General features: G+C 41.3%; 6 protein-coding genes across 9 annotated transcripts; 5 read left to right on the plus strand and 1 right to left on the minus strand.

Annotated features, from left to right (window-relative positions):
* The first annotated feature begins 2,470 nt into the window (after positions 1-2,470).
* On the plus strand, positions 2,471-8,455 carry LOC137028255 (SLAM family member 5-like). Its single transcript, XM_067397023.1, has 5 exons — positions 2,471-2,567; positions 7,319-7,615; positions 7,854-8,150; positions 8,221-8,358; positions 8,445-8,455. The coding sequence occupies exons 1-5, from the start codon at positions 2,471-2,473 to the stop codon at positions 8,453-8,455; spliced, it is 840 nt and encodes a 279-aa protein (XP_067253124.1).
* A 23,963-nt stretch (positions 8,456-32,418) lies between these two features.
* Positions 32,419-36,098, plus strand: LOC137028257 (contactin-4-like). The gene is made up of 4 exons (XM_067397024.1): positions 32,419-32,569; positions 34,730-35,053; positions 35,253-35,540; positions 35,713-36,098. The coding sequence occupies exons 1-4, from the start codon at positions 32,419-32,421 to the stop codon at positions 36,048-36,050; spliced, it is 1,101 nt and encodes a 366-aa protein (XP_067253125.1). The 3' UTR covers positions 36,051-36,098.
* Positions 36,099-36,234: 136 nt separating this feature from the next.
* On the plus strand, positions 36,235-36,948 carry LOC137028428 (natural killer cell receptor 2B4-like). The gene is made up of 3 exons (XM_067397199.1): positions 36,235-36,532; positions 36,603-36,740; positions 36,827-36,948. The coding sequence occupies exons 1-3, from the start codon at positions 36,235-36,237 to the stop codon at positions 36,835-36,837; spliced, it is 447 nt and encodes a 148-aa protein (XP_067253300.1). The 3' UTR covers positions 36,838-36,948.
* A 1,174-nt stretch (positions 36,949-38,122) lies between these two features.
* Positions 38,123-41,197, minus strand: sdhb (succinate dehydrogenase complex, subunit B, iron sulfur (Ip)). Of its 3 annotated transcripts, none has more exons than XM_067397193.1 (8): positions 41,043-41,197; positions 39,487-39,620; positions 39,328-39,413; positions 39,114-39,250; positions 38,924-39,040; positions 38,734-38,835; positions 38,489-38,611; positions 38,123-38,415 (listed from the first exon to the last, which is right to left on the minus strand). In XM_067397193.1, the coding sequence occupies exons 1-8, from the start codon at positions 41,103-41,105 to the stop codon at positions 38,335-38,337; spliced, it is 843 nt and encodes a 280-aa protein (XP_067253294.1). In that variant the 5' UTR covers positions 41,106-41,197; the 3' UTR covers positions 38,123-38,334. The 3 variants fall into 3 exon arrangements, with proteins under 3 accessions (XP_067253294.1, XP_067253295.1, XP_067253296.1); XM_067397194.1 differs by lacking the exon at positions 41,043-41,197 and adding an exon at positions 40,899-40,934; XM_067397195.1 differs by lacking the exon at positions 41,043-41,197 and adding an exon at positions 40,298-40,317.
* A 288-nt stretch (positions 41,198-41,485) lies between these two features.
* Positions 41,486-43,474, plus strand: mrpl20 (mitochondrial ribosomal protein L20). 2 transcript variants are annotated; one of them, XM_067397196.1, is made up of 4 exons: positions 41,486-41,698; positions 42,866-42,976; positions 43,053-43,130; positions 43,214-43,474. In XM_067397196.1, exons 1-4 carry the CDS (start codon positions 41,612-41,614, stop codon positions 43,409-43,411), a joined length of 474 nt encoding a protein of 157 aa, XP_067253297.1. In that variant the 5' UTR covers positions 41,486-41,611; the 3' UTR covers positions 43,412-43,474. The 2 variants fall into 2 exon arrangements, with proteins under 2 accessions (XP_067253297.1, XP_067253298.1); XM_067397197.1 differs by having other exon boundaries at positions 43,209-43,467.
* A 764-nt stretch (positions 43,475-44,238) lies between these two features.
* On the plus strand, positions 44,239-60,310 carry atad3 (ATPase family AAA domain containing 3). Its single transcript, XM_067397200.1, has 16 exons — positions 44,239-44,528; positions 44,697-44,773; positions 52,322-52,423; positions 52,510-52,569; positions 52,648-52,717; positions 52,800-52,965; positions 53,112-53,181; positions 53,256-53,411; positions 53,498-53,554; positions 53,637-53,762; positions 53,844-53,968; positions 54,149-54,200; positions 54,283-54,353; positions 54,453-54,620; positions 59,381-59,489; positions 59,678-60,310. The coding sequence occupies exons 1-16, from the start codon at positions 44,255-44,257 to the stop codon at positions 59,954-59,956; spliced, it is 1,962 nt and encodes a 653-aa protein (XP_067253301.1). The 5' UTR covers positions 44,239-44,254; the 3' UTR covers positions 59,957-60,310.
* Positions 60,311-60,948: the final 638 nt, after the last annotated feature.

The raw sequence follows: 60,948 nt of genomic DNA on the forward strand, positions 1-60,948 counted from the left end.
ACCAACCTAAATATGTACTCACACTAGACACGGTTGGCACGCTATGGAGAGATCACACTCGTCCAATTTAGTTTTTTTCAATTGCTAACAAGCGTTTAGCAATACTTAAAGTACTTTTTCTAAACTCTTAACGCAGCAACACACCTACATCACACAATTAGCCAAATAGTTAATTTTCTGCCCAAAACCATATTTTGTTAAAAAAACACAAACTCTACATTTCAAAATGCTAAAAACCTTTTTCAGCACATACTAACTCTATCAAAACACAGCAAACCTGATTCAAAATCGAGTCGTTCTGTCAAAACATAATCATTGCGATTTGATTGACTATATGTTCATTGTTATATGTTCAAAACTGCATTAATTGTCATGTTTCAGTTCTACCTGCAGAAAATATGAAACCCATAGTTTTTAAAATTCAGTTTCCTTTTACTGCAGTAAAAGTATAATGCATGAAAGCCATTCTACATGTTTGGTTGAGTGTTGAATGTGTGCATTCTTGGCAGCAGAAGTGAGTCATTATTTTATTGAACGTACAGTAGAAAAAGAGAAGAAAGTAACAGAATTGCTCAGGGCAGACACTGGTCAGATGAGTCCCCTATGCAGGACTTCAGTGTCCCCCTTGGTTGAAATCTCATTCTGGGGGTGGGTGTGTGGTGTTGATGTTGCCCATAGAGGTTGGGATGGTGTCCCCTTGATAGCTAGTGCCCTACACAGACCACATATTCTGCATAATGGAATCGTTGTAGTAAAATTGTTGTAGTATGTAGCTTTTTCTGAAATGAAAACATGAAATTGCTGCCATTGATCAACAACAAATCCAACATACATGGTCTTTGGTTATTATGGAAGCTTTTTTTCCTCCACAGAATAAAAAAGCATAAAAGGTTATTGTGACTTTTATCAAAAATATTTTTTATTTTGCAATTGTGAGTTTTCATCTCACAGTTCTGACTTTTTTTCTCCGAATTGTGAGATATAAACTAGGAATTGAGAGGAAAAAAGTCAGAATTGTAGTGAGATAAAAAGTCACAATTTTTTTTTTTTTTCATTTTCTATGCATGGCAGAAATAAGCTTCTACATGTGTAAGGGGGAAAACCATAGAGAAAACCATTTTTTACCCCAGTACTGCTGTTGTTGCAAAAGTATAGGTTTTATCTTATATTTAAAGATTGGAACATTAGGTCTTCATATCTAACTTGCTGTGTTTAAGCATTTGCAAATAAGATGAGAAAGATCCATGATTTGGTATGGGGTAAGCTTATATGAAAAGAAAATGTAAGCATTTTAGAAAAGTGTTAATTGACTGCATTTTGTGTGAAAACGACATGAATTGTGTTAATAGTATGGTCACAACAGACGGATGTTCTGCTAAATGTGTTTAGAGTTTTGAAAATGTGACTACAGATTGGACAAAAGTATGTTAGACATTGAAAAAAATTGTAAACAGACTTTGGAGATCAAACATGCTCAGATACGGTTCAGATAACCTAGTGTGAGTACACCCGTAGAAACAATGAACAACTCAGGACATCAGTGGTTTTCCATATCAACAGAAAAATATCCTGGGATAACCTTCACTCCAGTTCAAGAGAGAATATATTGTTGTGACTTATGAATTTGCACATGATTTGTCTTAAAGCATATTAAAAACATCACATATACATATAAACAACATAAAAAAAACTTGATTTTCACCACAGGGGGACTTTAAGAGTGAAATCAGGGATGTTGCTCCATGTCTATATCCTGATCAGCTAGCTTTTGCAGTGCTGTGCTAACTCAGAGGCTTGAGGAGGGATGTAAACATTCACCAGCTACGGGTGGACCTGAGCCCAATCAGTCAGTTGTCTCACAAGGTAGCCTAATGAGTGAAGTCTGTGGCAATCATCAAGAAAAGTCAGTTTTGTAAATCTTAGTGCTGTAATGCATTTAGCAGTCAGACTGCAAACAGCCCTGTGCCTCCCCTCCCGCACACACGCATTACACAGAGGGGCACAGAAGTTTAGCTAGGTGTGTTAAACTAAAATGAAACAGCAATTTACTAAAATTTGTGTCAAAAAGACATTGTTGGACTATAACTAAATAATTGCAGTGTTCAACTCTAAGCCCCGTCGTCTCCTGTTATAATCATTGAAAGTAAACCAAACTAGATTTTGTTTATTTCATATGGTTTCATGTAGTAACTGAGCCATACTATGACCAACCATTGATTTTACATACTGTCCACTAATGTACTCTCACTAGTGATTTCAACAACATGCTAATGCTGTTCTTATTATTGTGTTCTTAATGCTGTTTATGATGACATACATGCTTATGTTCTGCTTAAACAGTGCTGTATTCAAGCAAGTGTAGTTGTGTTGGCCTATTTCATAACAGATGCATTTTAGGCTAGGCCTACTTGATTATCTTTATGTCCACCTACATTGTGATTCCTAGCTATGCTAGTGGACCAGCAAGATCATGGAGAACTCTAGCAGTGAATACAAAGGCTTGCAGTTAATGAAGACGGCTTCAGCAGGAGGGTGGAAAAGCCTGTTTGAGTGTGTGAGGGTGCTCAGTAAATTTTCTTAATTAAATGTAGGGTTGCCAACCGTTCCGTACAATACGGAATCGTCCCGTATTTAAGAGTTCAAAGCAGCATTATTAACGCAGTTTGTCCTGTATCAAGCTACATGGCAATTAGAGAGTCGATTATACATTTACAGTTTATAATGTGCGGCTAGGGCGTGTACTGTAACTAAATCATAGACAGAGTTTGTGTACGTGTGTGGGGCTGGTTTGTGAACCACTGGTTTAGCGAAGTCCGCTCACGTGACAGTGACGGATCTTTCCCACTGGTTGTTGCTACGTTACCTGGATGACCTGAAACATCCAGGCGGGATGCTAGATGACAGCGGCGGGAGGTTTATCTTGCAGTGAGTAACGTTATTATTATGAATCATGATGGCAAATTGTCCACATTGTAGAAGAAAAAAAACGTTAACAAAAACATAAAACAGAATGGGAGACGGAGAACCCATTGCTTGGTGAAGTCAGGGGAAATATGCATATGGAAAATTGCAAGTTATGTCGGAGAGATTTCTTTGTAAGCCATGGTGTAGTTTGTGACGTTAACACGACAGAACGACCAACAGCAAAAGACCGACTTTCAAAATAAAAATACCATTTTCTTAAATGTACATAATCTATTTCTCATAATTTTTGCCTTCACAATTATGTGGTAAAATTTGTGCAGACAGGGGTTTGTGTGTAATGTAATTTGTGTGACATTTTAAAATTACATTAGAATTTGTTTTAGAATTATTCATAAATAGATCAAGTAAAATCAATATGCTAATATCTAATATTAACATTTAACATTTATTAAAGGAAAAAAGTTATTTTGTCAAATACTACAGTATATTTTGAGTGTCCCTGTCATGTTCCCTGTATATCCTCTGTTTGTGCACCTCATGTTTCTCTGCTGCTCCCCTTGTTTGTTGCCATGGACACTCATTGGACCACTCCCCCTTGTTAACTCCTCATCTTGTTTGTGCCTGTGTGTAAATAGTCCCTGTGTTTCACTTATGTGCTGCTGAGTATTGTTTAGCCATTGTTTATCGTAGTCTTCGTGTTCTTTGCTCCTTGCCTGTGTTTTGACCCTGGACTTGTTTCTTTGTTTTATGATCATTTGCTGCCCATCCTGACCCTTGCCTGTGTTTTTGGATTACCCTTTGCTTTGCCTTCTTGTACCTGTTTGCCGGTGTTCGACCTTCCTGCCTGTTTGACTACGCTCTTCTGTGAATAAAGCTCGCATTTGGATCTTATACTTATACTGTCCCTTATACTGTCCCTTATTTTTACTTAAAAGTACCAAGATTGTCCCGTATTGTTCTTTGCTGCAGTTGGCAACCCTAATTAAATGGCAAAAGGCAGATGGGCATGCATAGCCTAATGTCCAGCAGTTTTACCCTATTAAAAGTTACTGGACAAAAGTTATTAAAGATAGGACCAACAAACAATAAAAGCAGAAAAACTGGGGAGCTCCAAGCCAAGGTACCCATCAATAACATGTTTGTCAAATTAGCTAGTTATAGAGCTTGTTTAAATAAGGAGCAGATGAGGCAATGGAAAAGCATATGGAATTATTTACAAACACACATATACATATATATATATATATATATATATATATATATATATATATATGGAATAATATACAATATGGAATTATATACAAACCTTAATGTGAAATGTATTATAATAATCTTGTTTGACAAATTAGTCTGTTTAAATTCTGAGTTGTTAAAAATCTGTAATCCTTGTTAATAAATGATACCTTTATAAAAAAAAAGTACTATGGATTTACTGTCATAATATTGTAATTACCATGATTTTCCATCAGTAATATCCATGGTAACTTGGTTTTAAAAGTAGTAACCATAAAATATGATCTAAATAATATATATGGTTAACTTTTGTAGTTAATATGTTGTTTATATTTAATACATTTTAAAGAACATTCAAAGTAAAATTAGTAAAAAATTAAAATTAGTAAATATTTTTTGCAGAATATTACAATATCACAGTGAAGTTGACCTTTGACCCTTTGACAGCACCTAATAACTGTACTCTATTAAATTCTACTCAGTTTATCTTTGCATCTATGTGAACATTTGTGTCCAGTGTGCAGATATTCCTAAGCCGTTTCTGAGATATGGCGCTCACAAGTTTTAATTATAGCCAAGGTCAAGTTTTGTGAAGTAACAATGACCTTGACCTTTGATCTCCAAATTCTGTTAAGTTCATTCTTGATCCAAATTGAACATTTGTGACAAATTTGAAGAAATTCCCTACAGGCGTTCCTGAGATATTGCATCGTCTATATATGGGCGCAGTGAATGTGAAAAAACGATAGGGGGCGATAGAGAGCAAAACGTGTGTGCATGCAGGGGTCACACACACACATTTTTTCTCAGTTTACCATCAATCTGAGGACATCTCTGAAACATTGAGAGAAGCCTTTATAACACCAATGGAGGCCATTACAGTGAAAAAAAAGTGAGGACCGGCCTAAATGTCCTCACTTTGCAAAAAGGTCCTCACTCCAAAGGTTAAAAACCCACACTGGTCCTCACAAAGATAGCCATGCAAACACACACACACACACACACACACTCACACACACACTCACACACACACACACACACACACTCACACACACACTCACACACACACTCACACACACACTCACACACACACACACACACACACTCACACACACACTCACACACACACACACACACTCACACACACACTCACACACACACTCACACACACACACACACACACACTCACACACACACTCACACACACACTCACACACACACTCACACACACACACACACACACACTCACACACACACTCACACACACACACACACACACACACACACTCACACACACACTCACACACACACACACACACACACTCACACACACACTCACACACACACTCACACACACACACACACACACACTCACACACACACTCACACACACACTCACACACACACTCACACACACACACACACACACACTCACACACACACACACACACACACACACACTCACACACACACTCACACACACACACACACACACTCGCTCACACACACACACACTCACACACACACACTCACACACACACTCACACACACACACACACCCACACACACACACACACACACTCACACACACACACACACTCACACACACACTCACACACACACACTCACACTCACACACACACACACACACACACACACACTCACACACACACACACACACTCACACACACACACACACACACTCACACACACACACACACACACACACACACACACACACACACTCACACACTCACACACACACACACACACTCACACTCACACACACACACACACTCACACACACACTCACACACACACACACACACACACTCACACACACACACACACACTCACACACACACACACACACACACTCACACTCACACACACACACACACACACACACACTCACACACACACACACACACTCACACACACACTCACACACACACTCACATGCAGTCTCTCAATCACACACACACACACACACACACACACACACTCACACACACACACACACACACACACACACTCACACACTCACACACACACACACACTCACACACACACACACACAGACACAGACACACACACACACACAGACACAGACACAGACACAGACACACACACACACACACACACTCACACACACACACAGACACACACACACACACACACACACACACACACACAGACACACACACACACACACACACACACACACACACACACAGACACAGACACACACACACACACAGACACAGACACAGACACAGACACACACACACACACTCACACACACACACACACACACACACACACACACACACACACACACACATGTTTGTTTTTGTGAATTGTGGGGACTTTCCATAGACTTCAATGCATTTTACACTGAACAAACTGTACATTCTATCCCCCTACCCTGCCCCTACCCCTAAACCTAACCCTCACAGGAAACTGTGCAAACTTTTACTTTTTCACAAAAACTCATTCTATATGATTTATAAACCCATTTACATTGTGGGGACCGCTGGCTGGTGTTGATTGAGCGTAAGTGAGTACACCCCTTTGAAAAGTAACATCTCAATGAACACAAAAACAATTTCCAAAATGTTTAATATAACATCTGTTTAACTTAAAACATGAAAGTAAGGTTATTAAAATAACTTAGATTACACATTTTTCAGTTTTACTCAAATTAGGGTGATGCAAAAATGATTACACCCCACAAGAAAAACTACTACATCTAGTACTTTGAATGGCCTCCATGATTTTTTAATAAATAATTAGACTCACCTTGTTAAATTAGACATTTGAAGACTAAGATTTAGCTTTGCTCCAGAGACTTTCAGTGGGGTGTACTCATTTTTGCTTCACCCTAATTTGAGTAGAACTGAAAATTTTGTTCTTTAAGTTATATTATTAACATTACTTTCATGTTTTAAGTTAAACAGATGTTATATTAAACATTTTGGAAATTGTTTTTGTGTTCATTGAGATGTTACTTTTCAAAGGGGGTGTACTCACTTACGCTGAGCACTATACAGCATTTAGTTTCTTTTTGCTGTTTTATGATATTGTTTATTTCAAATTTTAAACTATTGAATTTACAAAACGATTATAATCAGTTTATCTGTGACAAACCCTGTTTCAGTGTCAGTGACGGAGGGAGATTCAGTCACTCTCGAATCTGGTCTTACTGAAATGAAGGATGATGGTGTGATTCAGTGGAGGTTTGGAGACACTTTAATAGCAGAAATCAATAAACAGAACGACAGATTCACTGTATATGATGATGATCTTGATGGGAGATTCAGAGACAGACTGAAGCTGGACAATCAAACTGGATCTCTGATCATCACAAACATCACAATGAAACATGCTGGAGATTATGAACTATGGACCAACACTTTCATCAGGACTACTTCTTATATTCATCTCATTGTCTACGGTGAGTTAAATATCAGTTTCACGTGTTTTATTTATTACAGCTAGATCTAAAGAAGTATCTTATCATGACTAATGAGTTCAAATGACTAATTCTCTCACTTTCACATGAACAGCAGGTTTATATTGAACTTTCTATTCAATAGTTTTAAATGCTCTACTTTTGATCATCTTGGTTCCTCTGGATGTTTCTTGAATCTCTTCATTCATCCTCATTTCTCTTTATTCTCTCATGTTTTCAGCTCGTCTGCCTGTTCCTGTCATCAGCAGTAACTCTTCTCAATGTTCTTCATCATCATCATCATCATCATCATGTTCATTGGTGTGTTCAGTGGTGAATGTGGGTCATGTGACTCTCTCCTGGTACAAAGGAAGCAGTTCATTGTCCAGCATCAGTGTGTCTGATCTCAGCATCAGTCTCTCTCTACCTCTGGAGGTGGAATATCAGGATAAAAACACCTACAGCTGTGTGCTGAACAATCCCATCAGCCACCAGACTCAACATCTGAACATCACTCAACTCTGTCACACATGTTCAGGTACGGCAGCGCTGATGATATTAGCGTTTATTGACTGAGCTGATCTCACTTTGATGTTTTTATTCCTCAGTCCACTGTTGTGGTCCTACTGAAGCTGTGATCCGATTGGTCCTCTCTGCTCTGGTGGGCGTGGCTACTGTCATTCTTGTGGTTTATCACATCAGATCCAGAAGAGCTGAAGGAGATCAAGCACATATTCACACATCAGGTACATGATTGATGATGACTGATTCAGCATATATTAATATTGGTGAGATTGATTCATTTATGGCTTTACATGTTCATCTTTTTCAGGAAGTGCTTAAATCTGAAGCAGAACGCTGAACTTTAAAGATTCTTCAAGTGTGTTTTTGTCATAATAAATACTGATGATTATTTGAGCTTCTCTTTCAGTGTCAGATTTGTAAAACTTATTTGTAAGGCTTTATTGTTCATATTTCTCTCAGAGACACACAGATCTCACTTTACTACTACTGCTGTATATTTGTCATGTGTATTTACACTGTTGTTGAGGATCAAATTAAAATAGCATCTTTTTAATGTGTCTGACGGAGTTGACACAAATTCAGTTCTGAAGTGAATAAATGTACATTTTTAGAAGAAAACATTTGCAGAAAAACCTGTTCCCTTACATGTTCATTAGCTGAGACCTTTGTCTACAAATATATCAGTTTATAATAATGTGTTATTCAATAATAAAAACTAACATCTCAAACATGTTTGGTCTCTTCTCTCAAGAATCAGTGAGATATCTATATCTATATCTATACGTCATAAGACTGTGCCGCTCCTGCCTCTGTTGTGATTTGACTGAACAAAAGTTTGTAATTTTAGGTATTTTAAAGTATTTAAAGCGCACATATTATGCAAAATCCACTTATACAAGGTGTTTGGACATAATGTGTGTGAACACAATCACCCTACAATGATAAAAATCCACCCGTTCCTTTTTTTAATCCCCATTAAACCAAAGCAGTGTCATTAGACAAGCCGTTTTAATCCTCTGATCAATGTGACGTCACTTTAACCACAGGCCCCGCCCATGGCCCCTGATTGACAGACCTGTGTTACCATAGTTTCCACCCTCAGCGAGCTGTCCGCCATTTTCTCCGCGCTCCAGCAGCTGTAGACAACAATGTCTGGTGAGAAACTGAGATGTTTTGTTGTGGGATGTAAGAGTGAACATAACAGTCTTCATTTACTGACATCTTTATTTTTGAAGGGAATGCGCCACAGATCTACATACACATACGATTTCTGTAAGGTTGTGTGTGTGTGTGTGTGTGTGAATATTTCAGATAAGTGCACTCAGAAAACGATCCATTAGAAGTTTAAACTGATATAGCTTTAAAACGCGTGGAAATAATAAACTTTAATGATGAAAGAAGAACTATGCTATCCATGAGAGTGTGCGCGATATAGATGATAATCAAAACCAAGCTGATGTCTTGTTAGTATTTGGCAGAGAATCCGATTGAACTGTGATCGTAGAGAGGGGGCGGGGCACAGCAGCTCATTTGCATTTAAAGGCACATGTGTGAGTGTGTGTGTGTTGGGTGGAATAATTCACTGAGAGCAGGTGGATGGTCACTCAGAGTTACTTTACTGGGCCTGGGACAAGACAAAACTGGGAAAAACAGCACCAAAAGGCTGATCAGCATACAGTGCATCGATGTCGCATGAAAAGTCAGCAGGACGAGATATGCGGCTCTCCCGATTTCTACAAAGTGATCGTGAACATATAGTGGACAAAATTCTAAATAAAACATGCATTAAAGAAAATAAAATACAAAACACTGATACAGATAATTCACATTAATACAGTGAAAATATACACTCAAGTAACCTTCATTTTACATATTTTGTATAAATGAAATGAGGAGAGAAGAACGCAGCTCTAAAATGGCACAGTTACAAAGGAGAGCACGTGCGAATAGCTAACACTCAGCTGGGGCTAATATTTTAACACAGAACATGACAAAAACTGAATAAAACACATACCTGGGACAAACAGCACCAAAAGGCTGATCAGAATGCAGTGCATTGACATTGCATGAAAAGTCTTAAAGGGTTAGTTCACCCAAAAATGAAATTTCTGTCATTAATTACTCTCCCTCATGTCGTTCCACACCCGTAAGACCTTCGTTCATCTTCAGAACTCAAATTAAGATATTTTTGATGAAATCCGATGGCTCAGTGAGGCCTGCATAGCCAGCAATGACATTTCCTCTCTCAAGATCCATTAATGTACTAAACACATATTTAAATCAGTTCATGTGAGTACAGTGGTTCAATATTATTATATATATATTTTTTACTTATTTATTATTAAACAACTTTTCGCAAAACATGTACAAAGTGCAAAGGTACATAGTTATAATTATACATAAACATTTGTAATGTTACTGCATTTTTAATGCATGACAGAAAGAATAAAAGAGTATTAAAAAACAAATATTAATATATATATATTTTTTTAAATTCCAGTACACCACTAAAACATCTAAAACAATAAAACAACAACAACAAAGAAAAAAAAACAAACACAGAAACCACAACCTTGGATGGGATCAAAATATTCAAAAATGACAAAAAGTTAACCAGACAAAAAGGAATTAAAAAAAAAAAAAAAGTGTGCTCAAAAACTTTCTCCCCATGTCTCACTCAGCTCTTTTATTAAGGGTTTCCACTGTTCAACAAACAGACTCATTTTAAGTCGTAAGCTGTATGTTATTTTTTCCATTCCGTAGATTTCTCTCACGGTCCGTAAGCATTCCTCAAGTGTTGGTGGAACTTTCTGGAGCCATTTAATTGTAATGTTCTTTTTTGCGGCCACTAGGATTATTCGTAGGAAGTACCTTTTCTTCTCGCTTTTTATTTCATTTGGTTTAACTCCCAAAATAGCTATTAAGGGGTCTCTGGGCAAATTAACCTGAAAAATGTTATTAATGAAACACAATACATTTGTCCAGTAAGGAGCTATAATAGGACAGTCCCAAAAGATATGTGTATGCGTAGCTACTTGTTCTCCACATTCCCTCCAACAGTTGGGTCCTTCTTAACTCCAACGGCATTTCTCCCATTTCCACTTGTATAGCTGGAACCGATGATGTTTTAAAAGCTCCGCAACAGACTCGTAGTGCTTGAATCTGAATCACCTCCAGTCTCTTTATCAGAGATTTGGCTGCTGATCCAACCACTATACTGCCATAATCCAGCACCGATCTTATTAATGCCACATATATACTTTTAAGAGGTGCACGACTAGCTCCCCAATCTCTGCCTGCTAAACATCTCATCACATTTATTACCTTCTTACACTTTCCCTCCACTTTCTTAATATGCTCTGCAAATGTCAACCTAGCATCAAATGTCACTCCCAAACATCTGAATGCGCCTACCCTCTCTAGCTCTTTCCCATACATCCTTAACCTCTTATCCTCACGAATCCTTTTCCTGGTAAAAAAGACAGACTTTGTCTTTTCTACGGAAAACCTAAATCCCCGTTCAAATCCCCAATCTACCACCTTATCCATTTCCTCCTGTACCTTCCTAATAACATATTCCACATTCCTTCCTCTTTTCCACACCTTCCCATCGTCTGCAAACAAAGACCTTGTCAGTAAACCTCTTTTTTCAAGTTCATATAACAATCTATCTGTTATCATTTTTTCCATTCTTCTTCTTCCATGCCCGGGACCCGTAACACTTACACAAGTTGGACGTAAGAGCTATTGGCCTATAACTCATGGGATTAGTTGGATCCTTGACAAGTTTCCTGACTGGAATCACTACTGCTTCTTTCCATTCTCTTGGTAATTTTCCCTCCTTCGAAAATTGATGCGACTTACCAGGAGGACGAGAAATGAGGCTCTGCTGATGACATAGCTCCGCCCCGCAATATCATGTGCACAAACGCGAGCAACACAACAGCCAATGGAGACAGAGCGACACGCATCATAATCTGAAAACCACGCCCACCAGGGGGGGAAACGATCCAAACATTGACTTTATATAGCGTGAGGCTGCCTCCTTGTCATTTCTGGCTAATAACAAAAAATTGAACAATGTCTGCTATGTGACAAGATGTACAGCAAACAAGCTAAAAACCCAGAACTAAGTTTTTATAAGCTGTCGACCCCAAAAAACGAATGTTTAAGGACACAAAAGTGGATACAGGCAGTGAGACAGATCGCAACGGGTCACATTACTGCAAGAAATACACTGGAGGGGAACGTATTCGGCGATAGGTGAAATAATTCTTTGACATGGTTAAAAATAATGAATGGTTTGTTTTTGTTTGTTTGTTTAGCAAATGTTGTCACCGATTACGTTCCCCTCCAGTGTAGTTCTTATAATAATATGTCCCATTGCGATCAGTTTACTGTAAAAACGATTTCGGTCACTGGCAAGTATTGACTACAGAAACTGAGCTTTTGATACCCGAGTCAACTGAATCAAATGTTTAGTGAAATGAATCAGTGATTTGAATCGCCACACGCTGAGGGGACCTGCTGGGGTGCTTCTCAATTCTTATTTATGCATCCTCGTTTCCTTTCCTCGCATCTTAGCTCCACCCCTTCAGGAGGCAAGGGAAGGACGCAAGGGAAAGATGCGAGGACGGAGGAATTGAATCAAGTGAAATGATGTCCTCGCTCCCTTTAGCGTCACTTCAAAGCGTCATCAGCTGCACTCGAGGGATCTGCCCATATGTTGTTAAAAGTTTGATTATTTAAAAAATATATAATAATTATTAATAAAGCAAGATGTCCCATTGAAATATATGAGATATAAAGTTTATTTAAACTGTAAAAGTAAAGCATACATTTAAATTATTGTGACAGATATGAAGGGGGAGGAGAATTTCTTAACGAGACAATCGAGGAGGAGTAGATCGTGCAAGCCGCGCCCTTTGTTCAACGTTAGTTTATTTATTTATTTATATTAGGTTTATCGCATGTAGGCTATATTGTGTCTATGTATTTGAAACATTTGAATGGACTGATGAAGGGAGCTGTAAAGTATATTTGTTGAAGTACAATGCCGTTTTGACCATAATAATGTACCAAATCTAACTAGTATAAATATTACAGTAGTATAGAAAAATATTATACATACATTTATAGTTAAAATCGAACTCCTGACCTCCTGTACCCGTTCTGTGACGTCAAACAACTTCCCTGTGCAAAGGATCATGGGGGCCTGAAGTGTCCATCAGTTGTACCCTTCGAAATCCTTCATTCTGAAGGGCCCTTTGAAGTGGCCAGTTTTGAGCACTTTGGAATGACCCTTCAATATGGCGGCCATGATTGTTTTCACTCCGAAGTGCCCTTCGAGGAGCTGTGTCCCAAATCAGGGGCCGCGCACTTCGAAGTGCATGAAAGGGGTGGGGTTTTGGAGTGGAGGGTTGCCAGGCCTGCGCAACAAAACCACCCCAACAGTAGCGTAATCACAGCACAAGTGTAAAAGTACAATGAGCCGAGCGTGGTTACATGGCTAGCTGTGTGACAAGTTTTAGGACTTTATTGGGTTTTGACATGCTTCACTGCCGGCGACGACGGGACACTGGACCCAAATATGTATGGTTAAACTATGTAATGTTAGTTTTATATCGTTAGCAAGTTAACCTTGTTTGCTTTTAATGTTAAATGAAACGTTAACTGTGAAAATATATACATTCATATTTATACATTTACTCTGTTGGTGGATTCAAAATGGTCAATATTCATATTCATGCATTTCATTCATATTTATGTTCATCATTTATGGCTTATGATTTATCAATTTTACTCTTGATTTCAATTTTATATATTTACACCTTCATACCTTAATTCTCATCATATTTTCAAGTATTGACACTTTATTGTACCCTTATGGTTATTCTTATTTCATCTTTAAGAGTATGTATGCTTGTTGTATTGAACTGTTCTTCAAGTGTTCCAGTGTGACAGGTCACGTCGACACGTTTGTGGTTAGATATTGGACGTCTGCCAAGTACTGCAGAAGTGATGTTTTTCAGAATTAGTTGCTCATTTGAACTTAATATATATCTGTTATTATTTCTGCTGACATGTAATAATGTAAGATTTGCAAAATTCCCTGTATCTATTTTTGACATCTGACCAGTCTATGACATAATGGGTAAATCCATTCGATCTTTTCTGATTAGAACAAAACATGAGTTTGAGTGGGATGTAAATTTCCCAATGGTTATGGTATAAAATGGACTGAGCAGGGGCGGATCTACCGGGGTGGCAACTGCCACCCTAAGAAAATTATCAGAGAATAAAATAGAAATGTTTGCAGTGTTCCAAGCACTACTGTTTTTCAGCAGCGGCGCTTCAATGTGATGACATAAAAAGACAAAATAATGGCAAGAAAACACGTCTTTCACATACCCGAACATAGCCAAGTTCACTTATGAATTGTTTTTTCATTTGTTCGTGAATCGGAAAATTACTGCTCCTCGGCTAACTCAGAAGTCCTCGAATTTTCGTAATTTTTTGCGAGCTGATTCACCGACCGCGCGCTCCACTTTCATCATAAAGGTCTTTTTGCCATCCGACGAAACGATAACATGAAATCAATAAGAAGATCCCGATCACAGAAGTAGTTAGGTAAGAATCTAAATGTATTTTAGCTTTTCTCGATTGCTAACACATTATAAGTGATTCAGTTGGCCCAGTTTCCCAAACCATTCGCTCAGTTCTCAAAACAAAGACACATTTCTCAAAACGTTTAACAATAACTACATTAGGCAGCAAAACTGATGACACACCAGAGAGCTGAATGAAATATTTACAGGGGTTTTAAACTTACACAGTACCAGTACTGTAGATGAGGGAAATTTCACTATGTACAGTAAACTGGAGCACGCTGGACACCCTCAAACTTGTGATTGTCAACTTTTGTTATACTGTATTTTGCAGAACTGAGAAATGACTGTCTTGTGTCAGAAGACCAATACACTGCTATAGTACCTTATATACTGTAATGAAATTTGGCCAAATGTGCAGAGGATGCTGAATTTAATTTTACTGTAATTGACAATATACTGTATTGTGGTGCATACTACTGCAATCTACTGCAAGATCAATTTACAATAGTCAAATAAACTGCTGTATTTTACTGTATCTGTAAATTTATTTTTGTATAGTGTGTAGTAGACAGTGAGCTGCAAAATAATTCCTGAATCCCAGTAAGCGGTGTTTTTGTTACAGCGTTATATGAATTGATCTCACTAGTGTGTATTTGTTAAGTTTTGTGTGTCATCTGAGGCCAAAGTTTGATTTTGTCAGACAAGAATACGTTTTTGACTAAAACATTTTATTTTGACCTGGAAGTCTGAGGTTTGTACAAGTTGGTGCATAGTTTTGAGATTGTGTTTATAGTTGTGAGAAAATGTTGAATTGTTTCATGAATTTAGCATTAACAATAACGAAAAACAATAACTGGACTGAAATTTTTGAAAGACAAATTTATGCTGGCTTGTCATAAAGCCAACTTAAAGTCTTGTTTAAAAAAAATAAATAGTTTAATAGTTTTAGTTTAGTTCTAGGTGATTGCTAAAGTGTTGCTAGGTGGTTGCTAGGGGATTCTGGGTGGTTGCTAGGCTCTTGCTGCAGTTGCTGGGGTGTTGCTAGAGTATGTGGTTGATAGGCTGTTCTGAGTGAACACACACCGACATTCCCACCTCTGTTAATAACAGAAACTCAGTTGTTTGCAAAAAACTAGTTTTTGTTCTTTAACTTGCACTAAAACATGTGTTCCCTTTCAAGGGAACTCGCGCTGCATATTCGCTATGGGAACGTCTCTGCGTGATGTCGTCATGAAGCATGTATGAAATCTGTCCAATCAGGAGACAGTACGTCATAGGCGGGTGACGTCACTGACCAGGAACCATAAAGCCGGCCCTCACATTCAGCTTCTGTGTCTTCAGCAAGCGCTACGTGTAATCTTGTCTGTCTTATTTATTGTTGTCTGTCTATCATATATCGTTGATATTATGGCGAGCGAACAGCAGCAGTTTAGGAAGTGTGTTCACCCCTGCCGTCGTTTCATTACGGGCAGGGATACTCACGACCTTCGTGTTGTCTGTTTGGGAGCGCAGCATGCCCAGGCAGCTCTCGAGGGGGCTGTGTGCACTGTGAGCCGTTTCCACTGAGGACGCTGCGCTCCCGCCGAGCTCTCCCGCAAAGCAAAGCTTATGGAGGTGCTTACTGGCGCTGTCGCCAGGCTTAACGTTGACTGGCCAGTTGAGAAGCAAGAGCAGAAGTCAAAAAGTAAGCTCGATGAGCGCTTCCTGCCCTCAAACCTCCACCTACAGTAACGTGGTTGGTATGAGAAAACACGGGTATGGAGCGATTCCACGAGCCCCGACGTTGCCCACTAAGCCACTGAAAACCACCTCAGCGCTAGTGGGCAAAGCATACTCGGCAGCAGGTCAGGCGGCGGCATGCTTGCACACTATGGCAATCATCCAAGCATACCAAGCCGACCTGCTGAAGGACTTGGGTGATAGTGACGAAATGGGGGCAGAGTAGAGACTCGAAAGGAGGCGCGGTAGAAGGTTTCCTGCGTGTTACTGTCTTCCTTTTTGCGCAACAATACAAGATTAAATTAAATACATTTTCTCACCAGAATTATCTCTTTTCTATTATCTGACTCCAAAGATAAAAGGTTTTACTGATTACTCATGAGTTGTATAAATGTTTGATTATTCTCTTTAACTCTTTACTTTATATTTTACTCGTTCATCAGGAATTTATGTCGCATTGAGTGTCTCGTATCGGCCGAAATACGGACCTCACTGTCACAAACTGGTCAGTTTTGGTTATTAGACAGAGGTAACTGACTATACTAGTAGAGTGCCGCTTTCATGCTTGCTTTCTCTAAAAGTATTTGTTTAGTCCCCAAAGACTTGTATACACTTGAATTAAAGCAATATTAATTCTAGTCAGAGGTCATGACCACTACTACAGATATAAGCCGACCAATATTACTTTCTCTGATAGTAGTTTTGGTGTAGCCGTGCCATGGTTTCCCACGTACACTTAGCTAGAATAACATTACAATAAACAGAGGTAAGGCCCACCCTATTGAGGTTGGTCGTTCAACTTATTGTTGTCCTAAACGGAAATCCCCTTTTGGCCTTTTCAGTCTTAGTACACTTGAACTAATACCAAATGTTAGTCAGAGCTCTAAAATCTCAGTTGGTGTGCCCTATGCTCCACTCAACTGGACTCTAGTCCGTTACTAACCTGACCCAGATTTGCGGTAACATAACCTTCACTTAATCTACTAGAGAAAATAATTTCAGAGTAAGGCAGAATAAATCAATCATAACAATTTATTATCCAAGAAATTGGGATAATACAAATTCAAATCCAACTCAAATAGTAATAAGCAAACATTCAATAATACCAATGAAGACCTTAAAAGGATTTACCCTGCAATGAGAACAACACACAGCGAATGTGAGGGAGATCTGTTTACAGATTCCCAGAACCTTTTGACACCATCCTTTAAATATCCAGATATCTTATGAATTTACCAAATGGTGTTTTTATTATTATAATTATTTGGGGACTTCTCTTTGAGGGATGTAGGGTAGTGGTGAGAATTCTTCTTTGATTTCTGTGGGAAGATGCAATTAATTTACATACAGGAGGTATTTGTGTGTGAGGGACCTGGGGGGAGTTTGATCACATTAGCATACAGTGTTTACTCCAGATTCTAGATCTTAAAAGGGATTTTAAGATATTTTAAGTGATTTTATCTTAAAAGTGATACCAAACCTGAATTATTACACTTTTGTACATCTTGATTTAGATAGTGGTGTTCAGGTGAGTTTTGGAGTGTCCTGAGGTTAGGAAGAGAGGAGGGGGAAAGAGAGGGGAAGAGTGAGCAAGGAAACAGATTTTTACAGTCAATAGTGACTCTTCTGTCTTCACTCAGTGGGGTGTGTTGTCTCGGACGTGGAGGTGAAAGTGTTCAAATGTTAATTCTCGTGAGGAACCTTTGTTCCCTCAGAAAATGGCGCTCTCCAGGTTCAGCCATCTTTGTACCAGCCTTACACAGTCAAACACATTGTGTCACAAATCAGATCCGAGGACTGGTTTGTCACGATAGATCTAAAGGACGCATACTTTAATGTATCACTCATTCCGCAACACAGGAAGTTCCTAAGGTTTGCTTTCGGGGGCGAAGCATACCAATACAGGGTTCTTCCCTTCGGCCTAGCACTGTCACCTTGAACATTCACCAAATGTGTAGATGCGGCTCTTGCGCCTTTGCATATGCAGGGCATCCGCATACTCAACTACATAGACGATTGGTTGATTCTGGCTCAGTCAGAGCAGATGGCGGTTCAACATCGAGAAAAGTGTACTATCTCCAGCTCAGAGGACCACTTATCTAGGCGTGGTGTGGGATTCAATGATTATGCGGGCCTGTCTATCTCCGGTACGCATAACATCAATTCTATCGACTGTCTCAGACATAAAGCTAGTCCAGTCACTCACTGTCAAACAGTTTCAGAGACTGTTAGGTCTTATGGCAGCAGTGTCCAACATGATACCTTTTGGCCTGCTGAACATGAGACCACTACAGTGGTCGCTCAAAACCAAAGGGTTCTCACTGAGGGGGAATTTATTTCGTATGATCAGAGTCACGCGGCAATGCTTATGTGCTCTAAACATATGGAAGCAACCTTGGTTTCTGTCCCAGGGACCTGTGCTGGAAGCTCTCAGTCATTGCATCACACTAACGTGGTGATCATGAGTGGTCGCTTGACTCGGGGTCTGTGGCAGGACCATCATCTCTCGTGGCACATAAATTGCCTGGAGATGATGGCGGTATTTCTAGCTCTGAAATACTTCCTTCCAGACCTCAGGGATCAGCATTTGTTAGTTTGATCAGACAACACAGCGGTGATCTCTTATATAAATCACCAGGGGGGTCTGAGATCACGCCCAGTTTACAAGCTGGCGAATCAGATCCTCCTGTGGTCCCAAGGGAAACTACTCTCCCTCAGAGCTGTTTACATCCAAGGGTACCTAATTGTGGGAGCAGACATCCTGTAGAGGCAGGGGCCGAGGCCCGGGGAACGGAAACTTCACCCTGAGGTGGTGAAGTTATTATGGGAGAACCACGGCGAAGCCCAAGTGGATCTGCTTGCGTCTCAAGAGATGACTCACTGTCCACTGTGTTTCTCGATGTCAAGCCCAGCACCTCTTGGGCTGGATGCTATGGTACAGCCGAGGCTACCGCTGTACGCATTTCCCCCGATTGCGCTGCTCCCGGGAGTTCTGGAGAGAGTACGACGGGACGGGGCCCATCTGCTATTAATAGCCCCGTTCTGGCCGGCCCGAGTATGGTTCTCGAACCTGATATACCTTCTCGACGGGTCTCCCATGGAGATTCCGATCAGGAGGGACCTTCTCTCTCAGGCGGGCGGTCTGATATTACACCCCCACCCGGATTCATGGATGCTGTGGGCGTGGCCTCTGAGGGGGCACAGCTCATAGATTCAGGTCTCTCAACTGAGGTTTTTGAGACCGTACTCCAGTCCAGAGCTCCCTCCATGAGGAAACTGTATGCCTTGAAGTGGAAATTATTCACTTCTTAGTGTGAAAATCACCGGTGGGATCCTGTTAACTGCCCAGTCAGCGCAGTTCTGGATTTCCTTCAGGGTTATCCCCCTCCACCCCCCTCCACACTAAAGGTGTACGTGGCGGCCTTAGCTGCTTACCACACTCCTTTCAGCCGAGTATCTCTGGGGAGACACCCACATATATCTCGTTTCCTTCGTGGCACTTTGAGGCTCAGACCTGCAGTACGCACGAGAGTACCGGCTTGGGATTTGGCCATTGTGTTACAGGGCCTGTCTATGAGAAGTTTACACTGATTCATCTGTGCTCCGAAGCTTCCTGAAGCAGTGTTTTGAAATCGGCCATCACTAAATAAGTTGTTATTTTGTTTTTTTGGCGCACCAAAAATATTCTCGTGGCTTTATGATATGAATATTGAACCACTGAACTGATTTAAATATGTTTTTAGTACCTTTATGGATTTTGAGAGAGGAAGTGTCCATTGCTCCCTATGGAGGCCTCACTGAGACATCGGATTTCAACTAAAATATCTTAATTTGTGTTCTGAAGATTAACAAAGGTCTTAACAGGTGTGGAACAACATGAGGGTAAGTAATAAATGACAGAATTTTCATTTTTGGGTGAACAAACCCTTTGGCTGCCCTTGTGTAATGCCTTGAACATGGGCTGGCATATGCAAATATTGGGGTCGTACATATTAATGATCCCGACTGTTACGTAACAGTCGGTGTTATGTTGAGATTCGCCTGTTCTTCAGAGGTCTTTTAAACAAATGAGATTTATATAAGAAGGAGGAAACAATGGAGTTTGAGACTCACTGTATGTCATTTCCATGTACTGAACTCTTGTTATTCAACTATGCCGAGATAAATTAAATTTCTGAATCTAGGGCACCTTTAATTCTCATTATATTTTCAAGTATTGACACTTTATTGTACCCTTATGGTTATTCTTATTTCATCTTTAAGAGTATGTATGCTTGTTGTATTGAACTGTTCTTCAAGTGTTCCAGTGTGACAGGTCACGGCGACACGTTTGTGGTTAGATATTGGACGTCTGCCAAGTACTGCAGAAGTGATGTTTTTCAGAATTAGTTGCTCATTTGAACTTAATATATATCTGTTATTATTTCTGCTGACATGTAATAATGTAAGATTTGCAAAATTCCCTGTATCTATTTTTGACATCTGACCAGTCTATGACATAATGGGTAAATCCATTCGATCTTTTCTGATTAGAACAAAACATGAGTTTGAGTGGGATGTAAATTTCCCAATGGTTATGGTATAAAGTCGTTGATAGAGGGGCTTTTTCTCCTTTTATTAAATATTTTCATATCGATTAAAGTTTGCGTGTGAGGCTAAATTTAATTGCAGTGAATAATTTTTCTTCAACGTCATCAACAGCCTGGATCTCATTTTCTCAAGTTTTTGCATCATCTGTATTTAAGTCTAAATTTAAAGTACAGTACTTTAGGAGTTTATTTAACTGCACTCCATATCAGAGACAAATATTGTATTTATGAAAAACTGACGTTTTGGTCTTTGGACATCATGGATATGTGAAAATACACTATAACACTTTATGAAAGAAACATTAATGTTTAGTCCCAGACTAAAATTCATGTTTCAGTTGTTTTAACTAAAATAAACTTGCACTGACATATCTTAAAATTTACCTGCTGAGCATGACAAGAATTTTAAGACAAAATCTGAATGGACCATAGATCTGTTTTGTTTTTTTCAAATATTATGGTTTGATTTGAGTATGTGAGTTAATTTATTTTATTCTTATATTACATGGCAGCCGTCGATTGAATCAGCCCTGCAAGTCTCTGAAGCCCATCCAGGTCCAGCAGCTCCACCAGCATCTCCTGCTCAGCCGAATGAAAGTGTACACAAATATACTTTGTTCTGATTTATGTGCTGTTAAATGAAAGTTTTTTCCTGATGTTAAACCTTAGTTCTGTTGTAAATAGTTGTAAAAGGTACTTTAAGTAGCTATAGAATGATGTATTTTAATGTAAAAACATTTAATTTACATTATGAAAAAAATTATTGTATGTTATATGTATAATGTTTCATGTAAAATTATAAGTTACATAAAAGAAATAAACAATCAACAGAACAATTCTCTTATATTTACACATGTAAACATACATAAAACATGAACAGAAATGACTCCGGCTCATTTACAAATAAATTACATTACAAATATAATGTACAACTTCATTTTTAACTTGCATCACAAAAATAAGCTGTACAGAAATTAGGCTGTTTCATTGACAAAGTGACATTTAAATAATATTTATATCGACACATTTTAATATACCAATTTTATGCACTGTATTCTGTTCTTGAGAAAAGGGGAGGGAAGCGGCCTTTGAAGTGCGATTCACTGCGGCGCGAGGAGGGCTGACGTAATTCGAGACTTCAAGTGCACCTCTCTGTTTCCCGCAGAATAAAGCGCCCATAGACATATAATAACTATATATTATATAATGTTTAATATAATGTTTATTAAATGTCTATGGAAGCGTCCATCTCAAGACACTTTGCGGTCTACACTATCCCACAATTCATTGTGCGCCGGTGACGACAGCAGTTCAGGTGTGAATTCACATAAATGTAAGCAATGCCCCGTGTTCACCAATATCTAAATCAAACTGTAATGTCCATGATGTCCAAAACGTCAGTAAATTTAAAGTATTTACATTTTTAACTTAAATAAAGTTTAAATACAGAGTAAATGTATAAATATTAATGTATTCACAGTTAACGTTTCATTTAACATAAAAAGCAAACAAGGTTAACTAGTTGCTAACGATATAAAACTAACATTACATAGTTTAACCATACATATTTTGGTCCAGTGTCCCATCGTGAAGCATGTCAAAACCCAATAAAGTCATAAAACTTTAAAATGCACACACAACCGTCAACTGTCCTGCCATTTCTTTCGAAGGTTTTGGAGAAAGTAGCTGCCAGGCACCTTCAAGACCACCTCAAATACAACAACATTTTTGAAAAGTTTCAGTCTGGCTTTCGTTCCGCCCACAGCACGGAAACAGCCTTAGTGAGAGTGACAAATGACCTGCTAATGACAGCTGATGCAGGTTCACCATCACTCCTTGTCCTTTTGGACCTTTCTGCAGCTTTCGACACCGTTGACCACGGCTGCACCACTCTGTTGGTCTCAATAACACCGTCTTGCACTGGTTTGAGTCATACCTCACAGATAGATCTGAATTTGTGGCCATGGGAAGCTCTAGGTCCCGTTTACATGCTGTTGGTTGCGGGGTTCCACTAGGCTCAGTTCTTGGACCTATTTTGTTCATTCTCTAGATGCTCCTCCTCAGCAAAGTCATCAGTCGTTTGGGGATTTCTTTCCATTGTTATGCTGATTATACACAATTATACATCAAAACTGACACTCATTCATCATCCTCATCTTCATCAACAATTCTATCCACAGTCACTGTCTGTTTGGAGGAAATAAGGGCATGGATGACTCATAACTTTCTCCTGCTGAATAGTTCAAAGACAGAAGCTATCCTCATTGGTTCCCCTCATCAGATCAGATCATCTTCCATAACCTGTATTACATTCTCTGGCCAGGACATTCCCCTATCAACATTAGTCACCAATCTTGGTGTCAAGTTTGATCCTCATTTAACCTTTGAGGCCCACATTAAACATTTCCGTAAAACATTTTTTCTCCACCTCAGGAATATATCCAGACTCCGTCCCACACTGACCCTACGTGATGCTGAGAAACTCGTTCACGCCTTTGTCTCCTCAAGACTGGACTATTGTAACTCTCTTCTCATCGGGATCCCTAGCAAGAGCATCCAGAAACTCCAGAACTTCTGTAAGAACTTCAGTGCCGCTAGGATCCTGATGAGAGTGCGTAAATATGAACACAACACACCAATTCTTCAATCTTTACATAGGCTTCCCATTTCTGCCCAGATTGAATATAAGGTATCCCTTCTGACACATCAGTGCATCCATGGTAATGCCCCCAGTTACCTACAAGAACTCCTTACTCCACAGATTTCAGCACGTTCTCTCCGCTCCACAAACACGCACCGGCTCCGTCCCCCTAAGACCCGCACTGTTGGGGACAGAGCCTTCTGTGCCGCGGCCCCTCGGCTCTGGAATGCCCTCCCTGAACACTTGAGGGCTCCACAAACGACTAATGGTTTTAAAAAGGACTTAAAAATGTTTAGAACTTTCTTAGTGTTTAAATTTTGTGTGTTACTTTTAGTTGGCAGTTGATTTTTTTAACTTAATTCCTAGATTGTTTTCATTGTTTTTTGGGTAACACTTTACTTGAAGGGGTGTGCATAAGACTGACATGACACGTGTCATGAATATGAAGGAGGTTTTATGCATGTTTATGACAACTGTTGCAACCCGAGTCAGCAGCCATGAAAACATACATTGAGGATGAACTGGCCAAAGGATTTATTCGGCCTTCTACATCGCCAGCAGTATCAGGTTTCTTTTTTGTTAAAAAGAAAGACGGCAGTCTACGGCCTTGTATCGATTACCGTGGATTGAACGACATCACTGTTAAATTCTGGTATCCTTTGCCATTGGTACCTGCAGCCCTTGAGCAGTTAAGACACTCTCACTGATCACAAAAACTTGGAATATCTACGATCCGCTAAACGCCTGAATCCTCGACAATCCAGATGGGCCATGTTCTTCATTCGCTTCCAGTTCACAGGAACTTACAGACCTGGGTCAAAGAACACCAAGGCGGATGTGCTGTCATGGCAGACAGAGGAAGTGGGACAGGCGGAAAACGAGGAGAACATAATTCCCGACACATTACTGCTCACCCCGGTTCAATGGGATGTCATGACCGAAATCACGCAGTCGAACGAACAAACAGCACCTCCGCCAGCATGCCCACCAGCTCGCACATTCATTCCAGCACATCTCCGGGACAAGTTACTACACTTTCCTAGTTCAGGCCATCCGGGTATCACAGCCACAATACATCTCCTGTAAAACCGATTCTGGTGGGAGTCCATGCTGGTAGATACCACACTATTTATTAACAATTGCTCAGCCTGTCAAACCTCCAAAACACCACATTAACAGACCCGCCGGGGCTTACAGCCTCTACCCATTCCCCAACGTCCCTGGTCTCATATCGCCATTGACTTTGTCACCGATCTCCCCGAATCCCAAGGCCATACCACCATACTTACAGTCACCGATCGCTTCTCGAAAGCATGCCAACTCATACCACTTCCCAAACTAACCACAGCGTTTGAAACAGTGGAACTGCTGTGTAACTACGTGTTTTGCTTGTATGGCCTGCTGGAGGACATCGTGTCGGACAGAGGTCCACAGTTCACCTCTCAGGTTTGGGCAGCCTTCTTTAAACACCTAAACATCAACATCAGTCTCACCTCATGGTACCACCCCGAATCCAACGGGCAAACCGAGCGCATGAACCAGGAACTCACCAGATTCTTACGCACATACTGTCAACAGAACCAATTGGACTGGAGCCGCTATCTGCTGTGGACTGAATATGCTCAAAACTCTCTGCAAAAACCTGCCACTGGTGTCATGTCTTGGGTATTCAACCTTCACTTTTTCCCTGGTCCGGGAACCATCCAACTTGCCATCTGTAATCGAATGGATGCAACGAAGCGAGGAGACCTGGGATCTGGCTCACCATCACCTGCAATGCGCTGTGAGAAGGCAGGAAATGCAGGCCGACCGGCATCGTCACCCCAATCCTCAATACACCGTGGGACAATGGGTCTGGCTGTCCACCAGGGACTTACATCTAAGACTTCCGTGCAGAAAACTCCCAGGTTTGTAGGGCCTTTTCAAATTATCAGACAAATTACACCTGTATCATTTCGTTTAGACTTACCTGCTAATTACCGTGTTTCTCTCACTTTCCATGTATCGCTGCTAAAACCCTCCGGGGGTCCGAGAGGAGAGTCTGAGGGAGCCGAGGCCCGCAACCCCCCACCCTTGATGATCGAAGGCGAGGAAGCCTTTCAGGTGCGAGAGCTGCTGGATTCCAGGCGCCGGGGTAGGAGACTACAGTATCTAATCGACTGGGAGGGGTATGGCCCGGAGGAGCGATCCTGGCTCAATGCGGATGATATCCTGGACCCATCACTCATAGAAGAGTTTCATCGGACGCACCCGGAGAGACCGGCCCCTCAACCACGTGGTAGACCCCAACGTCCACTTCCTCACGTCTGGAGCCACTCGCAGGTGGGGGGGCTCTGTCACGAATATGGCTCCCGCGGCTCTTCCTCCGGGCCGCCAGAGGGAACCATCACCCGAATATTGATCATCTCCCATTCGGACTACATTTCCCATAGGCCCCCATTCCTGGGCGTGATTGCGCACACACCTGCACCACATCACACTCACACTATTTAAGACACACACACACACACTTCGTGAAGTCTCGATTTGCCTTGGTGATCATTTCTGAGCGTTTTCTTGTGGACTGTTTATCTGTTGCTGTTTGGATTGTTTATTCCCTGTGAACGTCTGCTGCCTGTCCTGATCCTTGCCTATTTACTGGACTTTGTTTGCCTTTAAGATTTACTTTAAAATGTAAAATGCTTTATAAATAAAAATGTATTATTATTATTATTATTATGTTATGAACATACGGAGCCCCGCACATGACATGAAAGAAAAAAATCTAATTGTGCGCACAATTTACTATTTAGTTCACTTGATTTATAAATCATGCGCATAATCAACACTGAGGTACATAAGCTCAGGTAAATAAGGCCTACGATCGATCTGTTCCAAAAATAAATATAACGTCACGCTTCCTGGATCTAGTAAGAACTCAAAACAGGCAAACGTTATACATGTGAATTACTGGCTTTTGCGTCAAATGAACCCTGTGATGTTTTTCTCTTTTATTTTATCTGTTCAAGCATCAGTGTGTCTGGTTTGATCTGTCGGTGGATAAACAGCTTCTGCTGGATGTTTGTCATCTCTGTGTGTGTCAGCAGTTTGAGGCTGAAGCGTTTCTTCATTTTCTCTCCTGCTAATAAGAAGATCACAATCTTCCACTCCACACTAAACATCTTTACACTGAAATAAAGTGAATCCATCAACAGTCAAATAACAGTCACAGGTCAGAGGTCAAATATGATTGACAGCTCACAGCACTAAATAACAGACCAGTAGATTCAGATATCTAGTCCAATATTTCACTCTTCTGCTGTTAGTTTTCATTCAGGCCCAGAATTCATTTGAAAATGTAAGATCAGCAAAAACTTGTTGATTTTCGTGACGGTAAAGCAGACGGATGTGTGAGCGGAAACTAACTGAGGATGGGAGGATTCACACACAACCAGATAAATATCACAGTTCAGTGTGTTTCAGGTCAATCTGAGGGTTTTCAGACATTTTAAGAGTCACTATCGTGGGCTTTTCAGCGAAGCGATGAAGAAAATGTTCCTCAAGTTAGTTTTGCTCTGTTTGTGGCGTCTGGATGGTGAGTTTGAAATGTGTTTTTATGGCTTCAGTTGTGTCTGTTCTGGTACCATGTGATAAATTACTGGTTAAATTAGTTAGAGAAGATTAACATTCACTGTTAGTGTCAGCGACGGTGGCTGTAGTGAAGCGCACGACTCAGGGAATAACTCAAAGAACAGTCTTCAATCTAATAATCCTCACAATACACAGGAGAATCATGAGGAGAAACACAACCACGTAACGTAGACGATACCGGACGATGAACTGAACACAACTCAGGCTTTAAATAACAGGGACTGTTAAAGATTTGGTATGAAGAAAGTATTAAGTGCCTTCAGGGTTGTTTTGAATGTACTTTGTGGGACCAACAAAAATTTATAAAAGAATCAAAGAAATTTAAACAACTATTAATTAAGATGAAAAAAGCTTTCAAAGAGAAATCAAAAGACAAACTAAAGTAGATAAGGCCTTAATCAAAAAATTGAGGCTAAAATGTCACAAGGAAATTCTAAACAGGTCTGGGAGGGAATCAGGACGATGATTGATATCCCACATAAGATATAGAGAGGAAAATTCGTTCGGACCGCTCTGTCACTGAATCATCTGAGGAGGTTTCTCGCTCAGTAAAACAAACAGACCGTATATCAAGAGAACAAATCGCGCTGTTGTTGAGTTGATTCACTAGTTTGATCTACGCTGCACAGCCAAGTGTCAATCATTTGACAGTGGTAGAGAGTAGCCAGTACGGATTTACCTGTGCTTACCAAGAATATCTTCATTTAAGCCTATAATAATGTGATAATAATAAATAAAACAATTGTTACCAATAACTTTGAGCTTGTATAATTAATATTTTTTTTAGAATTCAATAGTTGTACAAATCTGTAAATTATTAAGTTTTTACTTATGGTCTTATATCTGTATACTGTTGGGTTTCACGTTTCTAAGTAAATACAATACTTTTAAGGTATATTTTAGCTCATTTATTGAAAGTGTTATGCGTCACCACAACCCTCAACTTTTCGGTTTGATGATCCAGCCCTCAAATTAAGCTAATTGAATAGTCCTGCAGTAAACTAATAATGAGCAATGGGTTCTGGGAAATTCTTCTGGGATTAACAGTCTACAGAGACAATAATGGACGAGGCTGCCATCTGCTGGTACATAATGGCAGGTAAAACATAGCCCTTCCTCAAGGGATAGCTTCTAGATGCTCCGACACAGAAGAACCGGTGGGAAACAGAGCAGAGGTGGAGCCGGCAACATGAAGGTGGGCCAGGACCATGGAGCAGAAACAGATGCATGAGGAGAAGCAGGACCAAGAGCCAGAGACCAGCAAGCCAGATTTGAGGAGATCATAGACTAGAACAGTTTCAGACTTAGGCTCAGGATCAGACTCAGGATCAGATCTGCAAACTAGGTCTGGGTCAGGAACAGACTTAGAAACAGGAAAATGCTCTGAATTGTGTTCAGCAGTCTTATTCAAAGCCATTTTGACAAATGTTCACCAAACATACCATAGCGCCCCTGCCATCATTGAAAGCACCAAGGAAGGCCAGATGAATTCGGGAACCAGAAATACATCAGCAGAAATACTAGATGATAGCGGCTTAGGAAATCCGGCTTCTCTGACCATTCTCAGCAGGGCTTGACATTTACCCCCCGCCAACCTGCTAAATGTGGGTGGATTTCAGCTGTGGCGGATAAGACAGACAGGCACGTGCACACATAGACATAAAAGGGGGCTTGAGTTGCAACTTCTTCATCCGGTGCTTCTCCATCCAGATCAGATTCTGAGTCAAACTGAAACGCTTGAAGGACTGCATGTCTACGAGCCATCACGATACATCCACTGCAAACATTAGCACTTGGTACCGTGGCCGCAAGCTGGTTAAGGCCACACCCACCCTCCACCTTGCCCCGCCTCTCTCCTCCTCATTAGCATTTAAAGCTACAGACCCAGAAACGGCACGTCCTGAGGAAAGCTCATTGTGGGACTGGCTCACCGTGGCTGAAATTCTGTACCAAGGCTGAATTTCGGGAAAGAGACTTCAGTTACAGTACTTAGGCCTATATAAAAACATCCAAAAAGTAGCATGTCATGGGACCTTTAAAGGAATCAGACAAACAGATTTAGAGAATCTGTCAACAATCACCAGAATACAGGTACAGTTATTGGAAGCAGGGAGGTCGGTGATGAAGTCTACTCCTAGGTGTGACCAGGGTATGTTGGGAACGGGCAGAGGATGGAGTTTATAGGAGGGAAGATGACGAGGGCTCTTTGAGATGGTGCATTCCTTACATCCCTGCACGTACCTTCTGACGTCAGCTGCCATGTTTGGCCACCAGAAGCACTCTTTCAGCAGCAAGAGAGTTTCATTGACCCCAGGGTGGCCAGTGCCCAGTGACGTGTGGGATGAGTGGAGTGCGCCGTGTCCCGGTGATGTATTGCAAACCTGGCGGGCAACCCGGCGGAGTGTTGGTGGAAGCATTGGAGGAGGGTATGGTTTCTTCGGACCAGGTGATGGGACTTACAATGAGTTTTTCAGGTAGGATGGGCTCATGTTCTTTGGTGTTTTCTTCAGGACTGTAGAGACGAGATAAGGCGTCCGCTTTGACATTCTTTGGACCAGGACGATAGGAGATGTTGAAAATGAAATGAGGAACAGTGCCCAATGCGCCTGTCGTGGGTTAAGTCTCTTTGCGTCTCTGAGATACTCCAGATTCTTGTGGTCAGTTAACACCAGGAATGGGTGTTGTGCACCCTCCAACCAATGCCTCCACTCTTCCAGGGCCAACTTGATGGCGAGAAGTTCCCTGTTGCCGATGTCATAATTGCGGGAGAAGAAGGCATATGGATGGAGTCTACTTGGATTCCCCTGCTGCTGAGATAATACCGCTCCCACTCCAGTGGTTGAGGTGTCGACCTCCAAGACGAAAGGTTTTTCTGGGTCAGGGTGAACAAGGATGGGAGCGGTAATGAAGGCTTCTTTCAGGGTTATGAAAGCGTGGGTGGCAGCTGGTGTCCAGGACAGAGACTTGGGCCTGTTGCATAGTAGGATGGTTAATGGACTGGAGATGATGCTGTAGTCTTGTATGAACTAGCGGTAGAAATTGGCAAATCCTAGGAAACGTTGGAGTTCTTTGATGGTAGAAGGTGTTGGCCAGTTCCTGATGGCATCCACTTTCACCTCGTCCATCCGGATGCCACTGCTGTCGATGTTATATCCAAGGAACTGCACTGAGGGTTGGTGAAAGGAACATTTCTCTGCTTTGAGGAACAGGTGGAACTCTCTCAGGCGTTGCAGGATCTCCACAACGTGGTGGCAATGTTCGGCCATGCTTCGGGAGTAAATCAGGATGTCATCGATATATACCAGCATGAACTTGTGAAGGAACTCCTGGAAGCAGATCGATGGCACAGTCCCATGGCCAGTGTGGAGGCAGCTTGGAGGCTCTCTTCAGGCAGAAGACGTCACTGAAGGGGGCATAACAATGAGGGATGTCAACAGAACGTTTCTCCACAGGACTTTCAATGGAGGTGGCACAGACAGACAGATGTTCAGAACATGGAGATGATGGTAGTAGTACTGCAGAGAAACAGTTAGGAAAGCAGTTATCCCCATTTCAGGACCTCGCCGGTTCTCCAGGAAATGACAGGGTTGTGCTGCTCCAACCATGGGCGCCCTAATATCACGTCAGCGGTGGATTCCTCCAGAACCAGCACATGTAGATGTTCACTGTGTAATACTCCAACTTGAATCTGTATTGGTCCAACACTGTGATGTACCCGTGTTTGGCTGAGAGACTTTCCTGTTATTGAGTGGATCTGGTAGGTGGAAGGCGTTGCTGTAGTCTTAAGCTTGAGTTGGCAGCAGAGGGCACCAGAGATGAAATTGCCTGCTGACCCAGAGTTGAGGAGTGCATTGACTGCAATGGAAACATCAGCAGCAGTAAGGTTTAAGATAGTGGTGAGTGGCTTCATTTTATTTATAGGAGGAAGAATGGCACTCACCATGGGACAAGGAGGACGAATGGGGCCTGCGGGGATAACATGCCCAGGAGATCGCAATATAAGCACAACTTTAGGGTCAGCCGCCTCTGCTGCTCTGTAAGCGTCAGCCGAGTGTTGTCCAGTTGCATGGGTACATGAGCTGGTTCTGGAGGGCTGACAGATTCTGGTCGGCGGAGGGATGTCGTAAACTGTAGCTGGCCCTGGTGTTCTTTGAGACACGACTGCATACGAGTGGCGAAGCGTATGGAGAGTTGAATGAAGCATTCGAGCCCGATGGAATATGCAGCGAGATGCAACCGCATGCGTGGATCCAGACCCTGACGATAGGTGGTTAGTAATGACTGTTCATTCCACCCACTGGCAGCTGCAGGAGTCCTGAACTGAAGAGCATATTCATTCACAGTCATAGAACCTTGTTTTAAATGATACAGTTGCTCACCAATTGACCCTTCGCCGGGAGTTTGATTGGCAAGCGATCTAACCAATCAGAACACCGAATCCGCCATTTTGTCCGACAAAGCAGCCAGGAGTTAACCTCGGTGGAGTTAAACTTGAAAAATTGTGTATATTGACATCTTTCCGCGTTTGAAACAACATTGATTCTGATGTTCATTCATGTTTATTTGATGCTATAAACGAACTAGTAGGAAGAGATGATCGGTTCACGAGCCGCTTGAGCTGAGGCGCTACAGCGATCTGTCACGACACATTAAAGAGCCACAAAATGTTTTTTATTGTTTGAATTTCTTAAAAAACTACACAGTTTGAAAGCTGGGACTTTGTTTAATATCATAGGTAACCTGATTTGTCTTGTCTGTCGATGTGTTGTCCGTGTCTTCTTTGCTCCGCGATGTATTTTTCACTGTGTGTGGCATGACAGCGCCATGACTTGTCGGACAAAGCAACAGTAACTAAGGGGGGCGGGTCTTTGCGAAGGGTCAATTGAAGAATCCCATGCAGGTTTTATGAAAACCTCCTTGAAATGGGCGATGAAACTGGTGAGTGACTGGGTGATAGCATTCTTTTGTGACCAAAGAGTTTCAGCCCATTGAAGCGCCTTGCTGTTTAACTGTGATATGATGAACGCTACCTATAAACGGTCATCAGGGTACAGGTGCGGTTGCATCTCCAGGACCAGCGAACATTGCAGAATGAATCCGTTGCAATCCTCCGTCGAACCAGAGAAGGGCGCCGGTTTAGCCATGGGACTGGCGTATGCAGGTGGTGAAGGAGTAACGGTGGTGTTTGCTGAGGTGATCACTGGTGGACTGGAGGTGAATGTTCGGCGCAGAGCGTCTCAAAGTGCTACAATAGATGGAAAAAAAATTAGTTAAAGCAATTTAGGAATTAAGTTAAAAATCAACTGCCAACTAAAACTAACACACAAAATTTAAACACTAAAAGAGTTTTAAACATTGAATTTTTTTTAAAAGATAAGTTTTTAGGCCCTTTTTAAAACCATTAGTCGTTTGTGGAGCCCTCAAGTGTTCAGGGAGGGCATTCCAGAGCCGAGGGGCCGCGGCACAGAAGGCTCTGTCCCCAACTGTGCGGGACTTAGTCTTAGGGGGATGGAGCCGGTGCTTTACTCTCCTCCATGTCATCCAAGATGTACATGTCTTTATTTCTTCAGTCAAAAAGAAATGAAGGTTTTTGATGAAAACATTCCAGGATTTTTCTCCATATAGTGGACTTCAATGGCCTCCAGACGGTTGAAGGTCCAAATGTCAGTTTCAGTGCAGCTTCAAAGAGCTCTACATGATACCAGACGAGGAATAAGAGTCTTATCTAGAGAAACCATTGGACATTTTTGAAAAAAAATGTAAATGTATTTGCTTTATATAAACAAATGATCGCCTTCCAAGTGCTTCCGCTTTCCGTATTCTTCAAAAAGCTTACGCTGCATATCCTGCGCCTTCCTTATTCTGCTTACGGAACGATTGCAGTGCAAGTAGAATAAAAACATTCATTTCTTTTCGACTGAAGAAAGAAAGACATGAACATCTTGGATGACATGGAGGTGAGTAAATTATCAGGACAATTTTATTTGAAAGTGAACTAATCCTTTAAAGGCATAGACTCTATTTTAACTCGAAATACTGAAAAAAAAAATAGTGAAAAAATACTGGATTTTTTAAAAATTATTTTCAATGGGAGAAATTGATCATAATTATTGCATAAATATTAATTAGTATCATGCAGTTCTCTCAAAATACAAAATAAAAAAGTAAAAAGATTATTGAACAAAAATATATTACATTGGTTTTTCTGAGGGAGAAAAAAATTAATTTTGGGTTTCGGTCACTTTTGACTGCGAACAACACAAGTGTGACTCGCAAATGAGGAGCACCCGAGGGTTAAACCGGAGAGCATGAGACGACTGAAGGAGAGGAGGAGGGTGCGTGTCAACTCGTTGTCGGAGAGGAGAGCAATGTCTGGTGTGTCGATACTGCAGAAAGGAGGATTGGTATCCTTTCAGATATTTCAGTATCGGTCGAAATATCAATATTTTGACAGCACTAGGCTGTGTACACGGCATCAGCAGCAGACAGGAGTAACATCAGCGAGTGTGAACACTATTAAAGGGGAGCAGATTCAGTGTTGAGGAGTATAAACACCTCAGAGTTGTTTTAGATCACACATTGAGTTTGGACTAATGAATGGACTGACACTGTGAACAGAAAGGGTCAGCAAAGATTATTCTTCCTGAGGAAGATGGTGTCATTTAATGTAAGCCTTCCATTGTTGAAAGTGTTTATAATTCTTGTATTGAAAGTGTTTTGAGCTTTTGCTGGTTTGGAAATGTTACGGTGGAACAAAAGAGTTCGCTCAGGAGAGTCTTAAGCACTGCGAGTAAATTACTTGTTATCACTATGATAGACTCAGAACACATTTATCAGAGATGATGTAGTAAAGCTATGAAATGATATCTGATTATAGGCATCCACTGTATGATGAGTTTGAGCTTTTGCCTTCAGGTCCAAGATTGAGGATGCCAGAGTTTCTCAAAATCAGGGGGAAAATCCTTTATTCCACAGGCTGTGAAGTGTTTAAATGAAAGATAGTGAAAGAGTTTTCAGAGAGAAAACTAAACCTAAACAGAACAAACACGTTACAGTTCGTCTCATCTAGAAATAACTGAACTGTGATTTTACTGTCAGATCAAGTCTGAATTCAGCTCTAAACTCAGTTATTATGGATTGATTCAATAAAATAATATAAATATGAAGCTCAGATACTCAACAGCATTAGTTTTAGTGTGACATTAAACATTAAAGTGTCTTTTTTAGTTATTGATCCATATATAAATCTATTTCTCTTTTCATTCATCATCTTTTGTCTTTGTGCTGCTGCAGAATATTATTCACGTCACATTTACATGATTCAAAGTATTTCAGTGAAGCTTCATCAAACCAACATCAAGTGATTTTAAAGCTTTAATCTGTGAAAAACTCTGTTCTTCAGGAGGGTTTGGTGATGATGTAATATATTATGTACGGAGGAGAGTGTTTGAGGGAGATTCAGTCACTCTTGACTCTACTCTTACTGAAATGAAGGATAATGATGTGATTCGATGGAGGTTTGGAGACACTTTAATAGCTGAAAAAAATAAACGGGTCGACAGATTCACTGTAAATGATGATGTTCTTGGTGGGAGATTCAGAGACAGACTGAAGCTGGACAATCAAACTGGATCTCTGACCATCACAAACACCACAATGAAACATGCTGGAGATTATGACTTACAGCTCAACAATAAGAGAGCTCATATCTTTCTCGTTGTCACTGGTAAGTTAAATATCAGTTTCACATGTTTTATATTTTGATCATCACAAAGATTCAATTATTAATCCAAACTCAATTTTGCTTCTTTTGTTTAATGATGATATTCATTTCATAAATTTCAAACTATTTACTGTCATGAATGAGTGTCTTAATCTGTGTTGAACCTGTTTCTGTTTGTTCTCCATGTGTGTGTTTGATTCAGTGTCAGTGACGGAGGGAGATTCAGTCACTATAAACTCTCGTCTTACTGAAATAAAGGATGTTGTTCTGATTCGGTGGAGGTTTGGAAATGCTTTAATAGCTGAAATCGATAAACGGGTCGACAGATTCACTGTAAATAATCATGTTCTTGGTGGGAGATTCAGAGACAGACTGAAGCTGGACAAACAAACTGAATCTCTGACCATCACAAACATCACAATGAAACATGCTGGAGAATATCAATTAGAGATCAACTATAAGACTGTTGCTTTCTATCTCGCTGTCATTGGTGAGTTCAAAAATGTTTTCACCTGTTTTTAATGACAAAATTGAAATTAATTCATACGTCATTTTATTTCTTTTTGCTCATTTATGATATTGTTTATTTAAAATTTTAATTTTAAACTATTTAATTTAATAAACCATTATAATCTGTTTATCTGTGACAAACCCTGTTTCAGTGTCAGTGACGGAGGGAGATTCAGTCACTCTCGACTCTGGTCTTACTGGAATAAAGGATGATTATCCGATTCATTGGAAGTTTAAAAACACTTTCTTAGCTGAAATCAATAAACGGGTCGACAGAATCGCTGTATATGATGATGTTCTTGATGGGAGATTCAGAGACAGACTGAAGCTGGACAATCAAACTGGATCTCTGACCATCACAAACATTACAATGAAACATGCTGGAGAATATGTACTAGATACCCACACTTTCAATTGGCCTTCTTATATTCATCTCATTGTCTACGGTGAGTTAAATATCAGTTTCACGTGTTTTATTTATTACAGCTAGATCTAAAGAAGTATCTTATCATGACTAATGAGTTCAAATGACTAATTCTCTCACTTTCACATGAACAGCAGGTTTATATTTAACTTTCTATTCAATAGTTTTAAATGCTCTACTTTTGATCATCTTGGTTCTTCTGGATGTTTCTTGAATCTCTTCATTCATCCTCATTTCTCTTTATTCTCTCATGTTTTCAGCTCGTCTGCCTGTTCCTGTCATCAGCAGAGACTGTTCTTCATCATCATCATCATCATCATCATGTTCATTGGAGTGTTCAGTGGTGAATGTGAGTCATGTGACTCTCTCCTGGTACAAAGGAAGCAGTTCATTGTCCAGCATCAGTGTGTCTGATCTCAGCATCAGTCTCTCTCTACCTCTGGAGGTGGAATATCAGGATAAAAACACCTACAGCTGTGTGCTGAACAATCCCATCAGCCACCAGACTCAACATCTGAACATCACTCAACTCTGTCACACATGTTCAGGTACGGCAGCGCTGATGATATTAGCGTTTATTGACTGAGCTGATCTCACTTTGATGTTTTTATTCCTCAGTCCACTGTTGTGGTCCTACTGAAGCTGTGATTCGATTGGTCCTCTCTGCTCTGGTGGGCGTGGCTACTGTCATTCTTGTGCTTTATCACATCAGATCCAGAAGAGCTGAAGGAGATCAAGCACATATTCACACATCAGGTACATGATTGATGATGACTGATTCAGCATATATTAATATTGGTGAGATTGATTCATTTATGGCTTTACATGTTCATCTTTTTCAGGAAGTGCTTAAATCTGAAGCAGAACGCTGAACTTTAAAGATTCTTCAAGTGTGTTTTTGTCATAATAAATACTGATGATTATTTGAGCTTCTCTTTCAGTGTCAGATTTGTAAAACTCTTATTTGTAAGGCTTTATTGTTCATATTTCTCTCAGAGACACACAGATCTCACTTTACTACTACTGCTGTATATTTGTCATGTGTATTTTACACTGTTGTTGAGGATCAAATTAAAATAGCTTCTTTTTAATGTGTCTGACGGAGTTGACACAAATTCAGTTCTGAAGTGAATAAATGTACATTTTTAGAAGAAAACATTTTCAGAAAAACCTGTTCCCTTACATGTTCATTAGCTGAGACCTTTGTCTGCAAATATATCAGTTTATAATAATGTGTTATTCAATAATAAAAACTAACATCTCAAACATGTTTGGTCTCTTCTCTCAAGAATCAGTGAGATTAAGTTCAGATTCTTGTCATAACTCTGATATCATTTCATGATCACTACATTCCAATTCTAAGATACATTTATTGATATTATTAAATGTTATTAAATTATAAAGGAACTCCAGGTGAAATTCACTCTCAGCATTATTGTATAGACATTTATTAATGCCAAATGTTTTTTGAAATAAAAAGCCTGTTGAATTGCACTAGCTAACTGAAAAAATGTTCATCTGAAATTCAACATGGTCGTATATATAAGCTGGGAATATTTCAATTCAAAACATCAACACACACATTTTCATTATTAAAAAATTCAAAGATTCATATTCACCTTTGAGATTTCACTGCCAAAATATTCATTCTGTTTAAAAATACAACCAAACATTTTCAGTCCATTTTATTTCACTTTATAAATTCACTTCCACAAATTCAGTGGTTCAAATTCGACAGAAAATGACATTTATTTTCGCTGTATGTACCGTTGGCTCGTCACGTGACCCTCATCGCCCTCATGCACCGAACAACAGCAGTCGTCTAAACCCGCTTTATTTTAGCTGGAACAGCTAGAAGACAAATACAAATTGTGGCTGTATTTTTACTTTAATTTTTGTTGATGTATGAGTTGTACTGTACAGTAAAAGACGTGAATCTTTCACTTTTAATCATTTTAAAAGCTGGAAATTAGACTAAGATGAAGCTCAAATATACGCGTTTACTCCATACTTCCTCTTGTGTTGAGTTGATCTTCACTTTATTTATGATTCGATCATTAGAATAAGCGTCCGAACGAGGAGACGTTTCAGTGTTTGATAGATGTGTTTTCAGATCAAGTCAGTAAAAACACAGAACATTGTGAACTATAAGCATGTATTTATTTAATATACAGCGAGATCTCCAGATAAAATGAGTCTCAAGCGTCTCTGAAACGACATACACACGTGTCTGTTTATGGAGTGATGAACAGATCAGTTCGGTGGGTCTGATCACATGATCTTCGTCCTGTCGAGAGTGTCTAGGTGTGCGAGAGCTGGTCTGTACATCTTCGGTTTGAGCGCGAGACGTTTACGCCGATGCCGCTTTCTTCTCCTTGTACGTGGCCATCATCTTCTTGATCTCAGCGATGGCTTTGCCTGGATTCAAACCCTGCGGGACGAGAAACTCTGATCAGAAACAAACCTCCGCCGGTCAGACGTCTCCTGAGGTCAGTGCGGTTTACCTTCGGGCAGGTTCTGGTGCAGTTCATGATGGTGTGACAGCGGTACAGAGAGAACGGGTCCTGGAGCTTGGAGAGCCTCTCCTCGGTGAAGTCATCGCGCGAGTCGATCATCCAGCGGTACGCCTGCGACACAAACACAAAACCACACGGAAAGGTCATGACAAACCGAGCCGACGGCACTAGTGTTTTTGAGCTGTTCAGCGAACCAGTGCACGAGAAGAACAGCGGAAGTGAGGATCTCTCACCTGCATGAGGACGGCCGGGCCCAGATACTTGTCTCCGTTCCACCAGTAGCTGGGACAGCTGGTGCTGCAGCAGGCGCACAGGATGCACTCGTACAGGCCGTCCTGACAGAGACGGACACGTGAGAACACGGACACTCCTGCACACGCGTGTGTGTGTGTGTGTGTGTGTGTGTGGATGCGTTCACCCTACCAGCTTCTCCCGGTCCTCCACGCTCTGCAGGTACTGCTCCTGCCCCTGTTTGGACTCGTCCTTCTTCTTCAGGTACGGCTCGATGGATTTATACTGAGCGTAGAAGTTGCTCATGTCCTGCAGGACACACACAGCGTCTCACACACACGGACACACGGACAGAAACACACGGAGCGGTTCGGATACTCACGGGCACCAGGTCTTTCACCACATACATGTGCGGCAGCGGGTAGATCTTCGTCACTTTGCTGGTGTTGCTGTCGATTTTGTTCAGACACGCCAGCGTGTTTCCACCGTTGATGTTCATGGCGCACGACCCACAGATTCCTGCAGACCAGATCAGAACCGGATCAGAACCGAAACACACCAGAACGAGTTCATACGCGGCCGGGTTATCTCCTCACCCTCTCTGCAGGAGCGTCTGAAGGTCAGCGTGCCGTCCATCTCGTTCTTGATCTTGATGAGAGCGTCCAGAACCATCGGCCCGCAGCTGAGGGACACAACACAAGCTCAGTCGACAGACACACGGACTCTGGAGCTGACGCACGGACGGCTCGACTTACGTGTTCAGGTCCACCTCGTAGGTCTGCATGCGAGGTTTGTCTCCGGCGGTGTCTGGATCCCAGCGGTAGATCTGGAACTTCTTGATTCTGGGCTGAGCCGCCGGCGCCGCCGCTGTCTGTGCGAACCGCACCGCCTGGAGAACAGGAAACACTTTAGAGGATTATTTCACTTTCAAATGAAAGTTTCCTGATAATTTACTCTCCTCCATGTCATCCAAGATGTTCATGTCTTTCTTTCTTCAGTGGAAAAGAAATGAAGGAAATCATTCCAGGATTTTTCTCCATATAGTGGACTTCACTGGGGTTCAACGGGTTGAAGGTCCAAATGTCAGTTTCAGTGCAGCTTCAAAGAGCCCATGTCCGATGGTTTCTCTAGATGAGACTCTTATTCCTCGTCTGGGATCATGTAGAGCTCTTTGAAGCTGCACTGAAACTGACATTTGGACCTTCAACCTGAAAGGCATGAACATCTTGGATGAGTAAATTATCAGGAACATTTATTTAAAAGTGAACTAATCCTTTAAGTTGATGCTGGTCTGACCTCTAGCGTCCACAGACGAAATTACACTCTGATTACATCACTGACACTGTTACCAAACACAGTAAACATGAAACACTCTTAATTAAGACTCAAAACATCGATCAATAATGAACTGAATGAGTTTTATTTAACTAAACGCCTGAGAGAGCTTTAGTCAGTAACTGTGAGGAAGCATTAATTAATAAATAAGCATTATTAACATCGACAGCACTCATATACAAAAGCATACATGGATAAATATGAAATATGTAACATCATAAGTGCTCTCACCTTGCCATTTCACAATCGCGTAACACAACATTAATCACAATAAAGTTTCCCTCATTTTTGTGACACAATAAATCAATAGTAATCTCTTCAAGACTCCCGTGTTTGACTTGGGTAAAGCTGGTTTTATATTCGCACATTCGGACATCGGTATTCAATAGCTTGTTAATCACACTACATTGGAGATTCAGTGGACATTCACAAGTAAATATGCCATTAAATACTTGCGTATTTTGATCGACTGTGAAAAATGTTGTAAGTTGACAATCGTTGGTTGTCAATATCATGTCGCTGCTTAAAATTCGCAAACATTAATTTAATGCACATTTATTGGAAAGTCTGAATTTATCAGAAGTCCGAATGTGCGAATATAAAACCAACTTTACCGAAGTCCGTGTTTGTAACTCTACAGACTCTATCGAGTTTTATTCAACTAAACGCCTGAGAGTTTAATCAGTAACTGTGAGGAAGCGTTAATTAATAAATTAAGCGTTATTAACATCGACAGCACTCATACACAGTAGCATATATGGATAAAATATGAAATATGTAACATCATAAGTCACACCTTATCATTTCATATTCACACGACAACAATAATCACCATTAATAAAGGTTCCCTCATCTTTATAACACCTTAAATCGATATTAATCTCTTCAAGTCTCCCATGTTTGTAACTCTACAGTCTCTGATCTGAGCTCGAACTCTACTGATCATCAGATGATCGATCAGATCAGTGTGGCTCACCGTGATCGCGGGTCGGTGAACGGCAGCGCAGCAGCGGCTCAAGGAGAAACACACAGCAGCCATGATCGCGACAATCTGACCCTGAGCTTCTCCAGCAGCCCACAATGCACCGGGGCCGCGCCTCAATAAGCGCGCGCAGCTGCCTATCGAGACAGCACTGCGTGTGTCACGAGCGCACGTGACGTGTACTATGCAGGCAGGATCAGTAGGTTTTGACACACAGCCCGTGAGTGATATAACGATGATCGCTTTATATGAAGTCTGTTTTACTCAGTGTAAATGTACAAATTATTAACCGCACATTAAGTACATAAATAACTAGCGAAAAACACGGTGTTGTCTCATTCATAAATCTTAATTATCGTATATTTTAATTCATAGCCAGCATATTTTACAATAAACTTTGAGCTTTTATAAGACTTTTATTTTCGCACTCTGACGAGGCCCCGGATATGACGTCGCGTCACCGGTGCAGGCAAACAGCGCACGAGAGACTGAGGTCACACATGTAAAATCAGTTGGCATTCATCTCCAGTCAGTTATCAGATCGATCTGTCTGATTGGTCATCATGGTGTTCCTCACGCTGTCCTGCTGGATCCGGAACCGCGGACCGGACCGGTACTGGAAAGTCCAGGAGCTCCTGAAGAACGCGCGGGTGAGATCATGAGGAATATCTGTCCATCTTTATTATAGTTGCTCAGATCATAACTGTGAGAGTTACTTCATTTCCCAGCTAACAGTACTGTACTTTTGCTAAGTTATGAAAACGTTTTCTGAATGTTCAGTTTATTAAATGTTATAAAAACATTTCTTTTTGGTTATGTGGAGGTTAAGGAATCTTTACATTGTAAATATTTACACAAATGTAAAGGTCATTTCACACCAAAAGTGAAATGAATATAAGCCTGAAGTAATGCGTTACTTTACTAGTTACTTGAAAAAGTAATCCAATTAACTTGCATTACTTGTAATGCGTTTCACTGTTCAGAAACGTTCCATGAACGATGTATAATGTTATTGTGCTAACGTTTTGAGAACATTATTAAAGAACAGATAACTATGATTGAGCGTTCTATTAATGTTACTTGAACGTTTGATCGTAACTTTGAGAGAACCTTGAAAGAACGTTCCCGGTCAGCTCAGATTCTTCTGCATTTTCTGTGTTCAAGGATTAGTTCACTTTCAAATTAAATTTTCCTAATAATTTACTCTCCTCCATGTCATCCAAGATGTTCATGTCTTTCTTTCTTCAGTGGAAAATAAATGAAGGTTTTTGAGGAAATAATTCCAGTGCAGCTTCAAAGAGCTTTAAACGATACCAGACGAGGAATAAGAGTCTTATCCATCGCTTATTATCGAGAAAAAAAAAAAATATATATATATATAAGTTTTAACAATAAATGCTCATCTTGAACTAGCTCTCTTCTTCTCTATCTGAATTAGACACTGTTAAGTGTATTACTGCCCTCCACAGGTCAAAGTTTGAACTAAATGTTACTTGCACTAGCATATTGTATATGACAATTTAGTTTGGTTTCTCTAGATAAGTCTCTTATTCCTCGTCTGGTATCGTTTAAAGCTCTTTGAAGCCGCACTGAAACTGTCATTTTGACCTTCAACCATTTGGAGTCCAGTGAAGTCCACTATATGGAGAATAATCCTGGAATGTTTTCCTTCATTTCTTTTCAACTGAAGAAAGAAAGACATGAATAATTTGGATGACATGAGGGTGAGTAAATTATCAGGAAAATTTTATTTGAAAGTGAACTAATCCTTTCAGTGAAATAAAGTGAACATTAATCTGATTTGTGTGTAATTTCAGCATTTCCGCGGCAGGAAGAACCGCTGCTACAGTCTGGCGGTGCGCGCGGTCCGCAGAGCGTTCATTTACGCCAGCAAAGCGCGAAAAGCCAAACGACGCAATATGCGACAGGTAGAAAACACACACCTTTCTTTCAGACGCATGCGCATCGCACCTGTCAATCACTCATGACCTGTCTGTGCCGCAGCTGTGGATCTCGCGCATCGCCGCGGCCTCCAGAGAGCACCACATGAAGTACCCCGCGCTCGTTCACAACCTGCTGAAGGTCAGTGCGCATGCGTGCTTCTGATTCATCACTGTCCGCGCGCGACATCGGCTAAACACGTGTGTTTGTCCCTCACAGAGCAGCGTCCAGCTGAACAGGCGTGTGCTGTGCGACCTGTCAATCACAGAGCCGCGCTCTTTCCTCGCGCTGGCCAAACTCGCGCGCGCGCGCCAGCAGGAGGGGTTCAGAGCCGCGCTGGGCGACGGGAACGAGCCGCCGGGGGTTTTCTCCCGCATCACACAGCTGTCCTGACCGACGAATCCTTGTGTTCCTGTAAATAAGTGTTGTTTGTGTTTGTGTGTTTATGAATACCAATAAAACATTTTCCTATATAATGGCTGCTGTGTTGTGTTTATAATGAAACTCCACCTATATTAGAATCATACAGAACACTTTCAATCTTCTCAGATCCTTCATAACATAAACATTTCATCTTTGGGAAAATCAGTTTGCATGAGAAATTATGAAATGTCTCCATATAAGCCTTGTTATATATCATAATGTGGTTTGACTCGTTAAGTGTGTGTGTTGATTACTAAACTTTTATTACATTTAAAATCAGTACAAAAAGGCAATTATCTGAAGATATGAATGATGACAAGAACAAAATATATGGTTATAAAGACAGGTTTCTTCTTCATTCTAAGGCGTTTACACACATTAATACTTTACACATCACTTATAACTGGAATTATTTCTTATTATTCTTATTGCGTATTGTTTCTTATTATTCATACTCTATCATGTAACACTGCAGTGTTGTTGTTATTGTTTATTCTTATTGCCCTTATTATGTATTCGCTTATAGTTATTGTTTACCCCGTCTTTCTTGAGAGGAACACTAAACAACAAATCACGTGTCTGATGTATTGTTATAAAATAAATCTGTATTTATGATTATTATACGTCATCACTTGCATAATTCATGGCAAACGTTTTATTATTTCTCTCTATTATTGAACGCATGTGACGATGAAAACTGACGCAAGACTCGCGCAGATGCTTTCAGGCATCTTTCGGCCGCCGTACGCAGTGAGGGAGGCGTGGCTTCCTCTCTGACCTTCTGGAAGGACGCACGCATTGGCCAATCAGCGCAGAGCGGCTGCGCGTGAGGAGCAGGGCGCATGCGCAGAACGCGGCGTGACACTCGTGTGGAGTGGAAGTCTGTCTGTACCCGGTGGTTCTGTGTCTGTCAGCGGATCATGTCGTGGCTGTTCGGGCTCAATAAAGGTCAGAGTGGCGCTCCGCCAGAGGGCCCGGTTCCGCCCGCTCCTCCTCCTCCTCCGCCCGGCGGCTCCGGTTCTGGTTCTGGTGATAAACCCAAGGACAAATGGAGCAACTTCGACCCGACGGGACTGGAGCGCGCGGCGCAGGCGGCCAAAGATCTGGACCGATCCCGTGAGTACCAGAACCGAGCCGCGTTTCTGACGCGACGCGCGCCGCTTCATTCATTATAATGGAAGAGTTGAGATGTCACAAGCATATGAAGGGTATTAGGTCAAAGGTCACGCAGTGTGACTGTACTACAGTGATGCTGTTAATGAGGTTTGACCCCTGTGACCACAGGTCATGCCAAAGAGGCGCTGGATCTCGCGCGCATGCAGGAGCAGACCGTCCAGATGGAGCATCAGAGCAAAATGAAGGTATTTTAACACTCACTCACAGCGATAAAGATTAATAATATATTCTAATTCAAAGGGTACATTCACACCACAGAGGAAAAGTCTTTCACATACTGATGACAACATTGCCAAAACAATCCACAAGAAGCGACATCCAACTCCGCCCACATCCAGGTGTGATGTCAGAAGCCACACCCATGCCATCCTGCAGCCGATTCTTAAGATTTTATTGGTCATGTCAATCATAGCACTGATTGCATACACCAATGAGATGCATCAGCGCTGCACAGACCGCTCCGCGTATGACGTCAAAGTACCGCGAGAGCGATTCAGATCCGTAAGGAGTCGTCTGCTCTCCAAACGCACTCGCGGAACTTTAATATGTTCAATTATACCATATCAATTTCACGTTATTGTAGTTTACACGGAGACGATAACGGTATCGTTTTCATAAACTTGCACTTTGAAAACTGTTTTTAAAAGTTAACATTTTCAGTCCCCCAAAGTGCCGTGATAACTATCGTTACAGTTATCGTCCACTGGTGTAGATGCTAATATAGTTATCGTCATTGGTGTGGACGTTAATATAGTTATCGTTATAGTAGGGCTGGGCAATAAAACGATAACGATATGTATCGCGATAGACACGTGATCGATATCAATAAAAAAAATGTGTTCGATAAAACGTTCAATATTTATCAATAAGAAAACAGAGGTTGCGAAGCAAGTTTGATTGCACTAACAAAAGCACTCGCTCTCTGGTAACCTAGCAACGTAGGGAGTGACACGCTAACAGCCAGTCATGTAACACATTCCGACTTCCCTCAGCGCCAGGCGCAAGTCAAACGAGTGCGGAAAAGGTGCAGGTGACGACGAGGGAGCTGCCTCAAAACTGTGCATGCATGTATTTGTTGACATGGATTTAAAGCTATTGTTATCCAGTTTGTTGGCCTTAAAACATCTTAAAAATGCACATATGTACACCAGGGAAATCTAAATTTTCTCGGTCGAGCATGCCCCCGTACCCCCTACCAAACAACATTTTCTGATTTCAGTAATTTTGAAACCCTGCGTACGGCCCATCTTATACTCTATCTAATGAAATCTGAGGTAAACGTGTATTTCTACAAATGTGTGCACTTTTGGACTTAAAGTTTGCATGTAGTATGCACTGTGATCAAAAATAAATGGGAGCAAACGCGACTGAATGTAAAGGTTTGTGTCTATTAATAATTATCGATTGATTTTGCATTTCTATCAGAAATTATGAATTATTAGTGTCATTATAGTGGTGCAAATATCTAAGCTATCTAATACTTCAAATCTCAAGGTTAAATCAGAAGATTTTTTTGTAAAAATGTTTCTGTAACAGCTGCCAAAAATAGTATAGCTCCACTGTGGTTTTTAACAAATTAAAAAAAAAAAAAACTTTTCAAAACACTCCCCTCTGGTTTTTTTCACAAATCGCACCCTGTTTATATTTAACACTTTGCACTATTTTATTACACTTTAAGCATTTCTTACGTATTCTTTAATTTTGCACCTTAATGTTAAGAGATAATTGTTAAGTGTTCATTGTGATTTTAGACTTATGTTTACATTTTAATTATTTGAGTTTACCATGGTTGTTGACATTTCTGTCTTAATAGCTGAGGGGATTATGATCAGATGAAGGTTAAGTTTAAAATAAAAATGTTTAAATGTAATATATTTTTCTCCTGATCCTTATTTTAAATGAGTATTAACAAATATCAATAATTATCGATATCGACCGATATGAAACACTGATATCGTGATACAGTTTTCAGCCATATCACCCAGCCCTACGTTATAGTTATCATCCGTTGGTGTGGACACTAATATAGCTATCGTTCGCTGGAATGGATGCTAATATAGTTATTGTTACAGTTATCGTCCACTGGTGTAGATGCTAATATAGCTATCATTATAGTTATCATCCGTTGGTGTGGATGCTAATATAGCTATCGTTACAGTTATCGTCATTGGTGTGGATGTTAATATAGTTATCGTTATAGTTATTGTCATTGGTGCAGACGCTAATATAGTTATCGTTATAGTTATCGTCATTGGTGCGGATGCAAATATAGTTATCGTTATAGTTATGGTCATCGGTGTGGACGCCAATAAAGCTATCATTACAGTTATCGTCGTTGGTGTGGACACTAATATAGTTATCGTTATAGTTATCGTCATTGGTGTGGACTCTAATATAGCTATCGTTAGTTATCGTCGTTGGTGTGGACGCTAATATAGTTATCGTTATAGTAGGGCTGGGCAATAAAACGATAACGATATGTATCGCGATAGACACGTGATCGATATCAATAAAAAAAATGTGTTCGATAAAACGTTCAATATTTATCAATAAGAAAACAGAGGTTGCGAAGCAAGTTTGATTGCACTAACAAAAGCACTCGCTCTCTGGTAACCTAGCAACGTAGGGAGTGACACGCTAACAGCCAGTCATGTAACACATTCCGACTTCCCTCAGCGCCAGGCGCAAGTCAAACGAGTGCGGAAAAGGTGCAGGTGACGACGAGGGAGCTGCCTCAAAACTGTGCATGCATGTATTTGTTGACATGGATTTAAAGCTATTGTTATCCAGTTTGTTGGCCTTAAAACATCTTAAAAATGCACATATGTACACCAGGGAAATCTAAATTTTCTCGGTCGAGCATGCCCCCGTACCCCCTACCAAACAACATTTTCTGATTTCAGTAATTTTGAAACCCTGCGTACGGCCCATCTTATACTCTATCTAATGAAATCTGAGGTAAACGTGTATTTCTACAAATGTGTGCACTTTTGGACTTAAAGTTTGCATGTAGTATGCACTGTGATCAAAAATAAATGGGAGCAAACGCGACTGAATGTAAAGGTTTGTGTCTATTAATAATTATCGATTGATTTTGCATTTCTATCAGAAATTATGAATTATTAGTGTCATTATAGTGGTGCAAATATCTAAGCTATCTAATACTTCAAATCTCAAGGTTAAATCAGAAGATTTTTTTTGTAAAAATGTTTCTGTAACAGCTGCCAAAAATAGTATAGCTCCACTGTGGTTTTTAACAAATTAAAAAAAAAAAAAAAAACTTTTCAAAACACTCCCCCCTCTGGTTTTTTTCACAAATCGCACCCTGTTTATATTTAACACTTTGCACTATTTTATTACACTTTATTAAGCATTTCTTACATTTTCTTTCATTTTGCACCTTAAATGTTAAGAGATAATTGTTAAGTGTTCATTGTGACTTTAGACTTATGTTTACATTTTAATTATTTGAGTTTACCATGGTTGTTGACATTTCTGTCTTAATAGCTGAGGGGATTATGATCAGATGAAGGTTAAGTTTAAAATAAAAATGTTTAAATGTAATATATTTTTCTCCTGATCCTTATTTTAAATGAGTATTAACAAATATCAATAATTATCGATATCGACCGATATGAAACACTGATATCGTGATACAGTTTTCAGCCATATCACCCAGCCCTACGTTATAGTTATCATCCGTTGGTGTGGACACTAATATAGCTATCGTTCGCTGGAATGGATGCTAATATAGTTATTGTTACAGTTATCGTCCACTGGTGTAGATGCTAATATAGCTATCATTATAGTTATCATCCGTTGGTGTGGATGCTAATATAGCTATCGTTACAGTTATCGTCATTGGTGTGGATGTTAATATAGTTATCGTTATAGTTATTGTCATTGGTGCAGACGCTAATATAGTTATCGTTATAGTTATCGTCATTGGTGCGGATGCAAATATAGTTATCGTTATAGTTATGGTCATCGGTGTGGACGCCAATAAAGCTATCATTACAGTTATCGTCGTTGGTGTGGACACTAATATAGTTATCGTTATAGTTATCGTCATTGGTGTGGACTCTAATATAGCTATCGTTAGTTATCGTCGTTGGTGTGGACGCTAATATAGTTATCGTTATAGTTCTCTTCATTGGTGTGGACGCTAATATAGTTATCGTTATAGATATGGTCATTGGTGTGGACGCTAATATAGCTATCGTTAGTTATCGTCATTGGTGTGGACGCTAATATAGTTACCGTTATAGTTATCGTCATTGGTGTGGATGCTAATATAGTTATCGTCATTGGTGTGGATGCTAATATAGTTATCGTTATAGTTATCGTCATTGGTGTGGACGCTAATATAGTTATCGTTATAGTTATCGTCATTAGTACGGATGCAAATATAGTTATAGTTATGGTCATTGGTGTGGACGCTAATACAGCTATCGTTAGTTATCGTCATTGGTGTGGATGCTAATATAGTTATCGTTACATTTATTGTCATTGGTGTGGACGCTAATATAGTTATCGTTATAGTTATCGTCATTGGTACGGATGCAAATATAGTTATAGTTATGGTCATTGGTGTGGACGCTAATACAGCTATCGTTAGTTATCGTCATTGGTGTGGATGCTAATATAGTTATCGTTACATTTATTGTCATTGGTGTGGCCGCTAATATAGTTATCGTTATAGTTATCGTCATTGGTGTGGATGCTAATATAGTTATCGTTACATTTATTGTCATTGGTGTGGACGCTAATATAGTTATCGTTATAGTTATCGTCATGGGTACGGATGCAAATATAGTTATCGTTATAGTTATGGTCATTGGTGTGGACGCTAATATAGCTATCGTTATAGTTCTCTTCATTGGTGTGGACGCTAATATAGTTATCGTTATAGATATGGTCATTGGTGTGGACGCTAATATAGCTATCGTTAGTTATCGTCATTGGTGTGGACGCTAATATAGTTATCGTTACATTTATTGTCATTGGTGTGGACGCTAATATAGTTATCTTTATAGTTATCATCATTGGTGTGGACGCTAATATAGCTATCGTTATAGTTCATTGGTGTGGACGCTAATATAGCTATCGTTAGTTATCATCATTGGTGTGGATGCTAATATAGTTATTGTTACATTTATTGTCATTGGTGTGGATGCTAATATAGCTATCGTTAGTTATCGTCGTTGGTGTGGACGCTAATATAGTTATCGTTATAGTTCTCTTCATTGGTGTGGACGCTAATATAGTTATCGTTATAGATATGGTCATTGGTGTGGACGCTAATATAGCTATCGTTAGTTATCGTCATTGGTGTGGACGCTAATATAGTTACCGTTATAGTTATCGTCATTGGTGTGGATGCTAATATAGTTATCGTCATTGGTGTGGATGCTAATATAGTTATCGTTATAGTTATCGTCATTGGTGTGGACGCTAATATAGTTATCGTTATAGTTATCGTCATTAGTACGGATGCAAATATAGTTATAGTTATGGTCATTGGTGTGGACGCTAATACAGCTATCGTTAGTTATCGTCATTGGTGTGGATGCTAATATAGTTATCGTTACATTTATTGTCATTGGTGTGGACGCTAATATAGTTATCGTTATAGTTATCGTCATTGGTACGGATGCAAATATAGTTATAGTTATGGTCATTGGTGTGGACGCTAATACAGCTATCATTAGTTATCGTCATTGGTGTGGATGCTAATATAGTTATCGTTACATTTATTGTCATTGGTGTGGCCGCTAATATAGTTATCGTTATAGTTATCGTCATTGGTGTGGATGCTAATATAGTTATCGTTACATTTATTGTCATTGGTGTGGACGCTAATATAGTTATCGTTATAGTTATCGTCATTGGTACGGATGCAAATATAGTTATCGTTATAGTTATGGTCATTGGTGTGGACGCTAATATAGCTATCGTTATAGTTCTCTTCATTGGTGTGGACGCTAATATAGTTATCGTTATAGATATGGTCATTGGTGTGGACGCTAATATAGCTATCGTTAGTTATCGTCATTGGTGTGGACGCTAATATAGTTATCGTTACATTTATTGTCATTGGTGTGGACGCTAATATAGTTATCTTTATAGTTATCATCATTGGTGTGGACGCTAATATAGCTATCGTTATAGTTCATTGGTGTGGACGCTAATATAGCTATCGTTAGTTATCATCATTGGTGTGGATGCTAATATAGTTATTGTTACATTTATTGTCATTGGTGTGGATGCTAATATAGTTATCGTTATAGTTATCGTCATTGGTACGGATGCAAATATATTTATCGTTATAGTTATCGTCATTGGTGTGGACTCTAATATAGCTATCGTTAGTTATCGTCGTTGGTGTGGACACTAATATAGCTATCGTTATAGTTATCTTCATTGGTGTGGACGCTAATATAGTTATCGTTATAGATATGGTCATTGGTGTGGACGCTAATATAGCTATCGTTAGTTATCTTCATTGGTGTGGACGCTAATATAGTTACCGTTATAGTTATTGTCATTGGTGTGGATGCTAATATAGTTATCGTTATAGTTATCGTCATTGGTGTGGACGCTAATATAGTTATCGTTATAGCTATCGTCATTGGTACGGATGCAAATATAGTTATCGTTATAGTTATCTTCATTGGTGTGGACGCTAATATAGTTATCGTTATAGATATGGTCATTGGTGTGGACGCTAATATAGCTATCGTTAGTTATCTTCATTGGTGTGGATGCTAACATAGTTACCGTTATAGTTATTGTCATTGGTGTGGATGCTAATATAGTTATCGTTATAGTTATTGTCATTGGTGTGGACGCTAATATAGTTACCGTTATAGTTATTGTCATTGGTGTGGATGCTAATATAGTTATCGTTATAGTTATTGTCATTGGTGTGGACGCTAATATAGTTATCGTTATAGTTATCGTCATTGGTGTGGATGCTAATATAGTTATCGTTATAGATATGGTCATTGGTGTGGACGCTAATATACTTATCGTTAGTTATCTTCATTGGTGTGGACGTTAATATAGTTACCGTTATAGTTATTGTCATTGGTGTGGATGCTAATATAGTTATCGTTATAGTTATTGTCATTGGTGTGGACGCTAATATAGTTATCGTTATAGTTATCGTCATGGGTACGGATGCAAATATAGTTATCGTTATAGTTATGGTCATTGGTGTGGACGCTAATATAGCTATCGTTAGTTATCGTCATTGGTGTGGACGCTAATATAGTTACCGTTATAGTTATTGTCATTGGTGTGGATGCTAATATAGTTATCGTTATAGTTATTGTCATTGGTGTGGACGCTAATATAGTTATCGTTATAGTTATCGTCATTGGTACGGATGCAAATATAGTTATCGTTATAGTTATGGTCATTGGTGTGGACGCTAATATAGCTATCGTTAGTTATCGTCATTGGTGTGGACGCTAATATAGTTATCGTCATTGGTGTGGATGCTAATATAGTTATCGTTATAGTTATCGTCCGCTGGTGTAGACACTAATACAGTTTTCGTTACAGTTATCATCCGCTGGTGTGGATGCTAATGTAGTTATTGTTATAGTTATCGTTTTCTAGCGTGGATAGTAATATATTTATTGTTACAGTTAGCATCTGTTTGTGTGGTTTATATGGTTCCTCCACACACTGTTTGGGTTGAATCTTTTGTTATTATTGTCGTTCAGGAGTACGAGGCGGCTGTGGAGCAGCTGAAGGGCGAGCAGATCCGCGTTCAGGGTGAAGAACGCAGGAAGACGCTGAACGAGGAGACCAAACAGCACCAGGCGGTGAGACGTCAGACAGATCACGAGCGTTTGAGCAGCAGATTCATGATGATGATGATGATGATGATGATTAATGTTTCCGTCCACAGAGAGCTCAGTATCAGGACAAACTGGCGCGGCAGCGGTACGATGACCAGCTCCGACAGCAGGTGCGTGTCCTCAAATTCACTCGCTCTTGATTCAGACATGTGACTCTAACATCTCGACGTTGTTCTGTTCTTCCACAGCAAATTCTGAATGAGGAGAACCTGCGCAAACAGGAAGAGTCTGTGCAGAAACAGGAAGCCATGAGGAGAGGTGAGTCAGCACTCGTGACGTTATCCTAAAGAAATCAGTGTTTGTCTTCATAATCTGAATGTCATGGTATTTGTTCCTCAAGCGACCATCGAGCACGAGATGGATCTGCGGCACAAGAACGAGATGCTGCGCGTGGAGGCGGAGTCTAAAGCTCGCGCCCGAGTGGAGAGGGAGAACGCTGATATCATCCGCGAACAGATCCGACTGAAGGCAGCCGAACACAGACAGACCGTACTGGAGTCCATACGGTAATATTACTTCATATATTACTACATTATTTAATTATATATAATTATTATATATATATATATATATATATATATATATATATATATATATATATATATATATAAATATATGGCTTAATTAACATTGTTGTGTTTGTGTGCTTCAGGACGGCAGGCGCCGTGTTCGGAGAAGGTTTCCGCACGTTCATATCTGACTGGGATAAAGTCACAGCTACGGTAAGCACCCGTGTGTCTCTTGCGTCTCAAGATGCCCGTGTCAGACCGCGGCTCACACTCCTCCGCTCCTGTAGGTGGCGGGACTGACGCTGCTGGCGGTGGGCGTTTACTCTGCACGTAACGCAACAGCTGTGGCGGGACGCTACATCGAGGCTCGGCTAGGAAAGCCTTCGTTAGTACGAGAAACTTCTCGAATCACGGTGGGGGAAGCCCTCAAACACCCAATCAAGGTATGACAGGAATGTGTAGGATGAGCTCTTCCTGCACAGACAGGAAGTGAAGTGTGTTGCAGTGCTAATGCGTTTGTGTGTTTCAGATGGCAAAGCGTTTGAAGAGTAAAGCGCAGGACGCGCTGGAGGGAGTCGTGCTCAGCGTGAGTGTTTGCGCATAGTTCACTTCCTGTTAACGAACATGTGCGCGGTGAGAAACGTGTGTCTCTTCCTGTTTCTCTGCAGCCGTCTCTGGAGGAGCGTGTGCGCGACATCGCCATCGCCACCAGGAACACCCGACAGAACCGCGGACTGTACCGGAACATCCTCATGTATGGCCCGCCGGGGACAGGGAAGACACTCTTCGCTAAGGTAACGCACTCGCACTCACGCGCGTTTGTACCATCGTCATGGCAGCGGTGCATCTAACTGCGTCTGATTGGCTGTGAGCAGAAGCTAGCGATGCATTCTGGGATGGATTACGCCATCATGACCGGGGGAGACGTGGCTCCGATGGGGCGTGACGGAGTGACGGCGATGCACAAGGTGTTCGACTGGGCCGGAACCAGCCGCCGTGGGTGAGAAGCTCCGCTTGTCACATGATTCGCTGAATAAACATCAGAAATTGTATTTGCCGCTTAAAATGATAATATAATTTTATTCTTTATATTAAATGTAAACATTTACAAAGTTATAGAATGTAATTATACAAATTGCAGTAATGATCATGTGTTGAATTGTGCTGTTGTGTGTTTCAGGCTGCTGTTGTTTGTGGATGAAGCCGATGCATTCCTGCGCAAGAGATCCACTGTGAGTCATTGTGTGTTCACTGTGTGTTTACGCGTGTGTCACCGCATCAGCTGACATGCGCGTGTGTGTGTTTGTGTTTCAGGAGAAGATCAGCGAGGATCTGCGCGCGACTCTAAACGCATTCCTGTACCGCACCGGAGAACAGAGTAACAAGTAAATGCACCTGTCTGTCTGTCTGACACACACCCGTCTGTCTCTTGCTGGTGTGTTGATTGTGTGTGTGTGTGTGTGTGTGTGTGTGTGTGTTTGCAGGTTTATGCTGGTGTTGGCCAGTAATCAGCCTGAGCAGTTTGATTGGGCCATAAACGACCGAATTGACGAGATCGTGAACTTCATGCTGCCGGGACCTGAAGAGAGAGAGAGACTTGTGCGGCTGTACTTCGACCGATACGTACTGGAGCCGGCCACTGGAGGACGCCAGTGAGACACACTGAACTCACACTGAACACACACTCGCACTGAACGCACCCTCGCACTGAACACACACTCGCACTGAACACACACTCACAATGAACACACACTCACAATGAACACACACTCACAATGAACACACTCTCGCACTGAACACACACTCGCACTGAACGCACACTCGCACTGAACGCACACTCGCACTGAACGCACACTCGCACTGAACGCACACTCGCACTGAACGCACACTCGCACTGAACGCACACTCGCACTGAACGCACACTCGCACTGAACGCACACTCGCACTGAACACTCTTGCACTGAACATACACACTGAACACAATCACACACTCACACTGAACTCTCGCGCTGAACACGCTTGCACTGAACACTTGCACTGAACACTCACACTGAACACTCTCACACTGAACACACACTCTCACACTGAACACACACTGAACACACTCTCACACTGAACACACACTGAACACACACTCACACTGAACACACTTTCACACTGAACGCACTGACACTGAACACAGTCACGCTGAACACACTTGCACACTGAACTCTCGCACTGAACACTTGCACTAAACACGCTTGCACTGAACACTCACGCACTGAACTCACTTGCACTGAACACGCTTGCACTGAACACACTCACGCTGAACTCGCACTGAACTCTCGCACTGAACACACACACTGAACACTTGCACTAAACACGCTCGCACTGAATACTCGCACTGAACACGCTTGCACTGAACACTCACGCACTGAACACACTTGCACTGAACACGCTTGCACTTAACACACACTTTCACACTGAACGCACTGACACTGAACACACTCACGCTGAACTCGCACTGAACTCTCGCATTGAACACTCACGCACTGAACACACTTGCACTGAACACACACACTGAACACGCTTGCACTGAACACACACTGAACACTGAACACACACACTGAACACTTGCACTAAACACGCTCGCACTGAACACGCTTGCACTGAACACACTTGCACTGAACACACACTTTCACACTGAACGCACTGACACTGAACACACTCACGCTGAACACGCTTGCACACTGAACACACTCGCGCTGAACTCTCGCGCTGAACTCTCGCGCTGAACTCTCGCGCTGAACTCTCGCGCTGAACTCTCGCACTGAACTCTCGCACTGAACTCTCGCACTGAATACTCGCACTGAACACGCTTGCACTGAACACTCACGCAATGAACACACTTGCACTGAATACACTCTCGCACTGAACTCTCGCACTGAACACACTCGCACTGAACACACACTTTCACACTGAACGCACTGACACTGACACTGAACACAAGCTGAACACGCTTGCACACTGAACACACTCGCGCTGAAAACTCACACACTGAAAACACTCGTACTGAATATACTCACGCACTGAACACACTCGCACTGAATACTCGCACTGAATACTCGCACTGAACACGCTCGCACTGAACACTCACGCACTGAACACTCACACTGAACACGCTTGCACTGAACACACACTTTCACACTGAACGCACTGACACTGAACACGCTGACACTGAACACGCTTGCACACTGAACACACTCGCGCTGAATACACTCACGCACTGAACTCTCGCACTGAACACACACACGGAACACTTGCACTAAACACGTTCGCACTGAATACTCGCACTGAACACGCTTGCACTGAACACTCACGCACTGAACACACTTGCACTGAACACACACTTTCACACTGAACGCACTGACACTGAACACACTCACGCTGAACTCGCACTGAACTCTCGGACTGAACTCTCGCATTGAACACTCACGCACTGAACACACTTGCACTGAACACACACACTGAACACGCTTGCACTGAACACACACTGAACACTGAACACACACACTGAACACTTGCACTAAACACGCTCGCACTGAACACGCTTGCACTGAACACACTTGCACTGAACACACACTTTCACACTGAACGCACTGACACTGAACACACTCACGCTGAACACGCTTGCACACTGAACACACTCGCGCTGAACTCTCGCGCTGAACTCTCGCGCTGAACTCTCGCGCTGAACTCTCGCGCTGAACTCTCGCACTGAACTCTCGCACTGAACTCTCGCACTGAATACTCGCACTGAACACGCTTGCACTGAACACTCGCACTGAACACTCACGCAATGAACACACTTGCACTGAATACACTCTCGCACTGAACTCTCGCACTGAACACACTCGCACTGAACACACACTTTCACACTGAACGCACTGACACTGACACTGAACACAAGCTGAACACGCTTGCACACTGAACACACTCGCGCTGAAAACTCACACACTGAAAACACTCGTACTGAATATACTCACGCACTGAACACACTCGCACTGAATACTCGCACTGAACACGCTCGCACTGAACACTCACGCACTGAACACTCACACTGAACACGCTTGCACTGAACACACACTTTCACACTGAACGCACTGACACTGAACACGCTGACACTGAACACGCACACTGAACACACTCGCGCTGAATACACTCACGCACTGAACTCTCGCACTGAACACACACACGGAACACTTGCACTAAACACGCTCGCACTGAATACTCGCACTGAACACGCTTGCACTGAACACTCACGCACTGAACACACTTGCACTGAACACACACTTTCACACTGAACGCACTGACACTGAACACACTCACGCTGAACTCGCACTGAACTCTCGGACTGAACTCTCGCATTGAACACTCACGCACTGAACACACTTGCACTGAACACACACACTGAACACGCTTGCACTGAACACACACTGAACACTGAACACACACACTGAACACTTGCACTAAACACGCTCGCACTGAACACGCTTGCACTGAACACTTGCACTGAACACACTTGCACTGAACACACACACTGAACACGCTTGCACTGAACACACACTTTCACACTGAACGCACTGACACTGAACACACTCACGCTGAACACGCTTGCACACTGAACACACTCGCGCTGAACTCTCGCACTGAACTCTCGCACTGAACACGCTTGCACTGAACACGCTTGCACTGAACACGCTTGCACTGAACACGCTTGCACTGAACACTCGCACTGAACACTCACGCAATGAACACACTTGCACTGAATACACTCACGCACTGAACTCTCGCACTGAACACACTCGCACTGAACACACACTTTCACACTGAACGCACTGACACTGAACACAAGCTGAACACGCTTGCACACTGAACACACTCGCGCTGAAAACTCACACACTGAAAACACTCGTACTGAATATACTCACGCACTGAACTCTCGCACTGAACACACTCGCACTGAATACTCGCACTGAACACGCTTGCACTGAACACACACTTTCACACTGAACGCACTGACACTGAACACGCTGACACTGAACACACTCGCGCTGAAAACTCACACACTGAAAACACTCGTACTGAATACACTCACGCACTGAACTCTCGCACTGAACACACACACGGAACACTTGCACTAAACACGCTCGCACTGAATACTCGCACTGAACACTCGCACTGAACACTCACGCACTGAACACACTTGCACTGAACACACACTTTCACACTGAACACGCTTGCACTGAACACTCACGCACTGAACACACTTGCACTAAACACGCTCGCACTGAATACTCGCACTGAACACTCGCACTGAACACTCACGCACTGAACACACTTGCACTGAACACACACTTTCACACTGAACACGCTTGCACTGAACACTCACGCACTGAACACACTTGCACTGAACACACACTTTCACACTGAACACACTCACACTGAACACGCTTGCACTGAACACACTCACACTGAACACGCTTGCACTGAACACTCACGCACTGAACTCTCGCACTGAACACACACTTTCAAACTGAACACACTCGCGCTGAACACTCACACTGAACCCTCGCACTGAACACTCACGCAATGAACACACTTGCACTGAACACACACACTGAACACGCTTGCACTGAACACACACTCACACTGAACACACACTTTCACACTGAACGCACTGACACTGAACACACTCACGCTGAACACGCTTGCACTGAACACTCACGCACTGAACTCTCGCACTGAACACACGTGAACACATGGAACACTTGCACTATACACGCTCACACTGAATATTCGCACTGAACACTCACGCACTGAACACACTTGCACTGAACACACACTGAACACGCTTGCACTGAACACACACTTTCAAACTGAACACACTCGCGCTGAACACACACTGAACCCTCGCACTGAACACTCACGCAATGAACACACTTGCACTGAACACGCTTGCACTGAACACACACTCACACTGAACACACACTTTCACACTGAACGCACTGACACTGAACACACTCACGCTGAACACGCTTGCACACTGAACACACTCGCGCTGAACACTCACACACTGAAAACACTCGTACTGAACTCTCGCACTGAACACACTCACACTGAACATGCTTGCACTGAACACACCCTCTCACACTGAACTCTCACACTGAACACACACACACTCTCTCATACACACACTTAACACTTTAATGTTGTATTTTAGCTTTATTTCAATTAAAGTTCATTTTTACAGTTCTAGTTTTATTTTACATTAACAACACTGATTCAGACATTTTTACACAATTGGGTTATAAATTCTTGATGAAATGTGGCATAATAAGGTTGATTTGATTGATTGGTTGGTTGTGTGCAGGCGGCTGAAGCTGGCTCCGTTCGATTACGGGCTGAAGTGTTCAGAGATTGCGAAGCGTGTGGACGGCATGTCTGGACGAGAAATCTCTAAACTCGGAGTCGCATGGCAGGTCTGTTCCTCGTTCAGCAACTCTAAACATGCTAAAACCTCAGAAATGACAAACTTTAATTCATTTTGGATTTGTATTAGTTGAACTGAATTCAATATGATTAAAATCATCATCTTTATAACTTAAGTACAATTACTGATGTCCCACAGAGGCTCATGGTAATGTGTGTGTGTGTCTGTGTGTGTCAGGCGGCAGCATACGCGTCCGAGGACGGGGTCCTGACTGAGGCCATGATCGACGCCCGTGTGGACGAGGCCATCCGGCAGCACCGGCAGAAGATGGACTGGCTTCATGGAGAAGGAGTTCTGGACAACGAGGGCCGACCGGCACCAGAAACACCCGCTAAAGGCATGAAGACGGGCTTCACACCAGCGCTGAAGGCACAGGAAGTGCTCAGCCCTCTGCAGGAAGTGCCGGAGGAAGGAAAGAAATCAGAACAGAGCAAACCTGACGGAACTCCAGTTTAACGCTCAGTTAGAGTCGCGATCATGTGTTAGTAGAAGGAATGATTAAAACCGCAGTAACCGTGTCTGTGTTTGTGTCGGTGGCTGATGTTTACTTCACTGTCAGTGATCACAGAGACTGGAAACAACTTCATGAAATCAGATGGAAACTGTTTTTATGTCTGACAGTAAAGCAACTTTCATTTCTTACGTCTGTTCGAGTTTGAGTTGAATCATGTTTTTGTCTGCTTGTTGACTCAATCAACACGAACTGATTCAGAAATGTTTAACTTGAATGTAATGTAAGACGTTTTGGTGAAATGTATCTGCAAATGCATAAACTTGACTAACAATATGCACATGATATTTGGTTATAAATTATTTACATATATTACTTTAATTATATTAAATATATATAAGAGTCCAAGAAGTAGTGCTACAAAACAAGACATGCGGAATCTGTTCATTTACAAGAACTGTCTGAATGAACCAGTTCACAAAGATGAGCCAGGCTTTCCTGAGCTAAGTAAGGTCCGTTTAGGAATCGATTCACTGGAATGAATCAGACTTTCCAAAGCTATGTATGTAGATGAGAGACATTTAGAACGAACTGACTCACTGAAATGAATCATACTGTCCAAACCTACATGTAAGAGTGCTGCTTTGGGACCCGAGTCTGCGCAGTAGTGAGCAGGAAGTGGAGTCGCACGCTATCAAGGCCCTGTGCACACTCCACCAGAACTCATTATATCGTGAAATAAGCAGTTTTGAAAATGTAGAAGTCAACGCTCCATTCTCCTCCCGAAAATCCTGAAAAAGTCCATTGGTGCCTCAGTGAGCACTTCACTCAGAGGAGCTGTCAATCATGTCGTCACATCCCTGTTTTTATAGGATCAAATAACCAACTAAAACCAAACTTATTTTAAAAAATGAACACTTGAATTTACATCAGCGTGATAAAAACTACTAAATGACAGAAACCATCTTTGGAAAATAATTATTTGAAGTGTAATTTG

Source organism: Chanodichthys erythropterus, chromosome 10 (assembly GCF_024489055.1).
Source record: "Chanodichthys erythropterus isolate Z2021 chromosome 10, ASM2448905v1, whole genome shotgun sequence".
Taxonomy (NCBI): Eukaryota; Metazoa; Chordata; class Actinopteri; order Cypriniformes; family Xenocyprididae; genus Chanodichthys; species Chanodichthys erythropterus.

Excerpts from the sequence above, each read along its gene's own strand:
- LOC137028257 (XM_067397024.1), top strand. The coding sequence starts at position 32,419 with ATGAATCCGTTGCAATCCTCCGTCGAACCAGAGAAGGGCGCCGGTTTA. Across the intron at positions 32,570-34,729 it reads TCGGCGCAGAGCGTCTCAAA|GAGGGTTTGGTGATGATGTA; the intron begins GTGCTACAATAG and ends TCTGTTCTTCAG. Across the intron at positions 35,541-35,712 it reads TTTCTATCTCGCTGTCATTG|TGTCAGTGACGGAGGGAGAT; the intron begins GTGAGTTCAAAA and ends ACCCTGTTTCAG.
- atad3 (XM_067397200.1), top strand. The coding sequence starts at position 44,255 with ATGCGCAGAACGCGGCGTGACACTCGTGTGGAGTGGAAGTCTGTCTGT. Across the intron at positions 52,570-52,647 it reads ATGACCAGCTCCGACAGCAG|CAAATTCTGAATGAGGAGAA; the intron begins GTGCGTGTCCTC and ends GTTCTTCCACAG. Across the intron at positions 54,354-54,452 it reads ACCGGAGAACAGAGTAACAA|GTTTATGCTGGTGTTGGCCA; the intron begins GTAAATGCACCT and ends GTGTGTTTGCAG.
- mrpl20 (XM_067397196.1), top strand. The coding sequence starts at position 41,612 with ATGGTGTTCCTCACGCTGTCCTGCTGGATCCGGAACCGCGGACCGGAC. Across the intron at positions 41,699-42,865 it reads AGCTCCTGAAGAACGCGCGG|CATTTCCGCGGCAGGAAGAA; the intron begins GTGAGATCATGA and ends GTGTAATTTCAG. Across the intron at positions 42,977-43,052 it reads AACGACGCAATATGCGACAG|CTGTGGATCTCGCGCATCGC; the intron begins GTAGAAAACACA and ends TCTGTGCCGCAG.
- LOC137028255 (XM_067397023.1), top strand. The coding sequence starts at position 2,471 with ATGGAGAACTCTAGCAGTGAATACAAAGGCTTGCAGTTAATGAAGACG. Across the intron at positions 7,616-7,853 it reads TATTCATCTCATTGTCTACG|CTCGTCTGCCTGTTCCTGTC; the intron begins GTGAGTTAAATA and ends TCATGTTTTCAG. Across the intron at positions 8,151-8,220 it reads ACTCTGTCACACATGTTCAG|TCCACTGTTGTGGTCCTACT; the intron begins GTACGGCAGCGC and ends TTTATTCCTCAG.
- sdhb (XM_067397193.1), bottom strand. The coding sequence starts at position 41,105 with ATGGCTGCTGTGTGTTTCTCCTTGAGCCGCTGCTGCGCTGCCGTTCAC. Across the intron at positions 38,836-38,923 it reads TGGAGGACCGGGAGAAGCTG|GACGGCCTGTACGAGTGCAT; the intron begins GTAGGGTGAACG and ends CGTCTCTGTCAG. Across the intron at positions 38,612-38,733 it reads GCCCGGCCGTCCTCATGCAG|GCGTACCGCTGGATGATCGA; the intron begins GTGAGAGATCCT and ends TTTGTGTCGCAG.
- LOC137028428 (XM_067397199.1), top strand. The coding sequence starts at position 36,235 with ATGTTTTCAGCTCGTCTGCCTGTTCCTGTCATCAGCAGAGACTGTTCT. Across the intron at positions 36,533-36,602 it reads ACTCTGTCACACATGTTCAG|TCCACTGTTGTGGTCCTACT; the intron begins GTACGGCAGCGC and ends TTTATTCCTCAG.